This window comes from Salmo salar, chromosome 12, assembly GCF_965601325.2.
Source record: "Salmo salar chromosome 12, fSalSal1, whole genome shotgun sequence".
Classification (NCBI taxonomy): Eukaryota; Metazoa; Chordata; class Actinopteri; order Salmoniformes; family Salmonidae; genus Salmo; species Salmo salar.
In genome coordinates, this window is record NC_138302.1 from 11,257,881 (window position 1) to 11,329,969 (window position 72,089).

Consider the following 72,089-nt stretch of genomic DNA (forward strand, 5'->3'; position numbering starts at 1 on the left):
GAGTTACAAGCCTCAGAAATTGCAGCTCAAATAAATGCTTCACAGAGTTCAAGTAACAGACATCTCAACATCAGCTTTTCAGAGGAGACTGCGTGAATCAGGCCTTCATGGCTGAATTGCTGCAAAGAAACCACTACTAAAGGACACCAATAATAAGAAGAGACTTGCTTGGGCCAAGAAACACGAGCAGTGGACATGAGACCAATGAAAAGCTGTATTTTTGGTCTGATGAGTCCAAATGTGCAATTTTTGGTTCCAACCGCCGTGTCTTTGTGAGGCGCAGGGTAGGTGAACAGATGATCTCCGCATGTGTGGTTCCCACCGTGAAGCATGGAGGAGGTGGTGTGATGGTGCTTTGCTGGTGACATCATTTATTTATAATTCAAGACACACTTAACCATCATGGCTACCACAGCATTCTGCAGTGATACGCCATCCCATCTGGTTTGCGCTTAGTGGGACTATCATTTGTTTTTCAACAGGACAATCACCCCAAACATACCTCCAGGCTGTGTAAGGGCTATTTGACCAAGGAGAGTGATGGAGTGCTGCATCAGATGACCTGGCCTCCACAATCACTCGACCTCAACCCAATTGAGATGGTTTGGAATGAGTTGTACAGTAGTGTGAAGGAAAAGCACCCAACAAGCGCTCAGCATATGTGGGAACTCCTTCAAGACTGTTGAAAAAGCATTACTCATGAAGCTGGTTGAGAGAATGCCAAGAGTGTGCAAAGCTGTCATCAAGGCAAAGGGTGGCTACTTTGAAGAACCTAAAATATAAAATATATTTTGACACTGTTTTGGTTACTACATGATTCCATATGTGTGATTTCATAGTTTTGATGTCTTCACTATTATACAATGTAGAAAATAGTAATGAGTAGGTGTGTCCAAACTTTTGACTGTTATTGTATATATACATACATGTACAAAAGTATGTGGACACCACTTCAAATTAGTGGGTTTGGCTATTTCAGCCATACCCGTTGCTGACAGGTGTATAAAATCGAGCACACAGCCATGCAATCTCCATAGACACACATCGGCAGTAGAATGGCCTTACTGAAGAGCTCAGTGACTTTCAACATGGCACCGTCATAGGATGCCACCATTCCAACAAGTCAGTCCGTCATATTTTTGCCCTGCTAGAGTTGCCCCGGGCAACCGTAAGTGCTGTTATTGTGAAGAGTAAACGTCTAATAGCAACAGCCGCTCAGCTGCGAAGTGGTAGGCCACACAAGCTCACAGAACGGGACCACCGAGTGCTGAAACACGTGAAACGAGCAGCCGCACACAAGCCTAAAAACATCAAGCGCAATGTCAAGGTGAGTGATGCCATTTGAGAGCCATCTATTTTGGTGAACAAGGTGATGTACCTAATAATCTGGCCCCTCAGTGTACATCAAACACTGGGGTAGTCATGAGAGAAAAATATAGTGTGTGTGTGTTAGATGCAGCGCAGTGTTTGTAATGTGTCTGATGTGCGTCGCTGCTCATATGGAAACATGCAATCATTCTGTCATTACGGGCTTTCAGCCCAGAACACACTCACAGCAGGCATAAAGCAAACAAATCATAAAACGTCACTCTCTCTTCACAGAGAGAATGAGGCACCAGTATTTTTCATGACTCAAGAGCTCTGCCCAGTGGTGAAATATTATACTACAGACAGAGACATTCCAGCTGACCGTATGTTGAGTCCAGTAGACTGTCCCAGGTTCTCCCAGGCCTGCAGTTTCTGAGACAGTTTCTGAAGGAGGAGAGGAAGGAACAAGATTACACACCAGGGTGTAGGGATTCAAGGTTCCACATTTACAAATTCAACTATTATGCAGATTGTTTCCAACCCTGAGATTTGTTTATTTTTCGCTAATTAAAAAATAAAAAAAGTTACGTTTCCTTTTCAGCTGTTTTAGAACAACCATTAATTAGAACAGACAGCATACTGCAACATTTTTTCTTCCAGCCCTGTTTCACATTTAAAACACGAACATGTCATTCCACACTAACAGGTCACACACCTCCTTCTCCAGCTCCACGTTCACCATCTCCTCTTTCATCTTCTCCATCCGTTCTACCTTACGTCTCAATCCCTCCGTTTCCTCCTTCAGCAGGATCACGTTCTCCCTCGTCTCCCTGGGATACAGAATGAGGGGAGACAGTGAGAGATAAGAGAGAGAGAAAGAGAGAGGGAGAGAGGTTTAAGAGACATTAATGATAGTTGTCTTCTTTTAAACCTACAAATAACATCTCTTAGCTGTCCTGCTCCATGTGTTCTAGTAGTGTTACCTGAGGTAAACGTTCTCCTCTCTTAGCTGTCCTGCTCCATGTGTTCTAGTAGTGTTACCTGAGGTAAACGTTCTCCTCTCTTAGCTGTCCTGCTCCATGTGTTCTAGTAGTGTTACCTGAGGTAAACGTTCTCCTCTCTTAACTGTCCTGCTCCATGTGTTCTAGTAGTGTTACCTGAGGTAAACATTCTCCTCTCTTAGCTGTCCTGCTCTGTGTTCTAGTAGTGTTACCTGAGGTAAACGTTCTCCTCTCTTAGCTGTCCTGCTCCATGTGTTCTAGTAGTGTTACCTGAGGTAAACGTTCTCCTCTCTTAGCTGTCCTGCACCATGTGTTCTAGTAGTGTTACCTGAGGTAAACATTCTCCTCTCTTAGCTGTCCTGCTCCATGTGTTCTAGTAGTGTTACCTGAGGTAAACGTTCTCCTCTCTTAGCTGTCCTGCTCCATGTGTTCTAGTAGTGTTACCTGAGGTAAACGTTCTCCTCTCTTAACTGTCCTGCTCCATGTGTTCTAGTAGTGTTACCTGAGGTAAACATTCTCCTCTCTTAGCTGTCCTGCTCTGTGTTCTAGTAGTGTTACCTGAGGTAAACGTTCTCCTCTCTTAGCTGTCCTGCTCCATGTGTTCTAGTAGTGTTACCTGAGGTAAACGTTCTCCTCTCTTAGCTGTCCTGCACCATGTGTTCTAGTAGTGTTACCTGAGGTAAACATTCTCCTCTCTTAGCTGTCCTGCTCTATGTGTTCTAGTAGTGTTACCTGAGGTAAACGTTCTCCTCTCTTAGCTGTCCTGCTCTATGTGTTCTAGTAGTGTTACCTGAGGTAAACGTTCTCCTCTCTTAGCTGTCCTGCTCCATGTGTTCTAGTAGTGTTACCTGAGGTAAACATTCTCCTCTCTTAGCTGTCCTGCTCTATGTGTTCTAGTAGTGTTACCTGAGGTAAACGTTCTCCTCTCTTAGCTGTCCTGCTCCATGTGTTCTAGTAGTGTTACCTGAGGTAAACGTTCTCCTCTCTTAGCTGTCCTGCTCCATGTGTTCTAGTAGTGTTACCTGAGGTAAACATTCTCCTCTCTTAGCTGTCCTGCTCTATGTGTTCTAGTAGTGTTACCTGAGGTAAACGTTCTCCTCTCTTAGCTGTCCTGCTCTGTGTGTTCTAGTAGTGTTACCTGAGGTAAACATTCTCCTCTCTAAGCTGTCCTGCTCTGTGTTCTAGTAGTGTTACCTGAGGTAAACATTCTCCTCTCTTAGCTGTCCTGCTCTATGTGTTCTAGTAGCGTTACCTGAGGTAAACGTTCTCTTCTCGTAGCTGTCGGAGCTCCTTGTCCATATCCGGGACCCTAGCAACCTCTGACCTCATGTTCTTCACTATGACAACATCCTGTTCCTGCAGAGCCAACTTCCTCTCCAACTCCTGGGGGGAAGAGAGGAGACACACACACACCTTTGAGTTGTATTCTCCGCTCATGAAAGAGAGACTTAATGACCATCTGAAAGGTGAACATCATGTGGAGTTTGTGTTAGACTGAAGAGTTAATAGCATCTCTTCATTTGATGGCAGGTCATTTAAACCCAGTAAAAATAAATGGTGATTACATTGAGAGTTTATAAAGCCTACAGGGGATAGAGGCCTCTCACTGGCTGCTTTTAAAAAATTACCACTTTACTTCCCAAATGGCACTTTGGAGAGAACACACATGGATGCCAAAATAAGCAGAAGCAAAAAAATGAACAGAGCAAATGCAGGTACAACAGCTCAAAACCTCTACAGGCAAATTAAGAACCACAGAATAGACAGATTGATACTTCAGTCCTTTTCCTAGCTCCCCAACTCCAGTCCCTATCTCAACCCCAGCCCTAATCCTAACCTAGCTCCCCAACTCTAGTCCCTATCTCAACCCCAGTCCTAATCCTAACCTAGCTCCCCAACTCTCGTCCCTATCTCAACACCAGCCCTAATCCTAACCTAGCTCCCCAACTCTCGTCCCTATCTCAACCCCAGTCATAATCCTAACCTAGCTCCCCAACTCTCGTCCCTATCTCAACCCCAGTCCTAATCCTAACCTAGCTCCCCAACTCTCGTCCCAATCTCAATCCCAGTCCTAATTTGAATTCAGGTACAATCAGTCTCAATCTTCATACATCAGTCAACCCTAAAACCTAACCTCCTAGTTTTCTAAAACTAGTCCCAATCTGAACTGTATTAATACCAATCTTAATCTAGACATCATTCATTTTAGTCCTACTTTGAACAACAATAATCTTAGCCTCACCTTAATCTTGAGTTCGTGGTCGGAGCAGGAGGACGATGCTGACTGGAGGGCCTGGCACCGCTGAGACACTTCCTGGTACTTCCTGTAAAGAGGACCAGTCAGGGGGGAGGAAATCCAGGCAGGACCAATCAGAGGGAATGAAATCCAGGCAGGACCAATCAGAAGAAAGGAAATCCAGGAAGGAAGGAGTGTGTGTTACCTGTGTTGTAGCTCCACATGTTCCTGTAGTCCCTGGTTCTCCAGTGTCTGCTTAGAGATGGTGTTGTCCCGAGTCTGAATCTGCTGCTTCAGGTCACGGATCTCATCCTTTAAACCACTCACCATCTACAGGGACAAATAACACATACTGTAGCCATCAGCTGTGTGGCACTACCGCTGCCTCCTGCGGGGACGCGGGCTGGGATTAATTTTTTTTTTTAAATATATATATATGACAAATAATGAGTTACTCCACAGAAAAGTAGCAATTTGACGATGTGAGTGGAGACTAGATGTCGACCGGTTAATTAGAGCCGATTTCAAGTTTACATAACAATCTGTAATCGGGAATTTTTTGACGCCGATTATGGCCGATTACATTAAATTCCATGAGGAAACTGTGTGGCAGGCTGACCACCTGTTACGCGAGTGCAGCAAGGAGCCAAGGTAAGTTGCTAGCTAGCATTAAACTTATCTTATAAAAAACAATCAATCTTTACATAATCACTAGTTAACTACACATGGTTGATGATATTACTAGGTTAACAAGCTTGTCCTGCGTTGCATATAAATCAATGCGGCGCCTGTTAATTTATCATCGAATCACAGCCAACCTCGCCAAACGGGTGATGATTTAAAAAAAGCACAATCATTGCACGAATGTACCTAACCATAAACATCAATGCCTTTCTTAAAATCAATACACAGAAGTATATTTTTTAAACCTGCATATTTAGTTAAAAGAAATTCATGTTAGCAGGCAATATTAACTAGGGAAATTGTGTCACATCTCTAGCGTTCATTGCACGCAGAGTCAGAGTATATGCAACAGTTTGGGCCGCCTGGCTCGTTGTGAATTAATTTGCCAGAATTGTACATAATTATGACATAACATTGAAGGTTGTGCAATGCAACAGCAATATTTAGACTTAAGGATGCCACCCGTTAGATAAAATACAGAACGGTTCTGTATTTCACTGAAAGAATAAACATTTGGTTTTCGAAATTATAGTTTCCGGATTTGACCATATTAATGACCAAAGGCTTATATTTCTGTGATTATTATATTATAATTAAGTCTATGATTTGATAGAGCAGTCTGACTGAGTGGTGGCAGGCAGCAGCAGGCTCGTAAGCATTCATTCAAATAGCACTGTGTTTGCAAGCAGCTCTTAGCAATGCTTGAAGCACAGCGCTGTTTATGACTTCAAGCCTATCAACTCCTGAGATTAGGCTGGCAATACTAAAGTGCCTATTAGAACATCCAATAGTCAAAGGTATGTGAAATACAAATGGTATAGAGAGAAATAGTCGACTCATCATAATTCCTATCATAACTACAACCTAAAACTTCTTATCTGGGAATATTGAAGAACTGGGAATACTGAACCACCAGCTTTCATATGTCTCATGTTCTGAGCAAGGAACTTAAACGTTAGCTTTTTTACATGGCACATATTGCACTTTTACTTTCTTCTCCAACACTTCCAATAATCGGTATCAGCGTTGAAAAATCATAAATCGGTGAACCTATAGTGGAGACATATCAAGTACTGGAGTGATCTCATGGTATAATCTGAGCTCTGTTACAGGTGTACCTGGTTAGAGGAGTGATCTCATGGTATAATCTGAGCTCTGTTACAGGTGTACCTGGTTAGAGGAGTGATTTTACGGTATAATCTGAGCTCTGTTACAGGTGTACCTGGTTAGAGGAGTGATCTCATGGTATAATCTGAACTCTGTTACAGGTGTACCTGGTTAGAGGAGTGATTTTACGGTATAATCTGAGCTCTGTTACAGGTGTACCTGGTTATAGGTGAGGAGTGATTTTACGGTATAATCTGAATTCTGTTACAGGTGTACCTGGTTAGAGGAGTGATCTCATGGTATAATCTGAGCTCTGTTACAGGTGTACCTGGTTAGAGGAGTGATTTTACGGTATAATCTGAGCTCTGTTACAGGTGTACCTGGTTAGAGGAGTGATTTTACGGTATAATCTGAGCTCTGTTACAGGTGTACCTGGTTATAGGTGAGGAGTGATTTTACGGTATAATCTGAATTCTGTTACAGGTGTACCTGGTTAGAGGAGTGATCTCATGGTATAATCTGAGCTCTGTTACAGGTGTACCTGGTTAGAGGAGTGATCTCATGGTATAATCTGAGCTCTGTTACAGGTGTACCTGGTTAGAGGAGTGATTTTACGGTATAATCTGAGCTCTGTTACAGGTGTACCTGGTTAGAGGAGTGATTTTACGGTATAATCTGAGCTCTGTTACAGGTGTACCTGGTTAGAGGAGTGATTTTACGGTATAATCTGAGCTCTGTTACAGGTGTACCTGGTTAGAGGAGTGATTTTACGGTATAATCTGAGCTCTGTTACAGGTGTACCTGGTTAGAGGAGTGATTTTACGGTATAATCTGAGCTCTGTTACAGGTGTACCTGGTTAGAGGAGTGATTTTACGGTATAATCTGAGCTCTGTTACAGGTGTACCTGGTTAGAGGAGTGATTTTACGGTATAATCTGAGCTCTGTTACAGGTGTACCTGGTTAGAGGAGTGATTTTACGGTATAATCTGAGCTCTGTTACAGGTGTACCTGGTTAGAGGAGTGATTTTACGGTATAATCTGAGCTCTGTTACAGGTGTACCTGGTTAGAGGAGTGATTTTACGGTATAATCTGAGCTCTGTTACAGGTGTACCTGGTTAGAGGAGTGATTTTACGGTATAATCTGAGCTCTGTTACAGGTGTACCTGGTTAGAGGAGTGATTTTACGGTATAATCTGAGCTCTGTTACAGGTGTACCTGGTTAGAGGAGTGATTTTACGGTATAATCTGAGCTCTGTTACAGGTGTACCTGGTTAGAGGAGTGATTTTACGGTATAATCTGAGCTCTGTTACAGGTGTACCTGGTTAGAGGAGTGATTTTACGGTATAATCTGAGCTCTGTTACAGGTGTACCTGGTTAGAGGAGTGATTTTACGGTATAATCTGAGCTCTGTTACAGGTGTACCTGGTTAGAGGAGTGATTTTACGGTATAATCTGAGCTCTGTTACAGGTGTACCTGGTTAGAGGAGTGATTTTACGGTATAATCTGAGCTCTGTTACAGGTGTACCTGGTTAGAGGAGTGATTTTACGGTATAATCTGAGCTCTGTTACAGGTGTACCTGGTTAGAGGAGTGATTTTACGGTATAATCTGAGCTCTGTTACAGGTGTACCTGGTTAGAGGAGTGATTTTACGGTATAATCTGAGCTCTGTTACAGGTGTACCTGGTTAGAGGAGTGATTTTACGGTATAATCTGAGCTCTGTTACAGGTGTACCTGGTTAGAGGAGTGATTTTACGGTATAATCTGAGCTCTGTTACAGGTGTACCTGGTTAGAGGAGTGATTTTACGGTATAATCTGAGCTCTGTTACAGGTGTACCTGGTTAGAGGAGTGATTTTACGGTATAATCTGAACTCTGTTACAGGTGTACCTGGTTAGAGGAGTGATTTTACGGTATAATCTGAACTCTGTTACAGGTGTACCTGGTTATAGGAGTGATTTTACAGTATAATCTGAGCTCTGTTACAGGTGTACCTGGTTAGAGGAGTGATTTTACGCTATAATCTGAGTTCTGTTACAGGTGTACCTGGTTAGAGGAGTGATTTTACGCTATAATCTGAACTCTGTTACAGGTGTACCTGGTTATAGGAGTGATTTTACAGTATAATCTGAGCTCTGTTACAGGTGTACCTGGTTAGAGGAGTGATTTTACAGTATAATCTGAGCTCTGTTACAGGTGTACCTGGTTATAGGAGTGATTTTACAGTATAATCTGAGCTCTGTTACAGGTGTAGCTGGTTATAGGTGAGGAGTGATTTTACGGTATAATCTGAGCTCTGTTACAGGTGTACCTGGTTATAGGTGAGGAGTGATTTTACGGTATAATCTGAACTCTGTTACAGGTGTACCTGGTTATAGGTGAGGAGTGATTTTACGGTATAATCTGAACTCTGTTACAGGTGTACCTGGTTAGAGGAGTGATTTTACAGTATAATCTGAACTCTGTTACAGGTGTACCTGGTTATAGGTGAGGAGTGATTTTACAGTATAATCTGAACTCTGTTACAGGTGTACCTGGTTATAGGTGAGGAGTGATTTTACGGTATAATCTGAGCTCTGTTACAGGTGTATCTGGTTATAGGTGAGGAGTGATTTTACGGTATAATCTGAACTGTTACAGGTGTACCTGGTTAGAGGTGTTGAGCCATCCGTCCCTCTCCTCCACCCTTCTGTTGAGAGACTCCACGGTCCGACGGAGAGCACGATTTGCCTCTACCTTTTCCGATAGGCTCTGGCTAGACTCCGCCTCCCTCTCTTCCAGGCGTCTGATTCGTCCCAGCAGGTCCTGGTTACGGTCCACCTCACGCTGGAACAATTAGAACGTGGTTCATAGAAGTCAGAACATGGAATTTAGAACGCAGAATATGGAATAGACCAGGAAACAAAGAACATCAAACAAACTGGTGTATGAATTCCCTGCCTGTGGCTCTCAGCACACCATCTCATCCTCACAGCCCTTTCTCAGATACTCTGTTACTGTCTAACACCTGCAGTAGGCTCACCCACTGGAGTCATCAACTGGCCCTAGCCAAACCCATTGGTTGCCACGGGGTCATGGTTGCCAGGGGCCTGTGTGAGGTCAGCCAATCACAAGCAGTCATACTGGGTCCAAGATCCCCAACTCCTGCCTCGCCCTCAGTCACAGAGAACGCAGCAAGCTCCTCTCCATCTTTCACAACACCACCAGGACTCCCTCATATCTCTGGACTGGTGGGATGGTGTGCAGGCACAACGTGAGCTGTGTTCGTAGTCATTCGTTGTTATTGTTCCATTATCTATGCTGCCTCAGTGTAGCTTGTAACCTTTAAACACGTTCAGAGATGGTCCTTTATCACAGCTCTCCTGATATCCCACGTTCAGAGATGGTCCTTTATACAGTCCTTTATTACAGCTCTCCTGATATCCCACGTTCAGAGATGGTCCTTTATTACAGCTCTCCTGATATCCCACGTTCAGAGATGGTCCTTTATCACAGCTCTCCTGATATCCCACGTTCAGAGATGGTCCTTTATCACAGCTCTCCTGATATCCCACGTTCAGAGATGGTCCTTTATTACAGCTCTCCTGATATCCCACGTTCAGTATATTGATGACCATTCATCTGTCTTCTACAGAACCACTACATCCAGGTGTGTGTGTGTGTGTGTGTTACATCCAGGTGTGTGTGTGTGTGTGTGTGTTACATCCAGGTGTGTGTGTGTGTGTGTGTTACATCCAGGTGTGTGTGTGTTACATCCAGGTGTGTGTGTGTTACATCCAGGTGTGTGTGTGTGTGTGTGTTACATCCAGGTGTGTGTGTGTGTGTGTGTTACATCCAGGTGTGTGTGTGTGTGTGTGTTACATCCAGGTGTGTGTGTGTGTGTGTGTTACATCCAGGTGTGTGTGTGTGTGTGTGTTACATCCAGGTGTGTGTGTGTGTGTGTTACATCCAGGTGTGTGTGTGTGTGTGTTACATCCAGGTGTGTGTGTGTGTGTGTGTGTGTGTGTGTGTGTGTGTGTGTGTTACATCCAGGTGTGTGTGTGTGTGTGTGTGTGTGTTACATCCAGGTGTGTGTGTGTGTGTGTGTGTGTGTGTGTGTGTGTGTGTGTGTGTGTGTGTGTGTGTGTGTGTGTGTGTGTGTGTGTGTGTGTGTGTGTTACATCCAGGTGTGTGTGTGTGTTACATCCAGGTGTGTGTGTGTGTGTTACATCCAGGTGTGTGTGTGTGTGTGTGTGTGTGTGTGTGTGTGTGTGTGTGTTACATCCAGGTGTGTGTGTGTGTTACATCCAGGTGTGTGTGTGTGTGTTACATCCAGGTGTGTGTGTGTGTGTGTGTGTGTGTGTGTGTATGTGTGTGTGTGTGTGTGTGTGTGTGTGTGTGTGTGTGTGTGTGTTACATCCAGGTGTGTGTGTGTGTTACATCCAGGTGTGTGTGTGTGTGTGTTACATCCAGGTGTGTGTGTGTGTGTGTGTGTGTGTGTGTGTGTTACATCCAGGTGTGTGTGTGTTACATCCAGGTGTGTGTGTGTGTGTGTGTGTGTGTTACATCCAGGTGTGTGTGTGTGTGTGTGTGTGTGTGTGTGTTACATCCAGGTGTGTGTGTGTTACATCCAGGTGTGTGTGTGTGTGTGTGTGTGTGTTACATCCAGGTGTGTGTGTGTGTGTGTGTGTGTGTGTGTGTGTGTGTGTGTGTGTGTGTGTGTGTGTGTGTGTGTGTTACATCCAGGTGTGTGTGTGTGTGTTACATCCAGGTGTGTGTGTGTGTGTGTGTGTGTTACATCCAGGTGTGTGTGTGTGTTACATCCAGGTGTGTGTGTGTGTGTGTGTTACATCCAGGTGTGTGTGTGTGTGTGTGTTACATCCAGGTGTGTGTGTGTGTGTGTGTTACATCCAGGTGTGTGTGTGTGTGTTACATCCAGGTGTGTGTGTGTGTGTGTGTGTGTGTGTGTGTGTGTGTGTGTGTGTGTGTGTGTTACATCCAGGTGTGTGTGTGTGTGTGTGTGTGTGTGTGTGTGTGTGTTACATCCAGGTGTGTGTGTGTGTGTGTGTGTGTGTGTGTGTGTGTGTGTGTTACATCCAGGTGTGTGTGTGTGTGTGTTACATCCAGGTGTGTGTTACATCCAGGTGTGTGTGTGTGTGTTACATCCAGGTGTGTGTGTGTGTTACATCCAGGTGTGTGTGTGTGTTACATCCAGGTGTGTGTGTGTGTTACATCCAGGTGTGTGTGTGTGTGTGTGTTACATCCAGGTGTGTGTGTGTGTGTGTGTGTTACATCCAGGTGTGTGTGTGTGTGTGTGTGTTACATCCAGGTGTGTGTGTGTGTGTGTGTGTTACATCCAGGTGTGTGTGTGTGTGTGTGTGTTACATCCAGGTGTGTGTGTGTGTGTGTGTGTGTGTGTGTGTGTGTGTGTGTGTGTGTGTGTGTGTGTGTGTGTGTGTGTGTGTGTGTGTGTGTGTGTGTTACGTACCTCAAAGTCCCTAGCGCTCAGCGTCGCGTTCTTCTCCAGTTCGATGCGTGCTCTCTTGTGACTGATCTCCATCTGTCTCTTCTCCTGGTCCATCTGGATCAGCTGGGTCTTAGACTGAACCTTCTCTGCTGCCTCCAGCAACTACACACACAGAGACACACAGTCACATTCTGTGGCTTACATACACAGGTTTCAGACTGAACCTTCTCTCTGCAGTCTCTGGTAATTCACAACAATACAATGTGTCTCAGTCCCACCACCTCTGTCCTCTAAATACTGTTGGTGTAGGACGTGGCTCTGTCCTACTCCACCCACCTGTAATCTCTGTAGGTACTGTTGGTGCAGGACGTGGCTCTGTCCTACTCCACCCACCTGTAATCTCTGCAGGTACTGTTGGTGTAGGACGTGGCTCTGTGTGTCTGTCCTACTCCACCCACCTGTAATCTCTGCAGGTACTGTTGGTGTAGGACGTGGCTCTCTGTGTGTCTGTCCTACTCCACCCACCTGTAATCTCTGTAGGTACTGTTGGTGTAGGACGTGGCTCTCTGTGTGTCTGTCCTACTCCACCCACCTGTAATCTCTGCAGGTACTGTTTCTGCAGGACGTCGCTCTGCACCGGGGCTGGTTCTCCCTGGTTCCGAGACGTGTCCGGGAGAGAGATGAAACTCTTCAACGACTTAAGAGTGGCGAACACCGTCGTGTCATCCTCAATGTCCATGGTGGTCAACTGTTTACAAGGTTGCTGGAGCTTCTATGAGAGAGAACAACATTTACAGGAGCTACGATGTCCATGGTCAAGTGTTTATTTACAAGCTTGCTGCACTAGAACATAGAGGGTAACTAGCTGGCAACATTTTCAGTAGCTTCATATTCATATGTGACATAGGAGGCTATGTCCATGGTCAACGAGCATTCTGGGGCCACTATCTCTGGTGGGCAAGAAGATGCATGTTAGCTAGCTCCAGAGTGGTGCAGCAGTCCAAGGCACTGCATCTCAGTGCTACAGGCGTCACTACAGACCCTGGTTCAATTCCAGGCTGTATCACAACCCGGCCGTGACTGGGAGTCCCATAGGGCAGCGCACAATTGGCCCAGCGTCGTCCGGGTTAGGGTTAAGTTAAATAAAGGTTAAAGAAAAAAAAAAATCTACCTATAAACTAGTCCATTCGCATGCACAACTCGTACTGCTGATCCGACGCATGCGCCTGGAGCAAAGCTAGTCTGGGGTTAAATAAAAAAGTGTCCGAAAGTCGCGACATGATGTTTGAAATGAGCATACAAAGAAAAGTTGGTCAGTACTTTAGCAAAGTCACTAACATTGCACAATTGGAAAGATGAAGGGTCAAGCCGCATGTGACGCCGTGGACCAGAGCTACTAACGTGAACTAGTAACCAACTAGCCATACTAACCTGCAACCAGGGTTGCCTAATAACTATGGATTACTCGGTCATTTTAAATATGGACGATTCACACGTCGTAGTTGAGAATAGTGTTGATGAACATAAATAATGTGATCACAACAACTTCTCTAAGATAGTTAACGTTGGTTACCTAGACGTTTCGAATCCCCTAGTTAGCTAACGTTAGTTAGCAAGCTCAATCGACAAATTGTCGACATGTTGATCGGATAGACGTCGGCAAATAATCCGACTTTAAATAATATGGACACGTATATAGAATTTATTATACAGCTTGATCAGATCTTACCTTAGAACTTCACTTTGAAAAAGTTGACTACTTAGGTAGTTATAGATACTAACAACAGCTAACGTTAGCTAGCATAACTTCGAACTCCCTCCTTTCCTAGAACAAGATCTGTGCTGTTATCGCGAGAATACCTGCTGCGTTCTGAAGATAGTCAAGGCTGCGCTTGATGCGCATATTGAGCAATTCACTAAACACTTCCGAGTAAGATCATCTTATATCTTTATACCATTTGGTTTGGAAGTAATGGTGATGTTTATGTAAACTAATCCGTGAAGCGGCTTTAAATACCTTTTTTTCAGTTTAGCAGGCTTCCACTGTTTGAAGAAAGAAACGTATTCTATGATATTCTTATCTTATTCTTTGGAATTGGGTTGGCGGATGTACTGATGGGCATTCCGGCTCGTTCGGCTCAGCTCACCAAAAAGAGCCGGCTCTTTTGGCTCTCAAACGGCTCTTTAAAAAATACATATATTTTGTATGTTTTCAAGTCAAACAGTTTGCGATAGTTTGACTATGATTGGTGTTAAAACAATTGTAATTAAATGATTAAATGAAATCATACTCTACCTTAACCACAATGTATTTAAAAATGCATTGGTTTGTTATGAAAAAGAATGCTATTAAACATTTCCATTTAAAGTATAACTTTTAATGTATATAAACAAAGTGTATATAAATGATATTCCATTCTGTGGAACTTTCTGTCTGTTGATGAACATAGGGTGTCCATCAACTCTGTCACATGTCCTGTGGTTACATTTGCTTCTCTCTGGCAGCTGGCTGTGATTGGCTGCAGACCCTTACACAGGAGGATAATTTTTGAGGCTGTCACATAGCTGAAAAGAGAGAACAGTAACTTATTAGTTCAGGTTCATGTTTTATCTACTGATACGAAATTCTCATCTACTGCTCATATACATATATAATACTGGATTAAATAATGACGTAGTAATAACTGCTTACTGTACCTCTCTCCACTGATCTCCACAGTGACCTGGTCAAAGGGTTCCAGGACTCTGCACACCTCCTCCATCACCTCCCATTCCTCTTGGGTCAGAGCATCAACAGGTGCATTGACAATGGCCAGGGTAGAGATGATGGCATTCTTTGACTCAAGAAACCGCTTCAACATATAAAATGTTGAATTCCACCTTGTAGTGCAGTCTTGTTCAGGCCTCAGCTCAGGCGTCCCCATCTGGCGTTGTGTAGACTTATGTTTCTCAGCACCTACTGTGTTCCTGTGGAAGTATTCCACAGCTGCTTTCACTTCGTCCACAGTGGGCTTCATCACCTTCAGAGCATCTCTTACAATCAGGTTGATTGTGTGGGCAAGACATGGATGATGGGCTCATTTTAAAATGTTCATGGCTTTGGTTATGTTAGCTGCATTGTCGCTAACACAACAGACCACTTTTTCCATCTACTTGCCATTCTCTGCAAGTTCTCTGAGGTGTGTCTGTTGCTGAACTCAAAGCAGTCCAGAAGACAGTTAGACATTGAAAAATCTTCAATGAAGTGACATGTAACCGACATGTAGGAAGTGGTTACCCTTGATGTTCAGCAGTCAGTGGTAAGGCAAACTGCAGTAGCTTTTTGGACTCTTTCCCACACTGAAGCCTGTGTGCTCACATACAGTTGTGGAATAAGTGATTTTGAAAGGGTTTTCCTGCTTGGAATTGTGTACATTGGATTTAGACTATTGCTATAATTTCTAAACCCTCTGTACTCCACGATCGAAAATGGTTGGAAATCGGTGGCAATCATTTTAGCCAGTGCAATATCAATTTGGCCTTGTTTTTCTACAGACATAGACTTTGGCATAAACCGGTCCATAGAAGACTTTGTTGCTGTGGGTAACGGAGTAGGCCTACTTGACTGAGTGGATACATCACTGGCTCCACCACTATCACTAGCAGGCCCGCTAGTTTCTCGAAGCTCCGGTACAGCTAGCTTCACAGTTGGGTGCACAGTTTGCATATGACGGTGTAGGTTGTGCGTAGAACCGGCTTTATATGAGATTTTGTTTTGGCAAATTCTACACTGTGCTCTAACATTGTCTACATTATTAAAATGCATCCAAATGCTACTGTGCTTCTGACTCATTTTCACAGCTTTCCTTCCTCTCTCTACTCGGCTGCTAAGTGTGTGACTGTGAGTTGACTCGGCCCTCCCTCACGCACCTTTGGTTCATTGGTTGACACTGCGTGTCTGATTGACAGGAACAACAGGTGAGGCTGTTAGTCTGAGCAGACAGAACGAATGTATGTGCGCTTGAGCATTTAGGCCTACATTATTTTAGTTATTTTTTCGTTCTTTGAATTAGTTCATTCTATTCATTTAAATCTTTTGATTATTCATATCTTCATTTTTTTTATTTTTTTATAAATAGATTCGGCTGATACCAAAAAAACAACAACAAAAATGTAGACTTTTTTTTACAAAACTAAATCAAACAATGTTCATGTTAAAAAATAAAAACGATCTGATCCCTACACACAAGTCTCAAGGGGAGCCTGGGAGGGCCTTCTTCTGGCGCCAGTAGCCCTTACAAGCCCTTCAGATGTAAAGTCCCCAAAACCTTTCTGCCGCAGCCACAATAATATCCTGTTTCTTTGACCCCTTTGAGATTTGAGCCGTACAGTTTATAACTTTGGAAATGAACACCACAAAATCCACCTTTTTAACACACCGGGTATCTTTTGACTCATAGCAAACATTTACTACTATAAACTGTCCATCCCCTACCATATATTTACTAGCATCACTTATTGTTTTGTTAATTATTGTAATCGCCTCCGCATAGGAGATTCGATTGATCGCTCTAAATGTTTTACACCTCAATCTCCTTCACCCTTACAGGACACTCCAGGAACTCAGGAGCGTGATCCCCACCACAATTGCAACACCGTCGTCCTTCTACACACCGTTCTTCATTATACTCCGCCAGTCTGCACACACTTGAAACATGGCCAAATCCTTTACAGTGCTTCGTCTGCAGTGGTTTGGGAATGAAAGCTCTTACAGTGTATCTGACATAACCAAGCTTCACATGTGTAGGTAGATGCTCTTCATCATAAAACAACAGGACCGACAGACTTTCTTCTGTTTCTCCATTCACCCAGCGGGTCAGACGCCGGACACCAACCATACCCAGGAATTCTCTTCATGTATTCAACTTGAACATCCGTCTTCACCCCAGATGACTCCTCTGACAGGTGTTCTACTCCCAAGTTCAAAGCACGATACTTCTGTTGTTCTGGATTCTCTTGAAGCCCACTGCAAACTTCCTCTGTTCTTCAGAAACACAACGAATCAAAATAAGACCACTCCTGGTCGCTCTGACAGACTCCACTTTTCCCAGTGCATACTTCACTATTTTCAACACCTCAAACGGGTCTCCTACATCCTCGCTCAACAAACACATCCTGACAAGAAACAATTCATTATCGTTCATACACGTATCCTCCACTCCAATTCAAGACAATACATTTTTTGTTGTTGCATTTTTCAACACTGCTATTGTCCATTCAGGACATTAATCTTCACCAACTTTGCTCGATGCGCTGCTTGATTTGACCTCAGCGTCCACGTCCGCCATCTCTCACAAACGTCCTCCAAGTGACAACAAATCAACTTCTTTAATCAAGCTGTTTTTATTAATAAAAGGGCACTCCGCCATTTTTCAACCTCATTATCTCCAGCACCAAACCATTGTCTACATAGGTGAAAACGGCGTATTTTCTACGTTTTTGTAGAAGCAAATTATGTTTAAAAAAAGTTCGACCCGATGACGTCAAAAGTTAAACAGTTATTTTTCAAACACTGTGAGATTCACAGTGATCTGGAGAGCAAGAAAATATCCTTCCTCCCCAACTAGAAACATGTTGCAGGTTTTGAAAATCACTGTTTTTCTTACTTTAATTCCTACCCTGTGATGTCACAGAGAAGCGTGGCATTTTCACACACAGTACCAGTCAAAAGTTTGGACACACCTACTCGTTCAAGGGTTTTTCTTTATTTGTACTATTTTCTACATTGCTTGTGTTTCTTGGCCCAATCAAGTCTCTTCTTCTTATTGGTGTCCTTTCGTAGTGGTTTCTTTGCAGCAATTCGACCATGAAGGTCTGATTCACACAGTCTCCTCTGAACAGTTGATGTTGAGATGTGTCTGCTTTTATTACCATTTTTTATTGAACCTTTATTTAACTAGGAAAGGCCTATCCCGGCCAACGCTGGGCCAACTGAGCACCGCCCTATGGGACTCTCAATCACGGCCGGATGTGATACAGCCTGGATTCAAACCAGGGACTGTAATGATGCCTCTTGCCCTAAGATGCAGTGCATCAGACCGCTGCGACACTCGGGAGCCCTAACAATGTTACCTGAACTCTGTGAAGCATTTAATTGGGCTGCAATTTCTGAGTCTGGTCACTCTAATGAACTTATCCTCTGCAGCAGAGGTAACTCTGGGTCTTCCTTTCCTGTGGCGGTCCTCATGAGAGCCAGTTTCATTGTAGCGCTTGATGGTTTTAGCGACTGCACTTGAAATTTTCCGTATTGAATAACCTTCATGTCTTAAAGTAATGATGGACTGCCGTTTCTCTTTGCTTATTTGAGCTGTTCTTGCCAAAATATGGACTTGGTCTTTTACCAAATAGGGCTATTTCTGTATACCACCCCTACCTTGTCACAACACAACTGACTGGCTCAAACGCATTAAGAAGGAAAGAAATTCTACAAATTAACTTTTAACAAGGCACACCTGTTAATTGAAATGCATTCCAGGTGAAATGCATTCCACCTCATGAAGCTGGTTGAGAGAATGCCAAGACTGTGTAAAGCTGTCATCAAGGCAAAGGGTGGCTACTTTGAAGAATCTCAAATACAAAATATATTTTGATTTGTTTAACACTTTTTTGGTTACTACATGTGTTATTTCATAGTTTTGATGTCTTCACTATTATTCTACGATGTAGAAAATAGTAAAAATAAAGAAAAACCCTGTGTCCTTTTCTTTATGTGTAGCTGTGTCCAAACTGTTGACTGAACTGTATGTAGACACTGGTTTGAGAGGCTGGTCATGGCTCACATCAACACCATCATCCCAGACACTTTGGAACCACTCCAATTTGCATAGCACCCCAACAGATCCATAGATGACGCAATCTCTATTGCACTCCACAGTGCCCTTTCCCACCTGGACAAAAGGAACACCTATGTGAGAATGCTGTTCATTGACTACAGCTCAGCGTTCAACACCATAGTCCCCTCCAAGTTCATCACTAAGCTAAGGACCCTGGGACTGAACACCTCCCTCTGCAACTGGATCCTGGACTTCCTGACGGGCCGCCTCCAGGTGGTGAGGGTAGGGAACAACACCTCCCTCTACAACTGGATCCTGGAATTCCCGACGGGCCGCCCCCGGGTGGTGAGGGTAGGGAACAACACCTCCCTCTACAACTGGATCCTGGACTTCCCGACGGGCCGCCCCCGGGTGGTGAGGGTAGGGAACAACACCTCCCTCTACAACTGGATCCTGGACTTCCCGACGGGCCGCCCCCCGGGTGGTGAGGGTAGGGAACAACACATACTGACCCTCAACACGGGGGCCCATCACTGGTGCAAGCTTAGTCCCTCCTATAGTACCTTCACCCACAACTGCGTGGCCTCGCACGACTCCAACACCATCTTGTTTCGTGATGACACGACGGTGGAAGGCCTGATCACAGACGACGATGAGACACCTAATAGGTAGGAGGTCAGAGACCTGGCAGTACGGTGCCAGGACAACAACCTCTCCCTCAACATCAGCAAGACAAAAGAGTTGATCGTGGACAACACAGGAAACAGAGGGCCAAGCACACCGCCATCACTTCAACGGGGCTGTAGTGGAGTGGGATTCAAGTTCCTCTGTGTTCACATCACCAAGGATCCATCATGGTCCACACACACCAACACAGTCCTGAAGAGGGCACGACAACACCTTTTCCCCCTCAGGAGACTGAAAAGATTTGGCATGGGTCCTCAGATCCTCCAAATGTTCTACAGCTGCACCACTGAGAGCATCTTGACTGGCTGCATCACCGCTTGTTATGGAAACTGCTGGGCATCCGACCGCAAGGCGCTACAGAGGGTAGTGCGTTCAGCCTAGTACATCACTGGGCCCAAGCTTCCTGACATCCAGGACCTATATGTCTATAGGTTCGAGTCCAGGCTGTATCACAACCAGCCGTGATTGGGAGTCCCATAGGGCGGCCCACAATTGGCCCAGTGTCATCCAGGTTCGGATTTGGCCGGGGTAGGCCATCATTGTAAATAAGAATTTGTTCTTAGCTGACTTGCCTAGTTAAATAAAGGTTAAATAAAATACAAAAACAAATAGGAAATGCTTAGAAATAACGAGGCTAAAGCAATGAATGTACAGGCTGAATGAATTGAGATCGTGATGGTAAAATGCTGTACTGATGTGAATGGCTACAGAATCCCAGTCACACACAAGGAACGGGGATTAGAGGTCCTAACATGTGACTTATTAGGATCCCCAGTAGCCGACGGCAACGGAGACAGCTAGTCTTACTGGGATCCGACACATAATGAAAAATACATTACAGACAAAATACTTCACAGTTTACATACATTTAAAAAAAACATGAACATGTAGTGTGTGTATCTAGCAGTTACACATGTCAGTACATACACACAATAAGTAGGTCACATGTGGGAGAGGCGTTGTGTTGTGAGCTATTGCTTTTATAGGTTGTTTCCAAACCAGGTCTGAGGTTCACTAGCGCTGTATAAGATAGAAGGGAGTACCATGCACTCATGGCTCTGTATAATAGTGTATGTTTCCTTGAATATGTTCTGGACCTGGGGACTGTGAAAAGACCCCTGGTGGCATGTCTGGTGGGGTAAGAGTGTGTGCCAGAGCTGTGTATACGGTGACTATGGAAACGATTTGGAATTTCCAACACATTCTTATAAAAACAGGAAGTGACGCAGTCAGTCTTTCCTCAACTCTCAGCCAAGAGAGGCTGTGTGCCCTCTGATTACAATGAAGAACAAGATGTGCCACTCTGTTCTGGGCCAGCTGCAGCTTAACGAGGTCTTTCTTTGCAGGACCTAAACATATGACTGGACATTAATCAAGATAAAACTAGAGCCTGCAGGACTTGCCTTGTGGAGTCAAAAAACATCTTTATTACGGACAGACCTCTCCCCATCTTTACAACCATTGAATCTATATGTTTTGACCATGACAGTTTACAATCTAAGGTAACACCAAGTAATTTAGTCTCCTCAACTTGTTCAACAGACACACCATTCATTACCAGATTCAGCTGAGGTCTAGAATTTAGGGACTGTGCAGCACACACACACAATCCACTTCAACCAGTTACTGTTGATACTTCAGAATGAAACAAGGCAGGGATTATAATATAGATATAGAAATATAGATAGTAATAAGATAAGTATCATAGCCTACAGGTTACATGCTCACAATAAAACGCTCACAGTCCTGGTCACCATTTCAACACAATGAGTGGTATTCACACAATCAGTTTATAGTCCTGGTCACCGTGGGAACACAATGAGTGGTCTTCACACATTCAGTTTATAGTCCTGGTCACCGTGGGAACACAATGAGTGGTATTCACACATTCAGTTTATAGTCCTGGTCACCGTGGGAACACAATGAGTGGTATTCACACAATCAGTTTATAGTCCTGGTCACCGTGGGAACACAATGAGTGGTCTTCACACATTCAGTTTATAGTCCTGGTCACCGTGGGAACACAATGAGTGGTATTCACACATTCAGTTTATAGTCCTGGTCACCGTGGGAACACAATGAGTGGTATTCACACATTCAGTTTATAGTCCTGGTTACTGTGGGAACACAATGAGTGGTGTTCACACATTCAGTTTATAGTCCTGGTCACCGTGGGAACACAATGAGTGGTATTCACACATTCAGTTTATAGTCCTGGTCACCGTGGGAACACAATGAGTGGTATTCACACATTGTTTATAGTCCTGGTCACCGTGGGAACACAATGAGTGGTATTCACGCATTCAGTTTATAGTCCTGGACACCGTGGGAACACAATGAGTGGTATTCACACAATCAGTCTATAGTCCTGGACACCGTGGGAACACAATGAGTGGTATTCACACATTCAGTTTATAGTCCTGGACAGGATGAGGTGAAGCCTTCCGTCAGGAGAGCTGTGATTGGCTCAGGTGAGGGAATAGCATTCATCGCCTGCATTGACCTTTGACTCATGGCAGGGCACGAGTTAATCAACTGTTCACATTAATGGAGGGTACTTTGTACTCTCATAACGTCTGTCACCGCCGGTGTGAAGACTAAGATCTCACAGATACCAAACAGTACACTTTCCCATGGACACCTGAGGGTAATACCTGTTCACTGTTCACTGTAATTAGATTATGCCAGGAGAGTACCCAGCCAGAAATAATCAGACACCCATTTTTCAAGCTAGCATATAATGTCACATAAACCCAAACCACAGCTAAATGCAGCACTAACCTTTGATGATCTTCATCAGATGACACTCCTAGGACATTATGTTATACAATACATGCATGTTTTGTTCAATCAAGTTCATATTTATATCAAAAACCAGCTTTTTACATTAGCATGTGACGTTCAGAACTAGCAAACATACCGAAAACTTCCGGTGAATTTACTAAATTACTCACGATAAACGTTCACAAAAAACATAACAATTATTTTAAGAATTATAGATACAGAACTCCTTCATGCAATCGCGGTGTCCGATTTTAAAATAGCTTTTCGGCAAAAGCACATTTTGTAATATTCTGAGTAGATAGCTCGCCATCACGGGCTAGCTATTTTGACACCCACCAAGTTTGGCACTCACCAAACTCAGATTTACTATAATAAAAATTGGATTACCTTTGCTGTTCTTCGTCAGAATGCACTCCCAGGACTTCTACTTCATCCACAAATGTTGTTTTGGTTCAAAATAATCCATAGTTATGTTCAAATATCCTCTGTTTTGTTCTTGCGTTCAAGACACTATCCGAACGGTGACGCGCGGACGCGTATCGTGACAAACAAATTCAAAATATTCCATTACCGTACTTCGAAGCATGTCAAACGCTGTTTAAAATCAATTTTTATGCGATTTTTCTCGTAAAATAGCGATAATATTCCGACCGGGAAACCCTGTTTTTGTTCAAAGACTCAAAGTTGAAAATGGAGTCGTCTCGTGCACGCGTGCGCCCGTCTCATTGTTCTCAGATCGACCACTTACCAAATGCGCTACTGTTTTTCAGCCTGGGACAGCAGAGTCATCATTCAACGTTCTGGCGCCTTCTGAGAGCCTATGGGAGCCTTAGAAAGTGTCACGTTACAGCAGAGATCCTCTGTTTTCAATAAAGAGAGTGTAGAAGGCCAAGAAATGGTCAGAGAGGGCACTTCCTGTACAGAATCTTCTCAGGTTTTGGCCTGCCATATGAGTTCTGTTATACTCACAGACACCATTCAAACAGTTTTAGAAACTTTAGGGTGTTTTCTATCCAAATCAAACAATTATATGCATATTCTAGTTTCTGGGCAGTAGTAATAACCAGATTAAATCAGGTACGTTTTTTATCCGGATGTGAAAATACTGCCCCCTACCCTAGAGAGGCTAAATTAAACCAACGTTTTGCTAATACATAACACCATCTAATAATGCTGGGCAATATGGCCCAAATATATAATATCCCGGTAGGACGGTATTTGACGGGATTTTAGGTTGATGAATAATACAAAATTCTTTCTCCATTCTTCTTGTTCTATATTGTACAATTCAACTTTAACCAAATACAATTTCCTACATTTCCATCAATTTCTTCATTTCCTGCACTCATTTGCGATCATTTTCACACTGCCACGCAGGGCTGCACGATATTGGCCACCCCAAAAAATCAAGGCCTTATTTTTTTTACTAAATGTTGCAATTGCGATTTGACTTCTAATTTAGATCAAAACACTGTATCAACTAGCTACCATTGAAATCATGGAAATAGAATAATTATTTTAATTCTATAGTCAGAATATAAATAAGTGGGCATTTTGAACACAGTGTTGGTTGGCATGACAACAAATGAAAATGCCAGGGAGGAGCTACTTCATGTAGCTAACAAATTCATGCTTCTCCTGATCTTATTGGTTTAGAAGATACGGTTTCACAAACAACATGCTGATTTAGGCCTCCACCATCACTGGTATCAGGCTGTATTAGCTAGCTACGTTTGCTCTGACTCAGTACATCTATTATCTAGCTAGCGGCTAACACGATACAGAACAACTCGCTACGAAAAGACAAACTAGCTGTTTGTTTGCAGATGTAAGAAACAGAAGGGTAAATTCTAGAAGGCTAGTGTATTGATATTGTTGCGTGTGCTGCATTGACCATGCAGACTGAACACACGTGTCTGGAGGTCCAGAAACAACATATGGGCTCCTTGAGTGACAGGGGGCGGGGTTAGGTCTGTCTGGAAAAGGCACAGAGAGAGGGAGAGCAGAGAGAGAGAGGGAGGGTGAGCAGAGAGAGAGAGAGAGAGAGAGCAGAGAGAGAGAGAGGGAGAGCAGAGACAGAGAGGTATAGCAGAGAGAGAGAGAGAGAGAGAGAGAGAGAGAGAGAGAGAGAGAGAGAGAGAGAGAGAGAGAGAGAGAGAGAGAGAGAGAGGGAGAGCAGAGAGAGATGACTCAAGTAGCAGAGTAAATGATCAAAATGGATGTTACACACGGCATATCACATTTAACAAACCAAACGTTCAAATACCGTTATATTTTTACATTTTTTTATTTTTATTTAATTTTTTAACTAGGCAAGTCCATTAAAAACAAATTCTTATTTACAATGACGGCCAACAAGTCCTTGAAGAGCATGAGATGTGGGTAACATTAGCCAGCATGAGCTAGCTACCGAGTTACCATAGGAACAGAGGACATCCTGCCTTGTTTCCTTTTTTTGGTGCCATTGTTATGATGACGGCTGACTTGAGGCCCAATACATTCAACATGTTAAATTATTGTGATGTCGTAAGAGCCTGTAGAGTGGAGAAAGCTACCGCGGCAGCCCCCACAGCCTGTAGAGTGGAGAAACCTACCGTGGCAGCCCCCACAGAATGTAGAGTGGAGAAAACTACCGCGGCAGCCCCCACAGCCGGTAGAGTGGAGAAACCTACCGCGGCAGCCCCCACAGCCGGTAGAGTGGAGAAACCTACCGCGGCAGCGCCCACAGCCGGTAGAGTGGAGAAAGCTACCGCGGCAGCCCCCACAGCCGGTAGAGTGGAGAAAGCTACCGCGGCAGCCCCCACAGCCGGTAGAGTGGAGAAAGCTACCGCGGCAGCCCCCACAGCCTGTAGAGTGGAGAAACCTACCGTGGCAGCCCCCACAGCCGGTAGAGTGGAGAAACCTACCGTGGCAGGCCCCACAGCCTGTAGAGTGGAGAAACCTACCGCGGCAGCCCCCACAGTCTGTAGAGTGGAGAAACCTACCGTGGCAGCCCCCACAGCCGGTAGAGTGGAGAAACCTACCGCGGCAGCCCCCACAGCCGGTAGAGTGGAGAAAGCTACCGCGGCAGCCCCCACAGCCGGTAGAGTGGAGAAAGCTACCGCGGCAGCCCCCACAGCCGGTAGAGTGGAGAAAGCTACCGCGGCAGCCCCCACAGCCTGTAGAGTGGAGAAACCTACCGCGGCAGCCCCCACAGCCGGTAGAGTGGAGAAACCTACCGCGGCAGGCCCCACAGCCGGTAGAGTGGAGAAACCTACCGCGGCAGCCCCCACAGCCTGTAGAGTGGAGAAACCTACCGTGGCAGCCCCCACAGCCGGTAGAGTGGAGAAACCTACCGCGGCAGCCCCCACAGCCGGTAGAGAGGAGAAACCTACCGCGGCAGCCCCTACAGAATGTAGAGTGGAGAAAGCGAGAGTTGAATCAGGTAGGTATTAACATTACGGGGCTGCTGCGCTAGGTTTTACTTCGGATTTACTCCGATTTGGAAAAAATGGGCCGGGATCTGATCGGGAGCCTGTAGATCGAGCTAAAAACTTGTCCACGTTTAGCTGGTGTCTCTTTAAGTCTGCTGTCTGCCTGAAGATCTTCCCACACTGACAGAAGTGGTACAGGGCTTCTCTCCTGTGTGAGTTAACTTGTGTGCCCTCAGATGTGATGACTGACGGAAACTCTTCCCACATTGAGGGCAGTGGTAAGGCTTCTCTCCTGTGTGAGTTTGACAATGTTTCTTCAGGTATCTTGCCAGACTGAAGCTCTTGCCACACTGAGTGCAGTGGTAATTCTTCTCTCCTGTGTGAGTTAACTGGTGGGCTGTCACATTTGATGAATGACTGAAACTCTTTCCACATTGAAGGCAGTGGTAAGGCTTTTCTACTGTGTGAGTTAACTGGTGTGCCCTCAGGCTTCCTGTTTGACTGAAGCTCTTCTCACACTGGGAGCAGTGATAAGGCATCTTTCTTGTGTGAGTAAGCTGGTGTCTATTTAAGGTCTGTAAAAGAGGAAAACTCATCCCACAAACAGAGCAGTGGTACGGCTTCTCTCCCGAGTGAGTTCGATGGTGTGTCTTCAGGTGTCCTGCCTGACTGAAGCTCTTCCCACACTGAGAGCAGTGGTATGGCTTCTCTCCTGTGTGAATTAGCTGGTGTGCCTTTAGAGCTCCTGCCCGTCCAAAGCTCTTCCCACACTGAAAGCAGTGGTACGGCTTCTCTCCTGTGTGTATTCTCTTGTGTTCGTTTAGCTGTCCTTCCATACGGAAGCTCTTCCCACATTGGAAGCAGTGGAAAGGCTTCTCTCCTGTATGTATTCTCTGATGCCTCTTCAAATTGAACGAACAGCTAAAAGTCTTCCTACATTGGGAGCAGTGGTACAACTTCTTTCCTGTGTGAGTAAGCTGGTGCGTCTTCAAGCTGCTTGGTGTCTGAAATCTCTTCCCACATTGACCACACGGGTATGTTTTCTTCCTTTTGAGGGTCTTTTTGTGTGGTATGAGGTGAGTTGGACAAATAAAACTGCCTCTGCAATTTGAACAGGGTCGGGGCCTACAAGTGTGTCTTCTTAACTCCTCTGGCTCATAGAAACTAGTGAAGCAGTCCATGCAGTGGTGATGTTTCTGTCTTGAGTTCCTCTGTCTGTGTTGATTATGGTTTCCTGATGCTGTGGAACTGGGCTCACTGTCTGAACCCTCTCCTGTGGGAATATGGACAGATATGGGGTTAGAATCAGGAACAGAAGCATTGGCTTTAGACTTGTTTCAAAACTATTACGATCACTTTATTTGTCCAATTAGAACACAAGGTCCAACGGAATTGTGACTTCCTGTTTAAAACCAACATAAACATACAGGTTGGAGCAGAGGGCTGCCGTACTATGGGGGAACGTGGACCAGTTGTTGTGGGGGTTAAGAGTCTTAGTCAAGGGCACAACAGCAGGTGATGGCACTAGCCCAAGCTTACAGCTTTTTATTCATTGTTTCATTAATTAACAGTTGATTAACAGCAGATTTCATAATTTACTGGGCACCACACGGGCAATGAAAACAACGACTTTATAATTAGAAACATCTACCATCCACAGATATACACTCCGACTTGGGGAAAGAGTTGCCAAGCAGTCAGAGACACAGGTTGGTGAACTGTGGGTTAGTGGTATACTGCTACACGGAGTATATCATCTCTGTCTAAAAGCTGGGCTAACTTTAACAATAGTATATCATCTCTGTCTAAAAGCTGGGCTAACTTTAACAATAGCATATAATCTCTGTCTAAAAGCTGGGCTAACTTTAACAATAGTATATCATCTCTGTCTAAAAGCTGGGCTAACTTTAACAATAGTATATCATCTCTGTCTAAAAGCTGGGCTAACTTTAACAATAGTATATCATCTCTGTCTAAAAGCTGGGCTAACTTTAACAATAGTATATCATCTCTGTCTAAAAGCTGGGCTAACTTTAACAATAGTATATCATCTCTGTCTAAAAGCTGGGCTAACTTCAACAATAGTTGTGGGAAGTGAGCTGTCAATAATAGCAATAATAATTTTAGAATCCCCTGAGGCCACCAACTTCTCTCCGTACTCCACACCTGAACTTACCTGGGTCAGTGATACTATCTACTTCCTCCTCTTCCTCTAGATCTGGAGCAGACACATCCCTGTTCTCCTCCTCTTTGACAGGTCTCTCCTCCTCCTCCTCTTTGACTGCTCTCTCCTCCTCCGCCGCCTCCTCCTCTTTGACTGCTCTCTCCTCCTCCGCCTCCTCCTCTTTGACAGCTCTCTCCTGCACTTCCTCAATGACAGCTCTCTCCTCCACCTCCTCTTTGACTGCTCTCTCCTCCTCCGCCTCCTCCTCTTTGACAGCTCTCTCCTGCACTTCCTCAATGACAGCTCTCTCCTCCACCTCCTCTTTGACTGCCCTCTCTTCCTCTAGGACTTCTGGCTCCTCTTTAACAATCACATTGAGTTCCAGTGGTTGACTGCAGTCCTCCAGCTTCACTGAGACCATCTCTGGACCCTGCTTTAAGGTTCTCTGGGCTGGAAAACCACAGCCAGAACCTGGGGACTTGGGTTCAGACATGGAAGGCTACAGATGGATTCAAAAGAGGCACAAAAAAATGAAAGGTGAGTTTCACAAACAGGATGAGTTTCACTAGAACAGCTTTGCTAATAAAGTGATAGATACACCACGTATAAAACATATTCCATCTGCTAGGATTCTGCTAAGAAAACGTAGCTAGCTAGCCAACATTGCTGTGGCAACGATCGCTAACGTTAGCCATTTGAGCTAATTGGGTTAACTTTAGCTTACTGATACATTTTACCGTCACCTTTCTCAATAGGGTGGGATGATATCTAGCTAGATACAATTACAAGCAAGAAGTTTGCTATTTAAAGCAAAGGCGAACCAAAATGACATTTGATATCACGCTGGCTGAATGATTATGTAAGTTAGGCAGCTAAGGTAAACTAGCTAGCTAACAAACACTGCGGTCAAGTGATCCAACACTCGCAAAACTCGGTAAAGCCATCCTCTTCAGTTTCCTCATGAATTTGCGAATACACAACACTATACGGTATCGTGTGTTTTCTGGGAGGGAAACTGAGTTGGATGCTGTCATGCTCAGATAGAGACGACGGCTTCAAATCGTTACCAAGAAAACAACTTGAACCACACTTATTCAATTTTCCAGAATCAACATCATACCAAATGGTTGATTTCATTTTGGAGCCTTATCAAGGTTGCAGTAGGTGGTGCGGTTTATCAAGACTGCAGTGAGGTGGTGCGGTTTATCAAGGCTGCAGTGGCTGGTGCGGTTTATCAAGGCTGCAGTAGGCTGGTGCGGTTTATCAAGGCTGCAGTAGGTGGTGCGGTTTATCAAGGCTGCAGTAGGTGATGCGGTTTATCAAGGCTGCAGTAGGTGGTGCGGTTTATCAAGGCTGCAGTGGCTGGTGCGGTTTATCAAGGCTGCAGTAGGTGGTGCGGTTTATCAAGGCTGCAGTGGCTGGTGCGGTTTATCAAGGCTGCAGTGGCTAGTGCGGTTTATCAAGGCTGCAGTAGGTGGTGCGGTTTATCAAGGCTGCAGTGGCTGGTGCGGTTTATCAAGGCTGCAGTAGGTGGTGCGGTTTATCAAGGCTGCAGTAGGTGGTGCGGTTTATCAAGGCTGCAGTAGGTGGTGCGGTTTATCAAGGCTGCAGTAGGTGGTGCGGTTTATCAAGGCTGCAGTAGGTGGTGCGGTTTATCAAGGCTGCAGTAGGTGGTGCGGTTTATCAAGGCTGCAGTAGGTGGTGCGGTTTATCAAGGCTGCAGTGGCTGGTGCGGTTTATCAAGGCTGCAGTAGGTGGTGCGGTTTATCAAGGCTGCAGTAGATGGTGCGGTTTATCAAGGCTGCAGTAGGTGGTGCGGTTTATCAAGGCTGCAGTAGGTGGTGCGGTTTATCAAGGCTGCAGTAGGTTGTGCGGTTTATCAAGGCCGCAGTAGGTGGTGCGGTTTATCAAGGCCGCAGTAGGTGGTGCGGTTTATCAAGGCCGCAGTAGGTGGTGCGGTTTATCAAGGCTGCAGTAGGTGGTGCGGTTTATCAAGGCTGCAGTAGGTGGTGCGGTTTATCAAGACTGCAGTAGGTGGTGCGGTTTATCAAGGCTGCAGTGGCTGGTGCGGTTTATCAAGGCTGCAGTAGGTGGTGCGGTTTATCAAGGCTGCAGTAGGTGGTGCGGTATATCAAGACTGCAGTAGGTGGTGCGGTTTATCAAGGCTGCAGTGGCTGGTGCGGTTTATCAAGGCTGCAGTGGCTGGTGCGGTTTATCAAGGCTGCAGTGGCTGGTGCGGTTTATCAAGGCTGCAGTGGCTGGTGCGGTTTATCAAGGCTGCAGTGGCTGGTGCGGTTTATCAAGGCTGCAGTGGCTGGTGCGGTTTATCAAGGCTGCAGTAGGTGGTGCGGTTTATCAAATGTTACATTGTTAAATATGTGTTTACAGTCATGACATTACCAACACACACACAGCAAGATGTAAGCTTGATATATTTTTTAGTAGATCAATAATCCAGTGTGATGACCATGACATACCATACGATGCCCATCATGACATCTTAAAGATGTGTTGTGACACGTGTACCACTTGTAGATGGGTAATCCACTGTCATTAACATTGTAAAGTATAACATGCCCATATTACGCCAGCTACAACATTGGAAAAACACTGGTTTACAGTATATTACAGTGAACTTTGAGTGATTTCAATTCAAATTGAACAGAGTAAAAATGGATGGTAAACATGTCTGCCACTAGTAGGTTAAGTGTACCCATTATGGCCAACAAAATATCAGTTTAAACATCTCTAACATATAGTGCCCTAACTTTTGTAAGAAAAGTGGATATAAAACTAAAGAATAATCTCTAATATGAAGATCTATGACTTTACTTACAGATATTTGATCAAATGTGAAAAATCCAGACTGGGCTTAATTAATGGGTACCGAGTGTTCCAAATAAGCCCACCTCTTAAATAAGACATTTTTATTAATTTTCAAATCTTCAAAATTGACAAACTAACATTTCTTAGGTAAAATTATTATATTAATCTCCTGTAAAATTAAAAATAAACGGATCATTGCCATCAGGGCCTTAAATTAAACACCAGCCTACTTCACTGCCAAGTGTTAGAGCAGACCTTAAATTCTAGCCCTTTGGCTGCTGCCATAGAAGTGCCCATCCAAGAAGGATCAACGTCATTGGCCACAGATAAAATGATGTCAAATCACATATCTACAGTAGCTTTGATTGGACATCATACTTTCACAATCTTAGCTAGCAGTAATCATCATGAATCAAGTCGACAATCTACTGGCAAATCCTTTTTAATCCTTGTCATATGAAGAGAAATAATGAAGAGAAATTATAGATAAAACGTAGCGGTGCTCATCGGACATAAACATTACACAAGTTTGAAATCGCAAATTCAACAAGTGGTTTGGGAGGAATCAGTGACAGTGGCTGTGTGGTCTCAAATCTGGGATTAAGGGGCTCTTTTCCAAGTTTAAATGGATAAACATTCAACATTGGCCATGCTGTCAATGAAGCACTCAAAACAACTGTTAACTCTGAGGACCGCCTCGCCATCTTCCTGTTCAGCTGAGCAGCGCACAACAATGTGAGTCCAGAATGTCTTGTATGCTGCTGCATAAATGATGTAATATGCCAGGGAGATATGTATACTGTAGCTAAGAAAGTAATACTAAGTGTATGTTGTGTAGTGAAATGTTAGTAGCACATGTGCCTTACTTTAGAGAAATGTAATAATCGAATATTGTTAGAGCTTTCATTGTCTGCTTATTAGCCCCCTTTATTTATCCTACGGTTCTGACTTGGTGTACAGGGAGAGCACTGTAAGAACAGCCCATGTTCTGAATTCTGTCGCTGTACATTTCAATAGTGCTAAACAAATAGTTATTGACTAATGTTGCTTCCGTCCTAGCTCAGTCATTGTCTTAATTTAAACTACGGATTGCCTCTTATCTGCTTGTCGTCCCCTTATGCCATAGTTTGTACATCTCAATAGTCAGTAGAAACCACATTTGTTTAAGCAAGTCAGCCATATCAGCTATGTTTTTTTTAAAGGTAGTAAATGAGGCTGAATGAACTGTTTCACTGCCAGACAAGGCTCTGCTGATAGCCAGGTGTAGCAGTGGTAAGATGTTGGGACTCTGCTGTTGGGACAGCTTTATGTAGACCCTAACAGATTGTGGGCACCGTTTGTCACCGTTACAATGCAATGAATGTATTGTTTAGTGTTGTGTAGAGTAGTGGCTTTGCTCGCATGCCACATTTGTTGTTGTTTTTTTTCACCAAGATGTACATGCTAAAATCGCCAATGGTCCTCCCTCATCTTAAACGGCACCGACAGCCACAATAGTTAATCAAATGACTGTCCAACTGATCCGTTCTGGCGCCGGCCCTGGCCCTGCCCACTTACTATCTAGTGATCAGGCTGCCTGGTTGAAATGAACGATTCACAAATCACATATTTGACATTGTCTTGATGACGAATAATGTGATCAGTCACAACACAGCGTCTTGAAGATAGCTAGCTAAACAAATGTGCATGCTAACAATGATTGCTAGCTACCCTAGGTTGAAGATGAAAACCTAGGCAACGTCAACCTACTATAGCTAACGTTAGCTAGATAACATGACTAGACCGTCTCTAATGTCCTGAAGACTAGCTGTTATATACATAGAATCGTTATAGAATGTTTTAAAGTTTGATCTTACTTTGGAACGGGACTTTGAAATGTTGACTACCGACGATACTAACAACAACAACAAGCTAGCGTAACTCCGAACTACCTCCTTTCCCAGAACGACGTCACAGACAGAACAATGAGCCAGATATTTCCCCGGATATATAAGTGTGAAGCATCCGGTTAGCGTTTCTTCTCACTACCAAATATGGTGATGAGAGGATGCCCAGTGGCCGGCAGTGGGAGAAGGTCGATTTTGTACTACATCATGCAAACTTTCACATCGATTAAACATTTGATCTCAATACAGTTTTTTGTTCCAAAAACTATCATCTGTTAAGACACATTTTTGTAGATTTTACCCTTTGCCAAAGTAACAAAAAGCACGAATTTGTTCCCACTTTAAAGGACAGGCTGTGGTCCATCTTAAGTTAGTTATAACAAAATCTTTGACAAAATCTTCTTCTATGGTATTACGGAGGTCCGCAAACATACGTTATAGGTGCATCATACGTCACCCCGCTCCTCCGCTCTCTCCACTGGCTTCCAGTTGAAGCTCGCATCCGCTACAAGACCATGGTGATTGCCTACAGAGCTGTGAAGGGAACGGCACCTCCATACCTTCAGGCTCTGATCAGGCCCTACACCCAAACAAGGGCACTGCGTTCATCCACCTCTGGCCTGCTGGCCCCCCTACCTCTGAGGAAGCACAGTTCCCGCTCAGCCCAGTCAAAACTGTTCGCTGCTCTGGCACCCCAATGGTGGAACAAGCTCCCTCACGACGCCAGGACAGCGGAGTCAATCACCACCTTCCGGAGACACCTGAAACCCCACCTCTTTAAGGAATACCTAGGATAGGATAAAGTAATCCTTCTAACCCCCCCCCCCCCCTTAAAAGATTTAGATGCACTATTGTAAAGTGGTTGTTCCACTGGATATCATAAGGTGAATGCACCAATTTGTAAGTCGCTCTGGATAAGAGCGTCTGCTAAATGACTTAAATGTCATGTAAATGTAATGTAAATGTGCATGCCGCCACCTACTGTGTTGGCTGTGTATCAACCTACTGTTCTCTATTATGAATTAATAACACATTTTATAAATAATTTGCCATACCAACTAACTCTACACCCATTAAAACCTCACCACTATCCCACTACTTTGACCATATCTGATCCTACACCAGGGCAGCAGCCTGGGAGGACGGGACACTATCATTCAAAACACCTTGTAACTCTTCTGCATTAAATCTCATACACCCAAGTACTTGTCTGCAGCTGGCACCACAACATCTATTTTCCTGGTAACCTCAAACTGTCTTTTTCTCACCGTACACCTCTGAACTCCACCACCATGGGTACCCCTTGCAGTTAACGCGCATACAACTTTTTCCCACGGATACTACACGCTCCTTTGTCTCATGCCCTCCGGCACACTTCTCACATCTAGGAATCTCCCTCCTACACACTTCAGCTACATGACCAGGGGCGGAAATCCCGGGGGGGACGGGGGGACACGACCCCCCCATCCTGGGAAAAATATTTGTCCCCCCCAATATATCACTGAAACATAACTATGTAATTTAAATAATATTAATAATACGCAATGAAAGCAATTGTGCTGATTATAGACACTTAATAGCGCGTTTTTAAGTTTCAAAAGATTGCGACCCACCCGCCCTTTGCCTCACAATGGTTTGATCCACTGCCAGTTCCTTAGCTTGCTACGTAACTGCTGTGAGGTTCATCCAGTCAATCGCGCACACACACACTAGCTGAATATGCAGAGCTAGCGCGCAAATATTAACTATTAAGCTAGCTAGTACCTATTACATTTATGTGGCGTCGTCAAAGATGGAATCAGCATACAGATGATGTAAATTAGTGCTTCAAAGTCCCCGTGATAAGGTTAGCGATAAACTGAAGTCCAAACTGAACAGAACTACACTCTCTTCTACCATTGTCTTAAATATATTTAATGGTCTCGTTGCAAAAGCTAAATTGTTGCAAGGGAACTTTTATTTATTTATTTTATTTCACCTTTATTTAACCCGGGTAGCAAAGATTATAGCAAACACCACTGAAACTGAATTGGTGCTCGCTAGCTTTGCAAATTCAGCTATTGTTGGAAGCCAGCCAATATGAAACAAACTATTAAAATTACAAAAGGTTGCAGCATATGTTGTGTAAATGGTGAACTCATACAGCTGTCAACTCTTGTCATTTTAATCCGTTTCACATTTGCTAGCTACCTTTTAGATCGAAGCCCATATAGAATGATTGAAGATGATAGAAGCCCATCTCCTACTGTAAATAACCTACACACTGTGTGTGTAGCCAGCCAGCCAGCCAGGTAGAAAAATGGCAGAAAAATAAAAGACGGACATCAGAGTATTTTTCAATACACCAAAAGGTATAGTAAGAACCCTAGTAGCCTAATATCTCAAAGACTAGTTGATAAAATGTTCATAAGAAAGAAACGAAATTCTAATGGAAATGTTTCACAATGATGTCATTAGGCAGAGCAGGCAACAGATGGCACACAGACAGCAGAGTTGGGGACAGATATGCAGGGACAGACTGGCAGAGACAGGGAGTCTCAGGTAAGTTTGTTGAGTCTTTGTTTGGCAACATTATGAAAGGTTCTCAATTTTTTTGACTTGTAAAATAGGAACATAATTGGAAAATGCCATGGATACCCCCACTCTCAACTTAAACTGGTGACTGAACTAAGATTTGTTAAAGGCAATGGTATGGCTGTTGTGATTAGTTGTGTAGTTTTGGGTACCGGTAGTTAGGAGTACGGCAAACACCTTATTTCTTTGGTTCCTCAATATACATTTACCATATTACAATGTAGGCTATGTGTTACAGCACTACTTTTGGTGTCCCCCTCAGGAATTGCTCTTGAGAAAATTTCATGTAATTGTCCCCTCCAAAGTGGATATCAGATTTTCGCCCCTGTACATGACCATAAGCTTGACACCTAAAACACCGTAATGGATTCAGGACAAAAGCTCTCACGGGATAACTGACACATCCTAACTTGACTTTGTCGGGTAAAAACTGCATCAAAACTCAACAGGACAGACAGTATCTTCTGTTTCACCATTCTGTCCACCGGGTGTGCGTTGCACCAAACGGCAGGCATGGCATATACTGGGAATCTTCTATTTCAATTGCTCCTCCTCAACACTTAATGCCACCCCAGTTTTCACTCTTTTCAATGGCACCCTGCTCCGGAGAGCAAAGATATTTACAGCTCTTGTCCCTAGAAACGTGGTTTGGAGCGCCTGATCCCTCTGGATGGAAGAAACGCAAGAAATCACCAACAGTCCACTTCGAGTTACTTTCAATGACTCAACAGTCCCCAACCTCTTCTCCACTCAACCAGAACAAGGTCTGTGATGTTTTTCCGGCAGACTAGAATTTCCGGCAGACTAGTCGCAATGTTCATACGCTTTTTTGTACTCTTTCTTTCAACACCTGCTGCAACGTGTCGGGTAAAACTCTTTGGCCGAAAAAATCTTTCACTCCAAATAACTTTTCTGCTGCTACTACTTTTATCTTCTGTGACTTCCTTTCCATCTGTGCAGTACAGTTAATTACCATAGCAACGAACATCAACAAACCAACCGTACTAAACACAAACTGTTTGGGTCACTCAGTAGTGGCCTACTACTAGTATTTTGTCATGATCCTTCACTCTTTGCCCGTCATCCTCTACTTTCCTCACTGCCTCAGCATACAAAACTTTTTTTGCCCGATTCGAACTCTGTCAGTCTCAACCGGTATCTCTCTCACACGGCACTTCGTATCCCCAGCTGCATGGCCGCCCCCACAGTTGACACAGTGCTTTCTCTATCCCAACTATACACTCCCTCTGCCTATGCCCCCCTGCACATTTCTCACAGCGTGGGATCTCCCTTCTACACACTGGTTGCAACACGTCCGAATCCTTGACACCTCAAACACCGTAGCGGGTTCGGAACAAAGGCCCTCACAGAATAGCAAATATAACCTAATCTGACCTTATCAGGTAGAAACTCTGTGTCAAAGCTCAACAAGACATACAGGGTATTCTCAGTCTCGCCATTGCCACCGGGTCTGTGTCTTACCAAACGGCGGGTTTAACAAACACCAGGAATATGTTTAATTTGATCCACCTCTACACTACCCCACTGATCACCTCTGAGTGGCGCCCTACTCCGTAGAGCAAATCACAACACGTGAAACGAAGCATCCGCTTCCTCTGAGCGGAGGATGCACGCAAAAAAATCTCAACAATTCTCAAAACGTTCACAGATGTAACCATTCCCAGTTTGTCCTTTACCCAGCCCGACACATTATGGGGGTCGGCCAAAAAGCAGAAATCCACTCTTTCCAAAAATCTCCCCTACTCCTGTCGCTGCTGGTCGGCACACTTCATCCTGGTCTGGCTCAACATCAGAGCGCTCAGCATAGCCAACTGACTCAATTTCAAGATCTTCAAATTTCTCAAGAGAGCATGAAGAGCTACACGTAAGTTTACTTGGTTTGTATTCAGGAGATGTAGGTATGTACTCGAGACAAAGGTGGTAAACAGGAGACAAATCAAATCAAATCAAAATCAAATCAAATGTATTTATATAGCCCTTCGTACATCAGCTGATATCTCAAAGTGCTGTACAGAAACCCAGCCTAAAACCCCAAACAGCAAGCAATGCATGTGAAAGAAGCACGGTGGCTAGGAAAAACTCCCTAGGAAAAACTCCCTAGAAAGGCCAAAAACCTAGGAAGAAACCTAGAGAGGAACCAGGCTATGAGGGGTGGCCAGTCCTCTTCTGGCTGTGCAGGGTGGATATTATAACAGAACATGGTCAAGATGTTAAAATGTTCATAAATGACCAGCATGGTCAAATAATAATAATCATAGTAGTTGTCGTGGGTGCAACAAGCACGTCCGGTGAACAGGTCAGGGTTCCCTAGCCGCAGGCAGAACAGTTGAAACTGGAGCAGCAGCACGGCCAGGTGGACTGGGGACAGCAAGGAGTCATCATGCCAGGTAGTCCTGAGGCATGGTCCTAGGGCTCAGGTCCTCCAAGAGAAAGACAGAAAGAGAGAAAGAGAGAATTAGAGAGAGCATATTTAAATTCACACAGGACACCGGATAAGACAAGATAAATACTCCAGATGTAACAGACTGACCCTAGCCCCCCGACACATAAACTACTGCAGCATAAATACTGGAGGCTGAGACAGGAGGGATCAGAAGACACTGTGGCCCCATCCGATGATACCCCCGGACAGGGCCAAACAGGCAGGATATAACCCCACCCACTTTGCCAAAGCACAGCCCCCACACCACTAGAGGGATGTCTCCAACCACCAACTTACCGTCCTAAGACAAGGCCGAGTATAGCCCACAACGATCTCCGCCATGGCACAACCCAAGGGGGGGCGCCAACCCAGACAGGATGACCACGTCAGTGACTCAACCCACTCAAGTGACGCACCCCTCCCATGGACGGCATGGAAGAACACCAGTAAGCCAGTGACTCAGCCCCTGTAATAGGGTTAGAGGCAGAGAATCCCAGTGGAAAGAGGGGAACTGGCAAGGCAGAGACAGCAAGGGCGGTTCGTTGCTCCAACCTTTCCGTTCACCTTCACACTCCTGGGCCAGACTATACTTAATCATAGGACCTACTGAAGAGATAAGTCTTCAGTAAAGACTTAAAGGTTGAGACTGAGTCTGCGTCTCTCACATTGGTAGGCAGACCATTCCATAAAAATGGAGCTCTATAGGAGAAAGCCCTACCTCCAGCCGTTTGCTTAGAAATTCTAGGGACAATTAGGAGGCCTGCGTCTTGTGACCGTAGCGTACGTGTAGGTATGTACGGCAGGACCAAATCGGAAAGATAGGTAGGAGCAAGCCCATGTAATGCTTTGTAGGTTAGCAGTAAAACCTTGAAATCAGCCCTTGCCTTAACAGGAAGCCAGTGTAGGGTGGCTAGCACTGGAGTAATATGATCACATTTTTTGGTTCTAGTCAGGATTCTAGCAGCCGTATTTAGCACTAACTGAAGTTTGTTTAGTGCTTTATCCGGGTAGCCGGAAAGTAGAGCATTGCAGTAGTCCAGCCTAGAAGTAACAAAAGCATGGATACATTTTTCTGATCTTTTTGCCATTCTTTCGCTTTCACTTCACTGTCATCGTGAGAATACTCATCTACGTACTCAAGACAGACAAGGCTGCGATAGATGCATACATTGCGCAACTGCACTAAATCATTATTTTGCTGCCTACATTCATGTAGCCATTGATTCTTGAAGAATATAACTTAGAAATTCTTCACAAGCTTAGATAAACTCTTACCCCATCAAAACCCAAAATATTAAACAAAGCTTGTTTTACTCCAGTGTTGATAAATAAAATGTAAACCAACACTACATAGCTTCAAAACTATCATGGATGCATGTTCAGTCCTGCATCCATAGTTCTGTCTAGGAATTTGAGAGGGGTTACACGCAGCAATTTACAGAAACGCTTTGTTATGTTTTCTACTGCTGATTGCCATTTTAAGAATATGATCTTATATCTTCATACATTTTTGTTTGGAAACAATGGTCAGCTCAGATAATACGTGAAGCACCTTGATCAAGGTTCCACTATTGGAAGAAAGCAACTTCTTCTTTAATATGTATTGGCGGAAAGGTGCATGCAGTGCCACCTACAGTACTGGAGTGTGAGGCCAGTCATGGCAGGAAAGCAACTTCTTTACTCAAGCTGTTTAAATTACAGGTCGCCACCTTCTGGTTCAACGAAGCTACTACACCCACTGCATTCAACTTCACTGACATCTCTTCAAGTAGGTTAGGTGGTGATATTTTATACATTACATTTTAGTCATTTAGCAGACGCTCTTATCCAGAGCGACTTACAGTAGTGAGTGCATACATTTTAATACTTTTTCCCCCCATACTGGTCCGCCATGGGAATTGAACCCACAACCCCGGCGTTGCAAGCGTCATGCTCTACCAACTGAGCCACACGGGACTTTCTTTTATGCCTGCTACATTACTGCAGACACGGTAATCTGAGCCATCTGATTGGCCAGCAGTGGGCATATAGTGCTCCCCCCCGGGAAGGCAGAATTTGTACCTTCTGACAAATAAAATGGGAACACCTTGTCCACCCGGCGCACAGGACAGCTGAATCGGGTGCACATACCACCAACAGCGCAAGACGAATTAAAAAAATAGGAACGTAAGGTTTATCGACTTAGAATGCCTTGGAGATCGATCAGTCAATAGCGATCGACCGTTTGGAGACCACTGCTTTATATGATGTGCAATAAAGTAATGTCCGTACGGGACTTTTGTCATAGGGAGTAGCCCTAGGGATGTTCTAAAATGTACACCGTAATGGAGTGTGTTAACTTATACAAACCAGTATCCTGAATGATGCCTGAACCCTGTACTAAGAAACATTTAAAAACACAAAGCAGTAACGTAAATTACTTTTTTATTTACCTTCAGTTTTACATCCTGTTAGTATAGGTCAACATAACTTAATGACAGTGAATAATCAAATCCATAATGACAGAAAATGCAGTGTACACAAAGCTGCATACAGTGTTTCAACTTATGTAAATTATATACACACGCACACACTTGGAGTAGGGTTTAAAAATAATTTTAAATAAAAATAAAAAAAATAAATCCCAGGTTTTCCAGAAATCCTGGTTGGAGGATTCCGGATGTTCTTCTTATTGCCCCACGATTCCAGGATTTTCTAACCAGGATTTCCAGCAAACCTGGGGAAAGTTAGTTGAATTGTACAACACTAGCTGGGAGTCTGTGATAGTCTGCTGATGTGTGTTGACCCTTTCCACATTTATGAGACCTTGGAACACTGGATTTGATAAAGGAGAGATCGATGTGACCACCATGGGAAGAAGACCCCAGCGGTCCTTGGAGCTCCATGGCTAGGGGTCGAGGACTGGCGGTAGAAGGGGGTCTGGGAGAGAAGGGTAGCCTGGGAGTGGAGGGGGATCTGGGGCTGGAGAGAACCTGGGTGCTGGGTGGAGGACTGGCAGTGGAAGGGGATCTGGAAGAGAAGGGTGGCCTGGGGGGGGGGGGTAGAAAAATCTGGGGCTGGAGTCAACCTGTATGTGTACATAGTAAAGTTCATGTATAGAATTTCAGGGCAGGCTGTCGTTTATAGAAGGTATACACTGAGTATACCAAACATTAGGAACACCTTCCTAATATGGAGTTATTGACTCATAACAGCCTCAGTGTCGAAAGTGTTCCACAGTCCTGCTGGCCCATGTTGACTCCAATGCTTCCCACAGTTACGTCAAGTTGGCTGGATGTCCTTCGGGTGATGGACCATTCTTGATACACAGGAAACTGTTGAGCGTGAAAAACCCAGCAGCGTTGCAGTTCTTGACACAACCCGGTGTCTTAAATCTTTTGTCTTGGCCATTCACCCTCTGAATGGCACACACACGTTTCAAGGCTTCAAAATCCATCTTTGACCTTCCCTTCATCTACAGTGATTGAAGTGGAATTAACAGGTGACATCAATAAGGGATCATAGCTTTCACCTGGATTCACCAGGTCAGTCTATGTCATGGAAAGAGCAGGTGTTCTTAATGTGTGTTTGTCCTTAACTTTGTTGATGTTTTTATATAATGTGAGCGGTCAGGTGAGTAAGGCTTCTCATGTATTTACCTGTAAACCAGGTTCTGCCTCTCCTAACAGGTGAAATCCCTTTAGATCATGGAAACACCACACAGCATGACACTGCAACTATATTACGAAGTAACACATTGCTAACTAGTTATTATTTAAATACAGATTTCAACTTTATGTTGTTACCTTCTTACTGAGTAATGCAATACTATTACTGTAACCCCGTGTTACTAATGTGTTTCCCCAACACTGGTGAAATTACATCAATATGCAAATCAAACCTTCCCAAGAGGAGAGAGGTTGACTTTCGATAATAGAAGTGTGGTGAAGAAAGAATTGATTTATGGAGATAGAAACTGAATACATTTCTGGAGAAATAGACACTTTAATTTAAATGTGACCCTCATGTCATATTTCATACGCTTTGGTACATTTTTTATATGACAATGTACATCAGGTTGGAAAAAAAATAAACAAAATAAATAAACTCAGTCAATATTGTTAGATGTCCAGCTTGGCAACATCATTATAAAAGGTCAGTTTGGGGCAACATCTTCTGATGTTCTTTTAGGCATTTAAAACTCTTCCCACACTAACAGCAGTCGAAAAGCTTCTCATCTGGTGCATCTTCAGAGTTGTTAAATGCCTGAAACTCTTCCCACACTGAGAGCAGTGGTAAGGCTTCTCTCCGCTGTGTGTTAGCTGGTGTCTCTTTAGGTCTGCTGTCTGACTGCAGCTCTTCCCACATTGAGAGCAGTGGTAAGGCTTCTCTCCGGTATGAGTTCGCTGGTGTCTCGTTAGGTGTGCTGGCCGACTGAAACCCTTCCCACATTGAGAGCAGTTGTAAAGCTTCTCTCCTGTGTGAGTTAGCTGGTGTTTCTTCAGGTGTGCTGTCTGACTGAAGCTCCTCCCACACTGAGAGCAGTGATAAGGCTTCTCCTCTGTGTGAGTTAGCTGGTGTGTCTTTAGAGCTCGTGCCCATCCAAACCGCTTCCCACACTGAGGGCAGTGGTATGGTTTCTCTCCTGAGTGAGTTCGCTGGTGTTGCTTCAGGTCTCCTGCCTGACTGAAGCTCTTCCCACACTGAGAGCAGTGGTACGGCTGCTCACCTGTATGAGTTATCTGGTGTTTCTTTAGGAAATATAAACTGGTGAAGTTATCCCCACATTGAGAGCAGTGATAAGGCTTCTCTTCTGTGTGAGTAATCTGGTGTGTCTTCAGAGATCCTGCCCGACCAAAGCTCTTCCCACACTGAGAGCAGTGGTAAGGCTTCTCTCCTGTGTGAGTTCGCTGGTGTGTCTTCAGGTGCCCTGCCTGACTGAAGCGCTTATCACACTGAGCACAGTGGTAAGGCTTCTCTCCCATGTGTATTATCCTCTGGTGTCGCTTTAGATGTGCTAAATTACTGACGCTCGTCCCACATTGAGAGCAGTGGTAAGGCTTCTCTCCTGTGTGAGTTTTCTGGTGCGTCATTAGTTTGCTTGGTGTCGGAAAGCTCTTCCCACATTGATCACATGGGTAAGTCTTCTTTATTCTGTGAGTCTGTTGGTGTGATTTGAGCTGAGTTGGACAAATAAAACTGCCTCTGCAATCTGAACAGGGTCGGGGCCTACAAGTGTGTCTTCTTAACTCCTCTGGCTCATAGAAACTAGTGAAGCAGTCCATGCAGTGGTGACGTTTCTGTCTTGAGTTCCTCTGTCTGTGTTGATTATGGTTTCCTGATGCTGTGGAACTGGGCTCACTGTCTGAACGCTCTCCTGTGGGAATATGGACATACAGTAGCTAGTTAAAGTCTACACACCTCTTGCATAATCTACACATTTTGCTGCCTTAAAACTAAGACTAACTTTGCACATCTCTTAGGGCAACATGTATCCATTGACGGTTTTCCTCTAACTTTTACCTGAGCCTCGCTCCTTTAATATTTATTTTGATCCTGACAAACTATCCTGTCTCTGTTAGTGACAAGCATACCCATAACAGGATCCTGGCACCACAATATTTAAAGATACAGACACATGTCGGTAAATAAGTTGCACAGTGGGTTAGTGGTATACTGCTACCACAATCTCTGTCTAGAAGCTGAGCTCACTTTAAAACAATAATAGTTGTGGGAAGTGAGCTGTCAATAATATAGTTTTGGAATCCCCTGCTTACCTGGATCAGTGATGCCATCTACTTCCTCTAGATATGGAGCAGACACATCTCTGTTCTCTTCTTTGATTGGACTCTCCTCCTCTTTGACTCCGCTCTCCTTCAGCTCCTCTTTGAGTGGTCTTTCCTCCGTCGCCTCTGTGATGGCTCTCTCCTCCTCCTTGTCTTCCTCTTTGACTGCTCTCTCCTCCTCCTTTTCTTCCTCTTTGACTGCTCTCTCCTCCGCCTCTTCCTCTGCTCTCTCCTCCGCCTCCTCTTCCTCTTTGACTGCTCTCTCCTCCTTTTCTTCCACTTTGACTGCTCTCTCCTCCGCCTCCTCTTCCTCTTTGACTGCTCTCTCCTCCTTTTCTTCCACTTTGACTGCTCTCTCCTCCGCCTCCTCTTCCACTTTGACTGCCCTCTCCTCCGCCTCCTCTTTAACAATCACATTGACTTCCAGTGGTTGACTGCAGTCCTCCAGCTTCACTGAGACCATATCTGGACCCTGCTTTGAGGTTCTCTGGACTGGAACACCACAGCCAGAACCTGGGGACTCTGTGGACTTGGGTTCAGACATGGAAGGCTACAGATGGATTCAAAAGGAGGCACAAAAAGAAGTGAAAGGTGAGTTTCACAAACAGGGTGAGTTTCACTAGAACAGCTTTGCTAATAAAAAGGATAGATAGACCATGCATGCAAAATATTTCATCTTCTAGGATTCTGCTAAGAAAATGTAGCTAGCTAGCTAACATTGATGTGGCGATGGCAACGATAGCTAGCTAATGTTAACAATGTTTTTAGCTTTATTGGGTTAACTGCAGCTTACTGATTCATTTTACTATCACCTTTCTCACTAGGGTGGGATGTGATCTAGCTAGATAGCTAAATTACAAGCACGAAGTTAGTTTAAAGCTGAACCAAAATTGAATTTGTTTTGTAATCACACTGGACAAATGGCTAAGTAAATGATTACTAAAATTTAAGTTAGCTAGCTAGCTAGCCATGCTAACTTAAGGTTAGCTAGCCAACCTTATTTACCTGACACACGGCCTAGCTAGCTAGCCATGCTAACTTACTAAGGTTAGCTAGTGATCAGTGTTGCCTGATTGAGATGAACAATTCACACATCACATATTTGACATTATTGACTTGATAACAAATAATGTGACATTCACAATTAGCATTAGCGTAGAGGTTGAAGATGACAACCTAGTAGTAACCTAGTTAGCACCTAGTAGCTAGCTACCTAACTTGGTTAGACCTGTGGCCTAGCTTCTTGTCGAGATATGTTGATTGGATGTACGTCGACAAATAATCTGACTACTAAAAAATGTTATAAGTACATAGAATGTTATAAATTATGAAGTTAAATCTACATAATGATTTGAGTGTGTAGAATAGATGTGTAGTTGTAAACAATTTGTAAGTGTAACTGATGAGTTGTGAACATGAAAGAAGAATCTGTAATTGCATTTGCAAACTTGTAATTTAATATTTGCATCTAGATTTGTAGATGTGCAAACAGCGATTTGCAAGCAAGGAGAGCGAGAGAAGGAGTTCTGGGAGGTGGGACAGGTTTCTTTTAACCAATCAGATAAAGTTTCATAGACCAGCAGACTCTACAATGGTTGGTTGGTGACAACTCACATGGGCCATGTTGTCTGGGGAAACCACCTGTCAATCACGATGTGCGTTACCAGGTTACCACTAAGACTGATTGCACAATGTCCACCTGTTAGCTGTGATGGCGGGTAAGTATATAGGTCTTTCTTTTATGGATAGTGTTACGTTTTTTTTTTAATCAAGTAAACTAAAAGATGTTAACCCTCCACATCGCTGAAGGCAACTGGAGTACTTGGCCAGCCACTATTAAATATCACCTGGGCCAGCACAGTTGAAACACCATCTGACTAATGAGATGACAAGCCAGCACAGGTGTAACGCATACTGACTAACGAGATGAAACCAATTGGTGTGCCTAACGTGGCCAATAGTGCAATCACCGGAAAACAAACTCGATCTACGATCGAGACTATCCTACCAACGGGACATTAACTGTAATATCTTGTGTTTTATCGAGTCGTGGCTGAACGACGACACGGATAAAATAGAGCTGGCTGGGTTTTCTGTGCATCGGCAGGACAGAGAAGCTACATCTGGTAAGACGAGGGGCGGGGGTGTCTATTTGTCAATAACTGCTGGTGCGCAATGTCTAACATTAAAGTATTGAGGTATTGCTCGCCTATGGTAGAGTACCTCATGATAAGTTGTAGACCACACTAACTACCAAGAGAGTTCTCATCTGTATTATTCGTAGCCATCTATTTACTACCACAGACTGATGCTGGTACTAAGACTAAAACCTCACTCAACGAGCTGTATAAGGACAAATTCAAACAAGAAAATGCTCATCCAGAAGTGGTGCTCCTAGTGGTCAGGGACTTTAATGCAGACAAACTAAAATCCATTGTACCTCATTTCTACCAGGATGTCACATCTGCAACTAGAAGGGGGGAAAAAATTAAATAATAATAACTCTGGACCACCTTTACTCCACACAGAGATGCATACAAAGCTCTCCCTCACCCTCCATTTGGCAAATCTGACCATAATTCCATCCTTCTGATTCCTGCTTACAAGCAAAAACTAAAGCAGGAAGTACCAGTGACTTGCTCAATAACCGATGTGGTCTGATGAGGCAGATGCAACGCTACAGGACTGTTTTGCTAGCACAGACTGGAATATGTTTCGCGATTCATCCAATGGTATTGAGGATTATACCACCTCATTGATGAAGCCAGTGACGATGTCGTCCCCACAGTGACCGTACGTACATATCCCAACCAGAAGCCATGTATTACAGGCGACAGCCGCACCAAGCTAAAGGCTAGAGCTGCCGCTTTCAAGGAGTGGACACTATTCCGGGCGCTTATAAGAAATCCCGCTATGCCCTCAGACGACCCATCAAACAGGCAAAGCGTTGATACAGGACTAAGATCCAATCGTACTACACTGGCTCCGACTCTCATTGGATGTGGCAGGGTTTGCAAACTATTACTGACTACAAAGGGAAACTCAGCCGCGAGCTGCCCAGTGACGCGAGCCTACCAGACAAGCTTAATGCCCTTTATGCTCGCTTCGAGGCAAGCAACACTGACGCATGCATGAGAGCACCAGCTGTTCCGGACTACTGTGTGATCACGCTCTCCATAGCCGATGTGAGCAAGACCTTTAAGCAGGTTAACATTCACAAGGCCGGGGGGCCTGATGGATTACCAGGGCGTGTACTAAAAGCATGCGCGGACCAACTAGCAAGTGTCTTCACTGACATTTTCAACCTCTCCCTGACCTAGTCTGTAATACCAACATGTTTCAAGCAGACCACCATAGTCCCTGTGCCTAAGAACACTAAGGTAACCTGCCTATATGACTACCGACCCGTAGCACTCATGTCGGTAGCCATGAAATGCTTTGAAATTCTGGTCATGGCTCACATCAACACCATCATCCTGGAAACCCTAGACACACTCCAATTCGCATACCGCCCCAACAGATCCACAGACGACGCAATCTCAATTGCACCCCACACTGCCCTTTCCCACCTGGACAAAAGGAACACCTATGTGAGAATTCTGTTCATTGACTACAGCTCAGCGGTCAACACCATAGTGCCCATGAAGCTAAGGACCCTGGGACTAAACACCTCCCTCTGCAACTGGATCCTGGACTGCCTGACGGGCCGCCCCCAGGTGGTAAGGGTAAGCAACAACACGTCTGCCACACTGATCCTCAACACCGGGGCCCCTCAGGGGTGTGTGCTTAGTCCCCTCCTGTACTCCGTTCACCCACGACTGCGTGGCCAAGCATGACTCCAACACCATCATTAAGTTTGCTGACAACAGTAGTAGGCCTGATCACCAACAACGATGAGACAGCCTATAGGGAGGAGGTCAGAGACCTGGCAGTGTGGTGCCAGGACAGCAACCTCTCCCTGAATGTGAGCAAGACAACGGAGCTGATCGGGGTCTACAGGAAAAGGAGGGCCGAACAGGCCCCCATTAACATCGACGGGGCTGTAGTGGAGCGGGTTTGAGAGCGTCAAGGTCCTTGGTGTCCACATCACCAACAAACTCATGGTCCAAACACACCAAGACAGTCGTGAAGAGGGCATGACAAAACCTTTTCCTGTTAGGAGACTGAAAAGATTTGGCATGGGTCCCCAGATCCTCAAAGTTCTACAGCTGCACCATCCAGAGCATCCTGACAGGTTGCATCACCGCCTGGTATGGCAAGTGCTCGGCATCCAACCATAAGGCACTACAGAGGGTAGTGCGTATGGCCAAATACATCACTGGGGCCAAGCTTCCTGCCATCCAGGACCTATATACACTAGGTGGTGTCAGAGGAAGGCCCCAAAAATTGTCAAAGACTCCTGTCACCCAAGTCATAGACTGTGCCCTCTGCTACCACGTGGCAAGCGTTACCAGAGCCCACGTCTGGGTCCAAAAGGCTCCTGTTGTTTTGACAAATACAATTTGATTTAGACGAAAACCTCATCTGATTGGTTAGAAGCAACAGGTCCCAACTCCCAGAGATCCTGCCATCTCTGTCCTTGCGAATCACAGTTTGCATATCTACAAACATTGTTGTCACGGGATGGCGCTAAAGCGCTGCCAAAAGTCTGAGCGAGCGAAATTGACATGCGCAGGTCCATTTCGTACAGATGCAATTATTACGTTACAAGTTTTCGAACGCGATTACAACTACAAAAGTGTTTTTTATTCACAACTCAGTTACATGTCTGAGAATGTGTTTACAACTACAAATCTATTCTACACGATCAAATCATTGTCAATGATTTAATGCAGGGGTGAAAGTAGATTACCCGTAAGAATTCAGAAGACACCCAAGTGCGGGTACTTTAATAATATTTTTTTTTTATTAAATACTACAACAATTACAGGGTAGACTAGTCTGCCGATATTGACAAACTGATCAATAAAAACGATGTTGTCTGATCCATATAATCGGCCTACGAAATGAGACAAATACAATATGATATCCATCTAACCTGGAGGAGGAAATTTTTGTAAAGAAAACCAACAAAAGTGGCACACTCCCCTTACACAAATGTAACATGGTAGTACAATGAAAATAATACCATGGTACCATGTATTTTTTTGTGCAGTACCATGACAGGAAAATACCGTGGTACTGGTGCGCACTGTTATGATAACGTTTAAAATATGTCGTTTATCTGGCGCTTCTCCTCGGTTTACAGTTGGCTTGGCAACGGACTCGGACAGGCTAGCGAGAGAGCCACTGTAGAGAGAGAGCGGCTCCCTCTGTGAGCCGAAACAGGCCCGTGACTATAAATACTGTAAACATGTCAGGTCGGCAACACAGGACACCCAAACATCAGCAAAACAACTGTTCTATTAATATAGAAAGTAGTACCTCTTCACTGCAACCATGTCCCTTTTTATTTGTCTGTAACATCAAAGTAGGTCCAACAATGGTAGCCTGCCTCTGACTATCAGAAACTTGCCCATACAGGTATATAAATTAATCAATATAATACCAGCCAACCTCTTGACCTGGGGGTTTATTCATTTAATGTATTATACTGTCTTTGTACTATGGTAACACGCAATAAATAAAGATGGTACCATTTGATCAGTTTTGTTCATTACCATGGTTGAACGCATGTAGTTTACAACCATGGTATTTCCATGGTCCACATGGTATAAATGATGCAATACCATGGCGTTATTTAGGTGCATGGCAGTACTTCAAGGCTAAAACCATGGTGCATTTCCATGATTCAGAGTATACCATGATATAAGTCAAAGTACCATAGAAGTACCATGGTATGAATGAAAGTACCATAGAAGTACCATGGTATGAATGAAAGTACCATAGAAGTACCATGGTATGAATGAAAGTACCATGGTATGAATGAAAGTACCATTGTAGTGCCATGGTATGAATGAAAGTACCATTGTAGTGCCATGGTATGAATGAAAGTACCATTGTAGTGCCATGGTACATTTTTGTAAGTGTCACCGGGGATATGGCCGAGGTTCTCCGCTGGTGCCAATAAGATACTGTTCGCTCAATTAAGTTAAGAATTTTGACATCTAAAAGACGGATTGGAGTCTTTTCATTGTCATCCCTTTACTGCAATAGCCATTTGCTTTTCAAACAGTTTTTCCGCGATTGTATTTTTAAATATTGCGATATGACCAGCTGGGTCTCTGCTTTTCACAGACAGTCGCAATTTAACAATTATCTATTATGGTATTTGAAGCGCGCGCTGCCCAACTCGCGGGCCCTTCCGATTGTTTTAGATCAGTCTACAATCGACAGGTGTTTATTTTTTTTAAGCTAATGATCCTCTGTGGCCATATCATGCTTTCTAGTGTAGTAGCCTATTTTGAATTTCTGTATAGACAGGAGTAAGCTAATTAGGATATACATTTTCCATGTCCTTTAGGGAAAGCTTAGCTTCCCCTAGCCTTATGGACACGCCGCCTATTCCTTTTTAATGTGGCATAAACACAAGCAGTTATGAGGTTATCATCTGATTGTCAAACAAAGCACTTAACAAAGGCGCTCCTATAGGCTACCCCCGGACATTCGTTCAGTCACAATCATTTCAGCATTCAAACACCAATTTAATGAATGGAAATATACAGATTCAAAACTACGTGTGGTGTATTGCAATTGTCACAAGGCCTACACGTGTAGCCTGAATTGCTGCATCTACTGTTGTCCACGCGCGCCTCGTACCCCCACTATATATTTTACCGGGACTCCGTACGGGACCGTTCCGCTTTACTTTCACCCCTGATTTAACTTCCTAATAAAGCTTAATCTTACCTTGGAATTTGACTTTGAGAAGTTGCTACGGATACTAGCTAGCCACTCTTCTTCGGTGGGGTTTAACGGCGTTCGGTATCCAATAAATGTTGCATTACCGCCACCTACTAGACTGGAGTAGAACTCCCTTATACTACGCTTAAATTATAATAATCGCCAAGTACCCTACACTCAAAGTTGAACTGCAGTTATACGCCAATATAACTGCAGTTACAATTCAAAATTACTGCAGTAAAAAATATATATATTTTGGACGCAGTTTTTGCAGCATACTGCAGTTATACTGCATTTGTTTCCGTAAGGGGTCCTACCTCAGGCCAACAACCTGAAAGGATGGGACACCACCACTTAACACACTCTGTAACTCTGATGTCAAGTCTCACACACCCAAATACCTCTGCAGCTGCCACCACAACCTCCATCCCTGCAGTACAGTTTATAACCATTGCTATAAATGCTAACAATCCAATCTTACTGAAACATATCACTCCTCGGCCTATCCCTCTGGACTGGTCCAGATCTACTACTCACACCACTCCTCTCAGGATCCCTCTCCTAGACCCATCTTCCTCTACTTCCTTCACTGCCTTAGCATATGACAACTTCTGCACTACTCTAACCCTGGTAACCTCAACCTGCCTCTCACCGGACATTTCTGATCCCCAGCCCCATGGACACCCCCTATTGCTGTCATGTTGTGTTTATAGCTACATGTTGTGAATTATTTAGTTGACTTTTTCTTCAAATATCGCTTAAACATTGGGCGTGACTGGACTAACTAGCTAGCTAACCACAGCAGCAGTTACCGTGGGGTGCGCGAGGATGGGCGCCGTTGATTATGCGGAGAGTGATTATTGTAACTTTTCTAACGTTTTTACACCGGTCAGATTTCAATCATTCAGAAGACGCACTAATGCTGGAGTCCAAAGGCGGCAAACGGGGAGAAGCGGGCTGCTAAATATGAGGTTTTGACTGATCGCTAACCCTACCATCCAGCTGCTGAACAGGACCGGTACATTGGCCCTACATCCTTACAGTACACGAGGACGCACATATATTGCAGTGGACACAGTGCTTGCTTTGTAAGTAAGCTAGGTGTGAATCTATCTTGTGATTAAAAACAGACTTATTGGCGGCTATTTTACTGATTAAAAGGTTCTGATATATGGAAACCATTATTTCATCTAATTAAAAGTATCCCAATACACACAGGAAAACAGTCCATGATCTTTAGAGTATCCTGTGAGGCAGAGCAAGGTGCCCTGTGGTCAGGAGGAGAGCAGCTTCAAGGTTTTTGGGGGAAACATTCCCCCAGATGAATCCAAAATGCAGCAGCCATTAAGACAGACAGGAGGAGGAGGCTGGTTCCCCTGCAGCTGGACAGCATGTGTCCAGCTGCAATCAAATCAGCTGGGCTAGGGAGGTCTGCCCTGTACTTAAGATTGAAGGTATTTGATAGCTGGTGTGTTTGGAAGGGGGAGGTCACCTGATAAATACCAGAGGTAATTCATTATATTTTTTTAAAGAAACTGAATTTTTAACCGGTACACAAAAGTAATAAAGTATTTGAGACACTAGTGATTTCTTGTATTTTTATGTTAAAGGAGCCAGAGACTCTGCCTATGGAGATGGACCTGCCTGTTGCGTCAATGCAAGCTTCAGTGACACTATAGAGGTTTGGAACGTTAAATGACCTCGTCCACTTTCATCATCAATTTATTAAGTATAATGTTAGTTATAGGATTCTTCTTGGAACTTAACAATCCGAATGGCTTTGTTTTTGTTACCGTCCCTGTATTGATTTTCAGTCTCTAGAGGAAATGTGGGAGATCCGGCGTCTCCAAGACGAGGCCTACCGTCTCTCTCTGGCTGCAGACCAGGAGAAAGTATATAATATAGCGGAGTAAATCTGTTCAGATCACACGTCGGCATTCCAACAGGAAACACTTCTGTTTTCATATACAGAACAGATTCATTCTTATTTTAGGCACGGGAGACGAAACGTTGTGGTTTTGAGGAGTGGGAGAGCAGGCGGAGGAAGGTAAGGGATTTCACCAAGTTCATATCATCTGTGTATTATGTAAGGGGTAAACGCAGACGTCCTGTACATTACCTTGGAAATAATGGATGACGCAGCGGGACGAAACGGAGATGAGTCCCTTTGAGGAGTTCATTTTCCAAGGTAATGTACAGAACAGAGGAGTTTATCCTGCTGATACCACAGTTGCCAAAGAAAACAATATGAAAGCACACTTTTACCAGTAGAAATCCTGCTGCTGTGCTCTGGCTTGTAGCTCCCACCACCACCCCAGCCTCCGCCTGTTAGCAGTGGTGTAAAGTACTTAAGTAAAAATACTTTAAAGTACTACTTAAGTTGTTTTTTGGGGTATCTGTACTTTACATTTTTGAAAACATTTACTTCGCTACATTCCTAAAGAAATGTATGTACTTTTTACTCCATACATTTTCCCTGACACCCTAAAGTACTAGTTACATTTTGAATACTTAACAGGTCAGGAACATGGTCCAATGTGTGCACTTATCAAGAGAACATCCCTGGTCATCCCTACTGCCTCTGATCTGGCAGACTCACTAAACACAAATGCATATTTTGTAAATTATGTCTGAGTGTTGGAGTGTACCCCTGGCTATCCATACATTTTTAAAACAAGAAAATGGTGCCAGCTGTTTTGCTTAATATAAGGAATTTGAAAGGATTTATACTTTTACTACTTATATTTAGGAGCAAATGCTTTGCCTTTTACTGGGTGACTTTCATTTGAATAACTTTCTATTGAAAAGGTATCTATACTTTAACTCTAGTATTTGTACAATTGGGTACTTTTTCCACCACCGCCTGTTAGGTTCTGTGTTCCTGCCGGGGGCGATTGGTATAGCTTACCGCGTTCACTGCCTGTTTGGCCGGGCGGCCAGCTCGAGGAAGAGTCTTCGTGGTTCCAAACTTCTTCCATTTTAGAATGATGGAGGCCACTGTGGTCTTGGGGACCTTCAATGCTGCAGCAATTCTTTGGTACCCTTCCCCAGATCTGTGCCTCGATACAATCCTGTCTCGGAGCTCCACTGACAATTCCTTCGACCTCATGTCTTGGTTTTTGCTCTGACATGCACTGTCAACTGTGGGACCTTATATAGACAGGTGTGTGCCTTTCCAAATCATGTCCAATCAATTGCATTTACCACAGGTGGACTCCAATCAAGTTGTAGAAACATCTCAAGGATGATCAATGGAAACAGGATGCACCTGAGCTCAATTTCGAGTCTCATAGCAAAGGGTCTGAATACTTATGTGAATAAGGTATCTGTTTTTTATTTTTAATACATTTGCAAAATGTCTAAACCTGTTTTTGCTTTGTCATCATGGGGTTTTGTGATGTCATTATGGGGTTTTGTGTGTAGATTGATGAGGATTTGTATTTATTTACTCCATTTTAGAATAAGGTTGTAACGTTACAAAATGTGGAAAAAGTCAAGGGGTCTGAATACTTTCCCAAATGTACTGTATAGTATTGGCTGTTAATGTTCACGTAATGACCATTAATCTGAAATTAAATTCAATATACAGACCATATTTATTATTTAACCTTTAAACGGGGAGTCACATTGAGATTAAAATCTATTTTACAAGAGAGCCCTGTACACATTACAACAAAAACAGAATAAAACATACACATCTCTATGAAACAATAATTCAGCAAAATAAGCAAAAAATAAACATTTCATTAAAGCAATCACAACTACATAGAGGTCCTCAATCAATAATTTAAACTACCTCAGGGGCACCAGCACATCTAACTGCAGTGAACTATGTACAGTTGAAGTCGGAAGTTTACATACACTTAGGTTGGAGTCATTAAAACTTGTTTTTCAACCACTCCACAAATTTCGTGTTAACAAATTATAGTTTTGGCAAGTCGGTTAGGACATCTACTTTGTGCATGACACAAGTACTTTTTCCAACAATTGTTTACAGACAGATTATTTCACTTATAATTCACTGTATCACAATTCCAGTGGGTCAGAAGTTTACATACACTAAGTTGACTGTGCCTTTAAACAGCTTGGAAAATTCCAGAAAATGATGTCATGGCTTTAGAAGCTTCTGATAGGCTAATTGACATCATTTGAGTCAATTGGAGGTGTACCTGTGGATGTATTTCAAGGCCTACCTTCAAACTCAGTGCCTCATTGCTTGACATCATGGGAAAATCAAAAAACAGCCGACCTCAGAAAAAAAATTGTAGACCTCCACAATTCTGGTTCATCCTTGGGAGCAATTTCCAAATGCCTCAAGGTACCACGTTCATCTGTACAAACAATAGTACGCCGTCATACCGCTCAGGAAGGAGACACGTTCCGTCTCCTAGAGATGAATGTACTTTGGTGAGAAAAGTACAAATCAATCCCAGAACAACAGCAAAGGACCCTGTGAAGATGCTGGAGCAAACAGGTACAAAAGTACTTATATCCACAGTAAAACCAGTCCTATATCGGCATAACCTGAAAGGCCGCTCGGCAAGGAAGAAGCCATTGCTCCAAAACCGCCATAAAAAAGCCAGACTACGGTTTGCAACTGCACATGGGGACAAAGATAGTACTTTTTTGGAGAAATGTCCTCTGGTCTGATGAAACAAAAATATAACTGTTTGGCCATAATGACCATCGTTATGTTTGGAGGAAAAGGGGAAGGCTTGTAAGCCGAAGAACACCATCCCAACCATGAAGCATGGGGGTGGCAGTATCATGTTGTGGGGCTGCTTTGCTGCAGGAGGGACTGGTGCACTTCACAAAGTGAGACAGGAAAATTATGTGGATATATTGAAGCAACATCTCAAGACATCAGTCAGGAAGGTAAAGCTTGGTCACAAATGGGTCTTCCAAATGGACAATGACCCCAAGCATACTTCCAAAGTTGTGGCAAAATGACTTAAGGACAACAAAGTCAAGGTATTGGAGTGGCCATCTCATCCAGCTGAGCGTTTGACAGCAGAGAGTAGAACCTGATGAAATGGTTACCCAGACTATAGGCATTGTCCCCCCCACTGCTGCTCTCTTATTATCTATGCATAGCCACTCTAATAACTCTACCAACATGTACATAATTACCTCGACACTGGTGCCCCCGCACATTGACTCTGTACCGGTACCCCCTGTATATAGCCTCGCTATTGTTATTTTTCTGCTCAGATAATCCGTGAAATGTCTTGAATACTATTTTTAGCAGCACCTTCTTTTATAAACCGTATTGGCAGATCGCAAAGCAACTTCTTTACAAGCTGTTTTTAATACGGGTCGATAGTTCCATCTTGTGGTTGAACGGAGCTACTACAGCCATTGCATAAATCACTACTGTCTCTTCAAGTAGGTTAGGTGGTGATAAATTATACAAACAGGTATCCTGAATGATGCCTAAACCCGGTAGAAGCATGAAAACAAAGCAGTAACGTAAATTGCCTTTTTATTTACCTTCAGTTTTACATCATGTTAGTATAGGTCAACACAACATCTCATAATTATAATGTGAATAATCAAATCCATAATGACAGAGAAAATGCACAGTGTTACACAAAGCTGCATACAGTGTTTCAATTTATGTAAATTATATATAGGCTAGGAGTAGGGCTTCAAAATTCTCAGATTTTCCAGAAATCCTGGTTGGAGGATTCCGGATTTTCTTCTTAATGCCCCATGATTACAAGAGTATCTAACCGGGATTTCTGGAAAACCTGAGAATTGGGGGAAAGTAACCAGAATTGTTACCAGAACTATCAACACAAGCTATTAACAACACACTATTAACAACACACTATTAACAACACACTATTAACAACTCGCTATTAATAACAACACAACACGCTATTAACAACACAACACACTATTAACAACACACAATTAACAACACACTATTAACAACACAACACACTATTAACAACACAACACACTATTAACAACACGCTATTAACAACACAACACGCTATTAACTACACACTATTAACAACATGCTATTAACAACACAACACACTATTAACAACACACTATTAACAACACACTATTAACAACACAACACAGTATTAACAACACAACACACTATTAACAACACAACACACTATTAACAACACGCTATTAACAACACAACACGCTATTAACAACACACTATTAACAACACAACACACTATTAACAACACAACACACTATTAACAACACACTATTAACAACACGCTATTAACAACACACTATTAACAACACACTATTAACACACTATTAACAACATGCTATTAACAACACAACACGCTATTAACAACACACTATTAACAACACAACACACTATTAACAACACACTATTAACAACACGCTATAACAATAACACACTATTAGCAACACACTATTAACAACACACTATTAACAACACGCTATTAACAACACACTATTAACAACACGCTATTAACAACACACTATTAACAACACGCTATTAACAACACACTATTAACAACACAGAACACTATTAGCAACACACTATTAACAACACAGAACACTATTAGCAACACACTATTAACAACACACTAACAACACGCTATTAACAACACACTATTAACAACACGCTATTAACAACACACTATTAACAACACAACACACTACTAACAACACGCTACTAACAACACGCTACTAACAACACGCTATTAACAACACGCTATTAACAACACACTATTAGCAACACACTATTAACAACACGCTATTAACAACACGCTATTAACAACACGCTATTAACAACACACTATTAACAACACGCTATTAACAACACACTATTAACAACACAGAACACTATTAGCAACACACTATTAACAACACACTAACAACACGCTATTAACAACACAACACACTATTAACAACACGCTATTAACAACACGCTATTAACAACACACTATTAAAAACACACTATTAACAACACAACACGCTATTAACAACACACTATTAACAACACAACAAGCTATTAACAACACACTATTAACAACACACTATTAACAACACAACACTATTAACAACACAACACGCTATTCACAACACAACACTATTAACAACACAACACTATTAACAACACAACACACTATTAACAACACAACACACTATTAACAACACACTATTAACAACACACTATTAACAACACAACACACTATTAACAACACACTATTAACAACACACTATTGACAACACAACACACCATTAACAACACACCATTAACAACACGCTATTAACAACACACTATTAAGAACACAACACACTATTGCAACTGTTGTGTTGAGTTGAGTTGTATTCACTAACAGTGTTATGTTGAGTTGAGTTGTATTCACTAACAGTGTTGAGTTGTATTCACTAACAGTGTTATGTTGAGTTGAGTTGTATTCACTAACAGTGTTATGTTGAGTTGTATTCACTAACAGTGTTATGTTGAGTTGAGTTGTATTCACTAACAGTGTTGAGTTGTATTCACTAACAGTGTTATGTTGAGTTGAGTTGTATTCACTAACAGTGTTGAGTTGTATTCACTAACAGTGTTATGTTGAGTTGAGTTGTATTCACTAACAGTGTTGAGTTGTATTCACTAACAGTGTTATGTTGAGTTGAGTTGTATTCACTAACAGTGTTGAGTTGCATTCACTAACAGTGTTATGTTGAGTTGAGTTGCATTCACTAACAGTGTTGTGTTGTGGTTGTGTTTGTCTACCTGTTTTCCAGCCTTGTTGGCCAGTGTTGTAAACTCCTGTAACTCCCTTCAGCCCGTCTCTGTCTCTGTCTCTGTCTCTGTCTCTGTCTCTGTCTCTGTCTCTCTCTCTGTCTCTGTCTCTGTCTCTGTTTCTCTCTCTGTCTCTGTCTCTGTCTCTCTCTTTGTCTCTGTCTCTGTCTCGGTCCGGTCTCTGCCTCTGCCTCTGCCTCTGCATCTGCCTCGGTCTCGGCCTCGGCCTCTGCCTGCAGACTCCACTAGGGGGACAGGGAAGGCATTCAAACCTAACATACTGACACACACACATCAACAAACGCAAGCACACACACAGGCACACACACACCAACAAACGCAAGCACACACTCAGGCACACGAACACACCAACAAATGCAAGCACGCACACACACACGCAGACACCAACAAATGCAAGCACACACACAAACAAACAAAAGTCCCAGCCAAACCCAGAGGATTAGATGTCCTAGATAGAAGGATGATCAGCTCTGACAAGATTAAAACACCAAGAAGATGGGGAGAGAGAGAGGGAAAGAGGGAAGAGGGAGGGAGAGAGAGAGAGAGAGAGGGAGAGAGAGAGAGAGAGAGAGAGAGAGAGAGAGAGAGGAGAGAGAGAGAGAGAGAGAGAGAGAGAGAGAGAGAGAGAGAGAGAGGAGAGGGAGGGAGAGAGGGAGAGAGAGAGAGAGAGAGAGGAGAGAGAGAGGTAGAGAGAGAGATAGAGAGAGAGAGGCTATGTGTACACTTCCCACAAAATGAGGTGGAAACTGAGCTTCACTTCCTAACCTCCTGTCAAATGTATGACCATATTAGAGACACATATTTCCCTCAGATTACACAGACCCACAATGAATTTGGTAAACTTTTGATAAACTCCCATATCTATTGGGTGAAATACCACAGTGTGCCATCACAGCAGCAAGATTTGTGACAACCAGTGAAGAACAAACACCATTTTAAATATGACCCATATTTATGTTTATTTATTTTCCCTTTTGTACTTGAACTATTTGAACATCATTACAACACCTCAACAGCTCTGTCTCTCCCTCTCCCTCGCGAGAGAGAGGAGGAGGAGCAGAGAGTGAGAGGTAGAGAGCGGGGAGACAGAGAGAGGGGAGAGAGTGAGAGAGGGGGAGAGAGAGAGGGGGAGAGAAAGATAAACTTGATATGTTTTTACACTCTATAGGGTAAATAAATAAACACACTGGCACATACAATCCTAAATGACTGTTGATTGTTATCAGCAGCAACAACAGGAGTCCTGCAACACACTGCAAGACTTCAGCTGATAGAGATCAATGAACTGAACTTCATTATTATTAAACAAAATAATCATATGCAATCTTTGTGGCTGTTACAGTTGGACTGAAGCCATAATATAATTTCATATTAATAGAATAGTAATATAGTAATATAACTACATATTAATAGAATGGAAATATAGTAATAAATCTTCATATTAATAGAATGGTAATATAGTAATATAACTTCATATTAATAGTAGAGGTCGAGCGATTAATCGGAATGGCCGATTAATTGGGTCCGATTTCAAGTTTTCATAACAATTGGTAATCGGTTTTTTTGGACACTGATTTGCCGAATTTTTTAAATTTAAAAATTTATTTTTTATTTTTTACACCTTTATTTAACTAGGCAATTCAGTTAAGAACACATTCTTATTTTCAATGACGGCCTAGGAACGGTGGGTTAACTGCCTTGTTCAGGGGCAGAACGACAGATTTTTACCTTGTCAGCTCGGGGATTCAATCTTGCAACCTTATGATTAACTAGTCCAATGCTCTAACCACCTGCTTACATTGCACTCCACGAGGAGCCTGCCTGTTATGCGAATGCAGTAAGAAGCCAAGGTAAGTTGCTAGCTAGCATTAAACTTATCTTATAAAAAACTATCAATCAATCAATCATAATCACTAGTTAACTACACATGGTTGATGATATTACTAGTTTATCTAGCCTGTCCTGCGTTGCATATAATCAATGTGGTGCGGATTCGCGAAAAAGGACTGTCATTTCTCTAATGTGTACCTAACCATAAACATCAATGTCTTTCTTAAAATCAATACACAAGTATATATTTTTAAACCTGCATATTTAGTTAATATTGCCTGCTAACATGAATTTCTTTTAACTAGGGAAAATGTGTCACCTCTTGCAACAGAGTCAGGGTATATGCAGCAGTTTGGGCCGCCTGGCTCGTTGTGAACTGTGAAGACTATTTATTCCTAACAAAGACAGCCGACTTCGCCAAACGGGGGATGATTTAACAAAAGCGCATTTGCGAAAAAAGCACAATCGTTGCATGACTGTACCTAACCATAAACATCAATGCCTTTCTTAAAATCAATACACAGAAATATATATTTTTAAACCTGCATATTTAGCTAAAAGAAATCCAGGTTAGCAGGCAATATTAATCAGATGAAATTGTGTCACTTATCTTGTGTTCATTGCACGCAGAGTCAGGGTATATGCAACAGTTTGGGCTGCCTGGCTCGTTGTGAACTAATTTGCCAGAATTTTAATTATTTATGACATAACATTGAAGGTTGTGCAATGTAACAGGAATATTTAGACTTAGGGATGCCACCCATTAGATAAAATACGGAACGGTTCCGTATTTCACTGAAAGAAAAAACGTTTTGTTTTCGAGATGATAGTTTCCGGATTTGACCATATTAATGACCTAAGGCTCGTATTTCTGAGTGTTTATTATATTATAATTAAGTCTATGATTTGATAGAGCAGTCTGACGGAGCGGTGGTAGGCACCAGCAGGCTCGTAAGCATTCATTCAAACACCACTTTCGTGCGTTTTGCCAGCAGCTCTTTGAATGCTTCAAGCATTGCGCTGTTTATGACTTCAAGCCTATCAACTCTCAAGATTAGGCTGGTGTAACCGATGTGAAATGGCTAGGTAGTTAGCGGGGTGCGCGCTAATAGCGTTTCAAACGTCACTCACTCTGAGACTTGGAGTAGTTGTTCCCCTTGCTCTGCATGGGTAACGCTGTTTCGAGGGTGGCTGTTGTCGATGTGTTCCTGGTTCGAGCCCAGGTAGGGGCGTGGAGAGGGATGGAAGGTATACTGTTACACTGGCAATGCTAAAGTGCCTATAAGAACATCCAATAGTCAAAAGTATTTGAAATACAAATTGTATAGAGAGAAATAGTCCTATAATTTCAATAATAACTACAACCTAAAACTTCTTACATGGGAATATTGAATGCTCATGTTAAAAGGAACCACCAGCTTTCATATGTTCTCATGTTCTGAGCAAGGAACTTAAACGTTAGCTTTCTTACACGGCACATAATGCACTTTTACTTTCTTCTCCAACACTTTGTTTTTGCATTATTTAAACCAAATTGAACATGTTTCATTATTTATTTGAGGCTGAATTGATTTTATTGATGTATTATATTAAGTTAAAATAAGTGTTCATTCAGTATTGTTGTAATTGTCATTATTACAAATACTTTAAAAAAATTGTCAGATTAATCGGTATCGGCTTTTTTGGGCCTCCAATAATCGGTATCGGTATCGGCGTTGAAAAATCATAATCGGTCGACCTCTAATTAATAGAATAGTAATATAACGTCATATTAATAGAATAGTAATATAGTAATATAACGTCATATTAATAGAATGGTAATATAGTAATATAACTTCATATTAATAGAATGGTAATATAGTAATATAACTTCATATTAATAGAATAGTAATATAACTTCATATTAATAGAATGGTAATATAGTAATACAACTTCATATTAATAGAATAGTAATATAACTACATATTAATAGAATGGTAATATAGTAATATAACTTCATATTAATAGAATGGTAATATAGTAATATAACTTCATATTAATAGAATGGTAATATAGTAATTGTCATGACGTTGGCCTCTTGTGGTACAGGGAGGACAGTTGACCCCCTCCCTTTTGCACCACCACCCAACCTACCTTCCCCCCAATCCACCCTGTGTGTAAAGGATTGTAAAAACTCTAAAATTCCAGGAGAGTCTCTGGCCACATGGCCCATAGAGAGACAAAGGAAATTCTTCCAACTCATAGAATTGGAGAACCGAGCGACATGTGTGTGCTGGAGAAGGTATGGAAGATTGGTGAAGAATCCAGCTACGAACTGATCCGCTTGGTACAATTTTGTGATACTCAGAAGAGACAATATAGCCATATTACCATAAAACTGTTTATATAATAGCATCAGCTTGAGACTTGCATCATAAGGGTTGTATAGAATGTATTAATAAGGATAAAGCTTTGTAAGACATTGAGATGCTATGTACTGATGTAATGTGATAGAATTGTATTTCTGTAACCAAGTCTAGCTCAGTCATGGGCACGCCCCCAGGGACCCATACAGGACCAGGCGTCATTTGACAAGCCTGTTCAAGGGTCACTATAAAACCCTCCCTGATTTACATTTCTTCAGACCAGGCCTCCACTCGATGGCCAATAGGTTTTACCATACAATTCCTCTACTGAAAGTGAACCATACCACGTGGTTAACTTTTAGACTATTGATACCGACAGAATAAGAACAAGTCTTTGATATTAATTATTAGTCTGCAGCTAAGTAAATTATATCATCGAATGCGAAGACCAACGAAACAACCATTCTATAACGACATTAATGAATGTCGCTTTGAAAGATCCATTCTAACCGAGAGAGAGACTCTCCATCAGAACGATGCTCGAACAAGGATCTCGACGACACATGAGCGTAAATATATATTGATTGCAATTGTTCCCGAATGAGCGAGCCGTCAATTGTCAATTGTTAATATTAATGAACTCTGTGTGCCACAGCTGACCTTTTATGATCCATTGTTCAACAGGCCGACCTGCCTGTTTAGCCCACAAGGGCACATTCCTCTACCAATCCTTTGTGACGATAATTACTGTTTGTATGTTTTCTGTTAATTACTTAGTGTAGTAAATAAATGATTTTAAAACAATTGATGTATGGATGATTTTAGTAAAGACTGGGTTCGTGCAGATACAACAATTTACGACGTTTGGAATGAGACTGGACTCGAGGTAAAATACACCATTTAAACCAGAAGTTAATCGGCCTATACTATAATAGGATATAATATTATAGTACAGGAAAGTTATATTAGGAAAATTATAGCTTTTGTAATCTGAATATTCTCCTTGGTGCCCCGATCTCCTAGTTAATTACAATTAAACGATTAATCAGTTTAATCGCGTGATAATAATTACAGGGAGCTAATTGATAAACATATCTTCAGTTTAATGGTACCCCCAAAGACACGACATAATATAACTTCATATTAATAGAATGGTAATATAACTTCATATGAATAGAATGGTAATATAGTAATATAACTTCAAATTAATAGAATGGTAATATAGTAACATAACTACACATTAATAGAATGGTAATATAGTAATATAACTACATATTAATAGAATGGTAATATAGTAATATAACTTCATATTAATAGAATGGTAATATAGTAATATAACTTCATATTAATAGAATGGTAATATAGTAATATAACTACATATTAATAGAATGGTAATATAGTAATATAACTACATATTAATAGAATGGTAATATAGTAATATAACTTCATATTAATAGAATGGTAATATAGTAATATAACTACATATTAATAGAATAGTAATATAACTTCATATTAATAGAATGGTAATATAGTAATATAACTTCATATTAATAGAATGGTAATATAGTAATATATCTTCATATTAATAGAATGGTAATATAGTAATATAACTTTATATTAATAGAATGGTAATATAGTAATATAACTTCAAATTAATAGAATAGTAATATAACTTCATATTAATAGAATAGTAATATAGTAATATAACTTCATATGAATAGAATGGTAATAAAGTAATATAACTTCATATTAATAGAATGGTAATATAGTAATATAACTTCATATTAATAGAATGGTAATATAGTAATATAACTTCATATTAATAGAATGGTAATATAGTAATATAAGTTCATATTAATAGAATGGTAATATAGTAATATAAGTTCATATTAATAGAATGGTAATATAGTAATATAAGTTCATATTAATAGAATGGTAATATAGTAATATAACTACATATTAATAGAATGGTAATATAGTAATAACTACATATTAATAGAATGGTAATATAGTAATATAACTACATATTAATAGAATGGTAATATAGTAATATAACTTCATATTAATAGAATGGTAATATAGTAATATAACTTCATATTAATAGAATGGTAATATAGTAATATAACTACATATTAATAGAATGGTAATATAGTAATAACTACATATTAATAGAATGGTAATATAGTAATATAACTACATATTACTAGAATGGTAATATAGTAATATAACTACATATTAATAGAATGGTAATATAGTAATATAACTACATATTAATAGAATGGTAATATAGTAATATAACTTCATATTAATAGAATGGTAATATAGTAATATAACTACATAATAATAGAATAGTAATATAGTAATATAACTACATATTAATAGAATTGTAATATAGTAATATAACTACATATTAATAGAATGCTAATATAGTAATATAACTACATATGAATAGAATGGTTACATAGTAATATAACTACATAATAATATAATAGTAATATAACTTCATATTAATAGAATGGTAATATAACTTCACATGAATAGAATGGTAATATAACTTCATATGAATAGAATGGTAATATAGTAATATAACTACATAATAATAGAATAGTAATATAGTAATATAACTTCATATTAATAGAATTGTAATATAGTAATATAACTACATATTAATAGAATGGTAATATAGTAATATAACTACATATGAATAGAATGGTTATATAGTAATATAACTACATAATAATAGAATAGTAATATAGTAATATAACTTCATATTAATAGAATGGTAATATAGTAATATAACTACATATTAATAGAATGGTAATAAAGTAATAAAACTACATATTAATAGAATGGTAATATAGTAATATAACTACATATTAATAGAATGGTAATATAACTTCATATGAATAGAATGGTAATATAGTAATATAACTACATAATAATAGAATAGTAATATAGTAATATAACTTCATATTAATAGAATGGTAATATAGTAATATAACTTCATATTAATAGAATGGTAATATAGTAATATAACTTCATATTAATAGAATGGTAATATAGTAATATAACTTCATATTAATAGAATGGTAATATAGTAATATAACTACATATTAATAGAATGGTAATATAGTAATATAACTTCATATTAATAGAATGGTAATATAGTAATATAACTTCATATGAATAGAATGGTAATATAGTAATATAACTTCATATTAATAGAATGGTAATATAGTAATATAACTTCATATTAATAGAATGGTAATATAGTAATATAACTTCATATGAATAGAATGGTAATATAGTAATATAACTACATAATAATAGAATAGTAATATAGTAATATAACTACATATTAATAGGATGGTAATATAGTAATATAACTTCATATTAATAGAATGGTAATATAGTAATATAACTACATAATAATAGAATAGTAATATAGTAATATAACTACATATTAATAGAATGGTAATATAGTAATATAACTACATATTAATAGAATGGTAATATAGTAATATAACTTCATATTAATAGAATGGTAATATAGTAATATAACTACATATTAATAGAATAGTAATATAACTTCATATTAATAGAATGGTAATATAGTAATATAACTACATAATAATAGAATAGTAATATAGTAATATAACTACATATTAATAGAACAGTATCTGGTAAATATAGTGTGTTCTTAGAGCGTCTGGTTTCAGTTAAAGACATTCCACAGTCATTACAACATGAACTATGTGGGGTACTGTAACTACTAACACACCACACACACACACACACACACACACACACACACACACACACACACACACGGGGGATGAAGAACACTAAAACAGAACCTAAACATTACCAGCTGGGGGAGAGACAGAGAGAAACAGAGAAACAGAGAGACAGAGAAACAGAGAAACAGAGACAGAGAGAGGGAGAGACAGAGAGACAGAAGGAGGGAGAGAGGAAGAGAGAGGGAGAGAGAGAAAGAGAGAAGGGGAGAGAAAGAGACAGAGATAGAGAGGGAGGGAGAGAGAGAGAGGGAGGGAGAAAGAGGGAGAGAGGGAGAGAGAGAAAGAGAGAGGGGGGAGAGAAAGAGACAGAGAGAGAGAGAGAGAGAGAGCGGGAGAGAGAGAGAGAGGTATGATGAGTAATGAGGATGAGTAGGTGAAAGGCCTGTCTCCATCTAAACACATCTTAAATTGCAATGTGTGTGTGTGTGTGTGTGTGTGTGTGTGTGTGTGTGTGTGTGTGTGTGTGTGTGTGTGTGTGTGTGTGTGTGTGTGTGTGTGTGTGTGTGTGTGTGTGTGTGTGTCTATGTAGAGCGTAGTGAAGACCACCTGAATAAACAAGGAGAATATGATACCGTTCTGTACGAAGGGGCCACAGAAAGGGGATCTCTCTCTCTCTCTCTCTCCGTCTCTTTTTCTCTCTCTCAATGAAAATCAATTCAAATGTGTGAATTGCCATGCCATATTGATTAATATAGCCAAAACACATCTCTCTCCCTATCTCTCTGTATCTCTGTGTGTGTCTCTCTCTCTCTCTCCCTCCTTCCTTTCACGACAAGGGACTCAGCTTTAAACTCTGAGATAAAGTCTCTCACCTGAGACTGATTCTGGACCTCAGAGTCTTGTGACAAACACCTTTATGTTGACTCTCTCATCTCTGTCTCTGTCAGCAGTATCCACAGACAGACACCTGACAGCAGTATCCACAGACAGACACCTGACAGCAGTATCCACAGACAGACACCTGACAGCAGTATCCACAGACAGACACCTGACAACAGTATCCACAGACAGACACCTGACAGCAGTATCCACAGACAGACACCTGACGGCAGTTCCCAGTCAGACACCGACGCGGTCCCGTCGCCCTGCACAGCCCAGCGGCACCGCAGCAGCCCGCGCACCTGACAGCAGTACCACAGACGACACCGACAGCAGACCACGACGACACCGACAGCAGACCACGACGACACCGAGGCAGCGGACAGGGCGGAGCGGACGGAGGGCACACACACACACACACACACACACACACACACACACACACACACACACACACACACACACACACACACACACACACACACACACACACTTACAAACAAACACACACAATCACCCTGAGAGGAAGGACATCACATCACCTGATTACAGTAGCTATATCATGGGGTGTTAGAGATGACAGAACACCACAATGATCACGACTCCAGTGTGGGGTGTGTTTTTTGTTTGTGTTTGTGTGTGTCTTTCTGACATATCCAGCACCCTGTTGATACTTTATGAGCCAAAGAGGAGAGAGAGAGAGAGAGAGAGAGCGAGAGAGAGAGAGAGAGAGAGAGCGAGAGAGAGAGAGAGAGAGAGAGAGAGAGAAAATAGGAAGTGTCACACCCTTATCTGTTTCACCTGTCTTGTGCTTGTCTCCACCCCCCACCAGGTTCTCCCATTTTCCCATTATCCCCTGTGTATTTATATCTGCGTTTTCTTATAGTCAGGTCATCTCACTGTCTTTCCTGGTTTTCCCTGCACACTAGTTGTTTTGGTTTCTAGCTTTTCCGGTTCTGATCTTTCTGCCCTGACCCTGAGCCTGTCTGCCGTCCAGTACCTGTCGGAATCTGATCTGGTTATGAACCTTTGCCTGCTCCCTGTGTTATAATAAATGATCTGAGAACTGAACCATCCACCTCCTGCATCTGCATCTGGGTCGTGATAGAGAGAGAGAGTGAGAGGGAGACAGACAGAGAGCAAATGTCTCTACCTTAGTTGATGCCATTCATGTTTCACTGAATGACTCCCCCTCATAGAAATAGGTCATAGAAACAATGCATGAGAAGTAGAAAAACAGACCATTTTAAATCAATGGTTTTATTAAAGGCTCCTTGAAATAATATTTATAAAGATAAAATCTTGTGGTTAAGGCTAGATCAACTGAACAAATATATATATATACTGTTACAATCACGGTTATAGACAGGTGGTATCATCTCTCACTGTGCTGTTCCACTGTTACAGACAGAGGTGGTATCATCTCTCACTGTGCTGTTCCACTGTTACAGGCAGAGGTGGTATCATCTCTCACTGTGCTGTTCCACTGTTACAGACAGAGGTGGTATCATCTCTCACTGTGCTGTTCCACTGTTACAGACAGGTGGTATCATCTCTCACTGTGCTGTTCCACTGTTACAGACAGAGGTGGTATCATCTCTCACTGTGCTGTTCCACTGTTACAGACAGAGCTGGTATCATCTCTCACTGTGCTGTTCCACTGTTACAGACAGAGGTGGTATCATCTCTCACTGTGCTGTTCCACTGTTACAGACAGAGCTGGTATCATCTCTCACTGTGCTGTTCCACGGTTACAAACAGAGATGGTATCATCTCTCACTGTGCTGTTCCACTGTTACAGACAGAGGTGGTATCATCTCTCACTGTGCTGTTCCACGGTTTCAGACAGAGATGATGGCACCTAAAGGACTCTCAGACCATGAGAAACAAGATCCTCTGGTCTGATGAAACCAAGATTGTACTCTTTGGCCTGAATGCCAAGCGTCACATCTGGAGGAAACCTGGAACCATCCCTACGGTGAAGCATGGTGGTGGCAGCATCATGCTGTGGGGATGTTTTTCAGTGGTTAGGACTGGGAGACTAATCAGGATCGAGGGAAAGATGAATGGAGCAAGTACAGAGAGATCCTTGATGAAAACCTGCTCTAGAGCACTCAGGACCTCAGACTGGGGCAAAGGTTCACCTTCCAACAGGACAACGACTCTAAGCACAAAGCCAAGACAATGTCCTTGAGTGGCCCAGCCAGAGCCCGGACTTGAACCTGATCGAACATCGCTGGAGAGACCTGAAAATAGCTGTGCAGCGATGCTCCCCATCAAACCTGACAGAGTTTGAGAGGATCTGCAGAGAAGAATGGGAGAAACTCCCCAAACACAGATGTGCCAAGCTTGTAGCGTCATACCCAAGAAGACTTGAGGCTGTAATCGCTGCCAAAGGTGCTTCAACAAAGTACTGAGTAAAGGGTCTGAATACTTATTTAAATGTGATATTTCCGTTTAATTATTTTTAATTTGTAGGAAACATTTCTAAAAACCTCTTTTTTCTTTGTCATTGTGTATTGTGTGTACTTTTATCAAATCAAAGTTTACTTGTCACGTGCGCCGAATACAACAGGTGTAGGCATTACAGTGAAATGCTTACTTACGGGCTCTAACCAATAGTGCAAATGAGGGGATGAGGGAAAAAACACGTTTTATAAATTTTAGTATAAGGCTTTAACGTAACAAAATGTGGAAAAAGTCAAGTGGTCTGAATACTCTCCGAATGCACTGTTTATCAGTATCTTTGGCTATATCCTGTTCTGTCTGTGCCATACAGATCCAGACCTCTTGGTAGAGGTCAAACAAGCATACAGGGAGGCTAGGGTTACCATGTGTCTCTGACATACATTCAGTGTCCCATACCTGCCGTTGAACAGTAAACAGCTAGCTAGCTGGGTTAGCACACACATTAGCTAACATTCAAGCCAGTTTCAGCAACATATGACGCCATACACAAGCTTCTGAGAGCAGATACACAAGTTGGCATGAAATAGCAATGACTTTCTAGATGAAGTGCCACAGCTTTACTATGAAATGAATACACAAACTATGTATACACACAATAACGCCCTTGAGTTAGGCTAGTCAGTGAGTACGTTTACTTGCACAATAATAATTAGATATTAAACTGATTATGGGCTTTTGTCTGAACAGTGAAAACCATAGAAGAAGCACTCTTTCATGGTCTGCGCAAAACCTGCGCAGCAAAGATGCTCATAAACGAACATCAATGTATTGCTGCTCTGCTACAGTTGTTTCTTGTTGCTAGACTACTGATGCCACAGTGACAGCCAGAGCGGAGAAACAACATCAAAGGAATTATGATAGAAGGCTAACCGCCGCAAATTATATTTCAATTTCTGCATCGTTTATTCCAAGCAACGGTGAAATACGAGAGATTGTAGGTGTCTGCTGTGCTCGTACGAAATCTAAAATAATCGCTGTGGTAGGCTATAGCTGCTAGGCTATTGTTGCTTTCGTATCGTTTTGAGGACAGGAATTTGATTATGTTTTGATCTCAAAGTAAGAGGTGTTTTTTTTCTACCAAATGCTTGTTTTTCCCGCAGCTATAGCTAAGGCAAACGTGTCAACATAGCGAAATGAAGCATCGAAAAATGACAAGAACACGCAAGGAGAGGTTCTATAACTGTCCAATTCCTCCAAAGAGAGATTAGTTTATCATTTTATGTGTAGCCAACTTCAACGATGTCTCTCGTGGCCAGCGATATCCCGACGGACGAAGACCTAGAAGATCTGGTGAGTCAACAACAGCGATGCTCAACTTGTACACGGCCAATGTGTTGTTTTTAACGCCATCACTGATGTAGTTAGCTGCTGTAATACTACTTCTGTAGATTGGATACTGTTGTAGTTAGCTGCTGTAATACTACTTATGTAGATTGGATACTGTTGTAGTTAGCTGCTGTAATACTATTTCTGTAGATTGGATACTGTTGTAGTTAGCTGCTCTAATACTACTTCTGTAGATTAGATACTGTTGTAGTTAGCTGCTGTAATACTACTTCTGTAGATTGGATACTGTTTTAGTTAGCTACTGTAATACTACTTCTGTAGATTGGATACTGTTGTAGTTTTCTGCTGTAATACTACTTCTGTAGATTAGATACTTTTTAGTTAGCTACTGTAATACTACTTCTGTAGATTGGATACTGTTGTAGTTAGCTGCTGTAATACTACTTCTGTAGATTGGATACTGTTGTAGTTTTCTACTGTAATACTACTTCTGTAGATTGGATACTGTTTTAGTGAGCTACTGTAATACTACTTCTGTAGATTGGATACTGTTGTAGTTAGCTACTGTAATACTACTTCTGTAGATTGGATACTGTTTTGCGACATCACTGTAACAGCAGTTATTGTACTGCTACTCTATTAGCCTAGCCATAAATTGTATAGATAGGCTTACTAACTAATTCTTCTCTCCTTGTTTCCAAGGTCGAGGATGGACTTTCTCTTGCTACCTACATATCAGACTCTGGAAAGGTGAGATGACTTTCTGTCCCCTCGTGTGTGTGTGTGTGTGTGTGTGTCTCTCTGAGTTGTCCTAACCCTTGTTTTGTGTTTCAACAGAAAGCCAGGAAAAAGAAGCCGTCTGGTAAACCTCCCTCTTCTCCCAGTAAGACCCGCTGTCATCTACAATACATCTGGCTTTGAGAATCAAGTTCAAATTCAACTCCATTGCTTTTACCACCCTAACTTTGTTGTGTGTCCGTGTGTGTGTGTGCGCGTGTGTGTGTGCGTGTGTGTGTGCGTGTGTGTCCAGGGTCTCCGTATCTCTCCAGTATGGATGTGAACCCGAGGAGATCAGCGGTGTCAGCCTGGAGGCCCCTGAGAGGAACTCTGGGGGAGAGGGGGGAGGCCCTAGGGGGGAGAGGTGACACTCTGTTGGAGAGGGGTGAGACAGCTCGGACCCCCAGAGAGAACTGTCTGGCTTCGCTAAGCAACGGGCACGGTGGGTACCATGGAAAAATAAACAGAACTTTATCACCATAGAAAAAAGCTCTTTACTAACATACCAATGTGGCTGTACTACAGAGAGACAACTCTATTCCTAAACCTCCATAGAAACCAGAGAGACAACTCTATTCCTAAACCTCCATAGAAACCAGAGAGACAACTCTATTCCTACACATCCATAGAAACCAGAGAGACAACTCTATTCCTAAACCTCCATAGAAACCAGAGAGACAACTCTATTCCTAAACCTCCATAGAAACCAGAGAGACAACTCTATTCCTTAACCTCCATAGAAACCAGAGAGACAACTCTATTCCTAAACCTCCATAGAAACCAGAGAGACAACTCTATTCCTAAACCTCCATAGAAACCAGAGAGACAACTCTATTCCTAAACCTCCATAGAAACCAGAGAGACAACTCTATTCCTTAACCTCCATAGAAACCAGAGAGACAACTCTATTCCTTAACCTCCATAGAAACCAGCGAGACAACTCTATTCCTAAACCTCCATAGAAACCAGAGAGACAACTCTATTCCTTAACCTCCATAGAAACCAG

At 42.3% G+C, this 72,089-nt stretch overlaps 4 protein-coding genes across 7 annotated transcripts in view; 1 reads left to right on the forward strand and 3 right to left on the reverse strand.

The window, feature by feature from the left end:
* The window catches only part of LOC106564124 (mitotic spindle assembly checkpoint protein MAD1), a 123,048-nt gene extending 109,408 nt beyond the window's left edge, over positions 1-13,640 (reverse strand). For 2 of the 3 annotated variants that reach the window (XM_082958565.1, XM_045690659.2), the window contains exons 1-9: positions 13,515-13,640; positions 12,378-12,557; positions 11,807-11,947; positions 8,986-9,165; positions 4,751-4,875; positions 4,552-4,633; positions 3,562-3,692; positions 2,024-2,138; positions 1,691-1,752 (exon numbers count right to left, since the gene is read on the reverse strand). In XM_082958565.1, coding sequence (XP_082814691.1) covers positions 1,691-1,752; positions 2,024-2,138; positions 3,562-3,692; positions 4,552-4,633; positions 4,751-4,875; positions 8,986-9,165; positions 11,807-11,947; positions 12,378-12,524 — 983 coding nt within the window. In that variant the 5' untranslated portion in view covers positions 12,525-12,557; positions 13,515-13,640. The remainder of the gene's footprint in view (positions 1-1,690; positions 1,753-2,023; positions 2,139-3,561; positions 3,693-4,551; positions 4,634-4,750; positions 4,876-8,985; positions 9,166-11,806; positions 11,948-12,377; positions 12,558-13,514) is intronic. The other variant, XM_045690660.2, reaches the window with a different exon arrangement.
* Positions 13,641-25,369: 11,729 nt separating this feature from the next.
* On the reverse strand, positions 25,370-32,445 carry LOC106564126 (uncharacterized). The gene is made up of 3 exons (XM_082958566.1): positions 32,328-32,445; positions 27,658-28,144; positions 25,370-26,754 (listed from the first exon to the last, which is right to left on the reverse strand). The coding sequence occupies exons 2-3, from the start codon at positions 28,136-28,138 to the stop codon at positions 25,628-25,630; spliced, it is 1,608 nt and encodes a 535-aa protein (XP_082814692.1). The 5' UTR covers positions 28,139-28,144; positions 32,328-32,445; the 3' UTR covers positions 25,370-25,627.
* A 7,336-nt stretch (positions 32,446-39,781) lies between these two features.
* LOC106564125 (uncharacterized) lies at positions 39,782-53,091 on the reverse strand. The gene is made up of 3 exons (XM_082958567.1): positions 52,891-53,091; positions 43,131-43,689; positions 39,782-42,730 (listed from the first exon to the last, which is right to left on the reverse strand). Exons 1-3 carry the CDS (start codon positions 53,089-53,091, stop codon positions 41,541-41,543), a joined length of 1,950 nt encoding a protein of 649 aa, XP_082814693.1. The 3' UTR covers positions 39,782-41,540.
* A 16,696-nt stretch (positions 53,092-69,787) lies between these two features.
* Positions 69,788-72,089, forward strand: part of LOC106590476 (IQ motif containing E) — a 19,028-nt gene continuing 16,726 nt past the window's right edge. For both annotated transcript variants that reach the window (XM_082958568.1, XM_082958569.1), the window contains exons 1-4: positions 69,788-70,309; positions 71,009-71,056; positions 71,144-71,189; positions 71,337-71,525. In XM_082958568.1, coding sequence (XP_082814694.1) covers positions 70,259-70,309; positions 71,009-71,056; positions 71,144-71,189; positions 71,337-71,525 — 334 coding nt within the window. In that variant the 5' untranslated portion in view covers positions 69,788-70,258. The remainder of the gene's footprint in view (positions 70,310-71,008; positions 71,057-71,143; positions 71,190-71,336; positions 71,526-72,089) is intronic.

Coding starts and splice junctions, on each gene's coding strand:
- LOC106564126 (XM_082958566.1), bottom strand. CDS start 28,138: ATGTCTGAACCCAAGTCCCCAGGTTCTGGCTGTGGTTTTCCAGCCCAG. Junction 26,755..27,657: donor AGATAGTATCACTGACCCAG/GTAAGTTCAGGT, acceptor ATATTCCCACAG/GAGAGGGTTCAGACAGTGAG.
- LOC106564125 (XM_082958567.1), bottom strand. CDS start 53,091: ATGAGGTCGAAGGAATTGTCAGTGGAGCTCCGAGACAGGATTGTATCG. Junction 43,690..52,890: donor CCAAACAGGCAGTGAACGCG/GTAAGCTATACC, acceptor ATCCATCTGTAG/CCTTCCATGTCTGAACCCAA. Junction 42,731..43,130: donor AGATGGCATCACTGATCCAG/GTAAGCAGGGGA, acceptor ATATTCCCACAG/GAGAGCGTTCAGACAGTGAG.